Here is a 72,089-nt window from a genome sequence, read left to right on the forward strand (position 1 = left end):
AATTAAAACCCAGGAAAAGCTGTACCTAATGTACCAGCTAAGGGGTGTTATTTCATGCTTTCTCATGGGAGAGTCACAAGTATATATGAATTGTAGGACCTCAGCGCACAAGATCATAAGCAGAAGATAAACATTACAATAAGATCACCCTTTCACATGAGCCTTAAATCATGAGTCTCTGTGTGGCTTTGGGGCACTTACAGCTCATGGGTGATTGCTGAGATGGCACTGCCTGTGAACAATGGATGATCCTTCACAGATTAGCAAACTTCTTAAAAAAAAAAAAAAAAAAAAAAAAAAAAAAACTAACTGATTCAGACCACTGGCCAAGACATGGTGGCTGGCCTACAAGATGAAAGCCCTTTCCCTCAGCTGATAGTTTTGGGGAAAGGGGGGTGACTCACCCAAACAGGCCCCAAGGACAATCAACACAGGTGAAACACTTTGTTCTCTTAACCAGGTGACTTTCACTAATCATGGTCCTTGTCACACCTTTGTCACACCAACTGAATTAGGACACCTCATATATTCTAAAAGTACAAGGACTGCAAGAATAATAATAACAATTGAAATTGCCTATTTTCTTCTATGTGTTAACCTCCAATTGTCATGCTTGTAACCACAAAGTTGCATTTAGACATTTGATTGTTTAACATGCATGAGCATGAGTGATTATGGATATAGGTATGTGATTAATTATTAGTAATGTTTTAACAATGGCCAACATATTTCTTATTTGGTATGTGTATGTTCCTTACGTAACTTGCTGAAAGATGAAACTAAGGAAAATCGAGTAGAACATTGTTAGGTATAGGTACCAACAGTTGGGACTAAAAGTTTGATCCACACTCTATAAAAAGAAGAAAAGAGAAGGCATGGGTGGAGAACATAGCTACACCCTGCCCTAACTTCATGCTGATTGGAGCAAAACCTTTTGGTCTCTCTTCTACCAACACTTTCAAAAGGTACTCCTTAATCAACATCTTCAGGGAGTCCTTATCAACTAACAACAGCTGCAAGATTCCTCTTCAACCAACATCTGCAGAAGTTTTACAATCAACATCTTCAAGGAATTCTCTTTTCAACCAACGTCTGCAAGAGTACTCTGCAATCAATGTCTTTGTGAGCTGGTTCCTGCAAAGCTTCATATCTCTAGTCAGGAAAGAACCAGAAGTACTGCAGCCAAGCTCCTCAGGCGCAGACCACCTACGAGATTCCACTCCATTCACCATTCCAATTGGTCTTCCTAGACAGCTGCTCAAAAGCAACCAGGCCTCTGATGAATCCCCACCAACTGGAAACGCAAGTAAGCACCTCCAGGTTTCAGTCGAAGTTGGTGTATTTAATAGAGCCCTTCTAAAGCAAAGTAAAAATAAAATTAATTATTGATGGTTCATTCAAGTCAAGATCTAAGAACAGCATACTGTGTTAAAACTAGGGAGCCATTCATTCTCCATCAAAGCTACTTTCACCCCCTTTGTTTTGTGTGTGTGTGTGTGTGTGTGTGTGTGTGTGTGTGTGTGTGTGTGTGTGTGTGTGTGCTTACATGTTAGTTTAGTTTAGTTTAGTCTCATCCGATTTTAATAGCAAGTGTCTCTTGTCTATATTTATGATTTATAGTCTTAAGTTGTCCGATCTTGTTACTGTGCTCATAATGTGTGTTTAACATCAGGATATAATTACCAGTGGCCATTTGATTAATATCCTAGCCAGACTTAATAAGATACATTAAGTTCAGCTCATCGACGGATGAATAGTTGATCAGCTGTTGAAATATTAAGTTTGCACATTTCCCCCATTTGAGGTCAATCTATCAAAAGGAAAAGCTAATTTTCCCTACAGAGTGCACATATATTTTTAGATGTTTCCCATAATAATTAAGACATGAAGCAATATAGTTTGATTAGTATAGTGGTTGTTTAGAAGCTGATGAATGTCATATTTTATTTATCACAGCAGCGACACGTGTGCAGACTACAAAAAAAATGCTAATTCTACTGCTAGAATAATTAGATTTTTGTTTCTTTGCATTCTGAGAAAAGGCAACAAAGTAAATGTGAGCAGTGATTGCATTCTCTGGTGAGCTACTGGTTCAAGAAGTGCTTGAGTGAAAGCAGTTGCAGCTCCAATAGCTGCAGCCTGTAGGCAGGAGTTCCTTGAGGGAATATGTGTGCTGGAAAGGGAAAGTCTCATTAGTGTTTGGAGGATTAGAGCAGAGAATTCTTTGTCTTTTTCTCCAACATTTTTCCCGACATGCAGCTTTTTCGTCTGCTCTTGATTTAGATGCCAGATGGGGCTGTTTTGTACAATGATCACTCCCCATCTGCAAGGGATCACAGGAAATAATATAAATGCAGATAGTACATGCTTTAATAATAATAATAATAATAATAATAATAATAATAATAATAATAATAATAATAATAACAACAACAACAATAACAACAACAACAGCAATAATAATAATAACAATAATAATAATTATTATTATTGTTATTATTATTATTATTAGTAGTAGTAGTATATAAATAAATTATATTATTAATCATAAAAAAACAGAACATTACATCTAAAAGATTAAGTGGTTAAAAAAGTATTTATGATAAACAAAGATTGTAGTATTTATGTAAAACAAGGTTTGCTCTGTGTTATCAGTGATGCTTAGTGTTTGGTTGTTCAGTGCATTGTGCAGAAATATTTTGATCCATCTATAATAACCATACATATTTTAATAGTTAAAGTCAAGGGCAGCTCATGGCCTTACATTTTGGTTTGGGGCGGGACAACATTAATAATGATAGCCTCAAACAAATTTAAGTTGAGAGTTTATTGCACTTCAATTATGCTAGAGGATACTATTTAGTCAATTTAGATTAGAATAACCATGTAATAGGCAGTTTATTTTCAGCAACCTACAGTCATACAGCACACAATCTAGCAGCTTGGTTTCAGTAGTTTTAAATGTAGGTTTCTTGTCCATAACATGAATTATACAAATTAATGCAGTATTTTGAATAATACAATTCATATGAATACATTACAGGTAGGCCAGCAGTCTCAATTACTAATAAAGCATTAAATAGACAGATCTATTATCATCTGAAAATATCATGTAGTTATGTTCAGTTAAAGTGCAGCCATGTTGCAATCATATAGATTTAACCTCAGGGTTCTAATCAAGTGTTCTCAAGGAGAAATTTAAGGTATGCTTTTGGTCAATAGCTGGACTGTTAATCATCCAGGGCTGAGCCCAGATTCTTCTCTATAAAAAAAAACAAAAAACATTTAAAAATGTACTCCTAAATAGTCTGTTTCGATGCTTTTTTTCATAATTTTTTTTCAAGCTCACCTCATAGCTTAGTGTTTTGTATTATGGAAGCTGTGGTAACTTAGATTTTAATGTATAACATGATCAGAAAAAGCTGAATTTATCATAAAACTTGCCCCAGGTGTTATCCCTGTTTGTAGGACTACCAGACCGATAAAATAAACATTTCTATATAAGCTAGTGTGGTGTCACTAGCCAAGGGGAGGCACAACTAAGCTATCATTGGGTTTAGTTGCCACAGTGCCATGCAAAGTACATTAACTTTCCTTATGCTCTGCTCATATCATGTTCACCTATACTGGAACTCATATAGATATTTACACACCTACTTTTACTGCTCAGCATGAGAGGATGTTACTGTTCCAGATTCATCCCCTTTAATGGTTTAAAAAAAATAATCGGCGTATATCAATTTTTGTGAGCTAGTGTGTGACAGAATTGAGAGCTGTCAGCCAATCAGACACAAGTGTTTCCACGTATTTTCCTGTAAGCCTTGTCTGATTGGTCTTTCCTCCGCTCACTGAAGACATAAAATTGCAACACCACTGTCTTCTTTTACTGACGTTCAGTTTTGTAGTCACAAAACGCTCCAAGTGGAGGATTATTCGGTGCTAAAGAAAAAACCTTCGACTCTATAGCCCCAAATGCCCAGGCTAGCTTATGCCTCTGGTCAATGCATTCCAACACTGAATTTTCTGATTATTAATTTGTGACTAATGGATATAAATATGCAACATTTTAGATCCAAGATCGCCATACCAGTATTGCCTCTTGAATTAGCCATTATATGAATCTTGATGTGGTAAAGCTTCACATGTGAATTGATGCTATCAACTCATTTTAATTAATTTTATTGGCCAAGTGAGAGAGGATTTTCTAGATCATTTATTTTTTCAGCCTAAAACATCCAATTATTCACTTGATGCACCCCTCAGGAGTGCTATCATTTCAGAGCCCCTTTTATTGTGCAGGACTAGGTTGCTCTTAATTAAGTCAGATGGCTATTATGTTCACTTCCACGCAGAGAGCTGGCTTTAAAGTCATTTTCCTGTCTCTCTCTTTTCAAATGAACTGATAATAATTTAGTCGAGACATGTGAATAGTCCAACATGAAATACTTATCTTGCTACTATGGTACTCTATGTTGGACAAAAATGTAGCTTGCACATATGTATAAAATGTTAATTTTCTTCCAAATCCTTTATTATTAGATATTAGATGTTTTTATTATTATTATTGGTGAGATAAATTGACATAAAAATATAGAGATTAGAATATAATATTGTCATGGAAGGACTGAAAAAGACCAGTAAATCATTCTGTTTAGTGCAGTTGCAAAAGTCTGGGTTAATGTTTGAAGGTTTTCTAATTAAAGGGGTCATTAGCTGCATTTTTATTTTATAATGTTCTCTGAGGTCCATTTATAATGTTAGCAAGATTTTTTATATCAAACAACATCATAATTTAGAAGTAATAGTTAATTTTCTATCCTGTTTTTGACTCTCTCTTTGAAACACTCCATTTTGATAGGTGTGACACATTCAAGACATAGAAGTAAATGCCCACTGCTATGATTGGGTAATTTTCAATGCCCCACCATTACAGGTGTGGAATATGAGTCATTTTGGTTAAAAAATGTATGAATACTCAGTACATATCAACGGATCTGTAACAGACAAAGCAATAGTGACACATAGTAAAAAAAAATGTTGCTCATACTTGTGTGTTGCAACATTACTGCTGGATCCAATGTAGTCGGCACTGCATCATCTTTTATTTTCAGTGTCTCTGAAAAGCCCGCGATGAACTGTATCTTGTTTAAAAATGAATCTGCAGTAAAATGAAGAGAACAGACGAACAGTGTCTTATTGACACAATCTGGAACATCGTTAAAAATAAACTTCATCCACGCTGTCCTAATGTTAGGATCAAAAGGAAGGCAATGCAAAGACTGTTTTTTTTACAACTTATTGTAATCCCAGTCTCAAGGTGATTGCAGGGCTGTATAATCTAGTTCTAAATATCAAAAGTCTAAGTTCGTTCAAGGAACTTGGGGAAACAATAGCTTTTTAGCCAAGTATGCAGATATCCATCCAATCCATCCATTTTCTATATAGCTTATCATACAGGGTCAGGGAGAACCCGGAGCCTATCCCAGGGAGCATGGTGCACAAGGTGGGGTACACCCTGGATGGGACCAGAGTACCCAGAGGAAACCCCCGCAGCATAGGGAGAACATGCAAACTCTGGACACACAGAGTCATGGTGGGAATCGAATCCCCAACCCTGGAGGTGTGAGGTGAATATGCTATATGCAGACATTGTATTAAATAATTTAAATGGCACAGAAACAAAAAGTATATAAAATAATATAACACTACACACAGAACCTTGTGTTAACCAGGAAACATATATTGTGAGGGGCTAAAGAGGCAATGATGTAGCTATGATGTCTTGTTCTGCAGAGACGGTCTTTTGTCGCACTATTACGTCATACTGAGACGAAATATGAAACGACATTTTTGGCAGCTTGGTTTCAATAAAAGCTGTTTTTGGACTAACAAGGAAGTTTTGAGTTCTGAAACTTACAGGATGTTTTTATAATACAATGACCTCTTATATGTCAAAAAATTTGATTACTCAATTCATGACCATTTTCAGCACATAAAAGTGTTGAAAAAGCTCAATATTTATCCCTGAAATTATCAGCATTGGGTTCTGCCAGGTCAGTCTTTATGAAACCTGATGTATGTGCATTTTCCCATTGGAGTGCTACTTTTGGTTGGAATAATTTAAGGTGACAAAAATCATTAAATGGTTCCGAAGTATCAGTCCAATGGAAAAATGCACTTACATCAGCCTTTATATAGACTGATCTGACAAAACTCAAGATAACTACTTAAAAGACTAATGCACAGATCACACACACACACAAAACCCTATGCCTGACTGAAAAGCACAAAGCACAAAAAACTTTACATAAACAGTTGATATTTCAACATTTCATAATACAATAAACTTAGGCCTTAATGCCAACACAACACAAGAAATATTGAAAACAACCCATTCATAATGATTAAAATTCAATCAGTTCAAAAAAAAAAGTCCCGCTAATATATTTAATTGAATAATTTTTTTGTTTTGTTTTTGTCTGCTTAGACAAAATTTGCTTAAGTCTGCTTTAGTGTGCTTTAGTCTGCTTGTCTTCAGCAAACTGTTTGCGGGCTTTCTTGTGCATCATCTTTAGAAGAGGCTTCCTTCTGGGACGATAGCCATGCAGACCAATTTGATGCAGTGTGTGGCGTATGGTCTGAGCACTGACAGGCTGACCACCCACCCCTTCAACCTCTGCAGCAATGCTGGCAGCACTCATACATCTATTTCCCAAAGACAACCTCTGGATATGACGCTGAGCACGTGTACTCAACTTCTTTGGTCGACCATGGCGAGGCCTGTTCTGAGTGGAACCTGTCCTGTTAAACTGCTGTATGGTCTTGGCCACCGTGCTGCAGCTCACTGTCAGGGTCTTGGCAATCTTCTTATAGCCTAGACCATCTTTATGTAGAGCAACAATTCTTTTTTTCAGATCCTCAGAGAGTTCTTTGCCATGAGGTGCCATGTTGAACTTCCAGTGACCAGTATGAGGGAGTGTGAGAGTGATGACAGTGAAACAGTTTGCTGAAGACAAGCAGACTAAGGACATGGATTACTGGAACCATGTCCTGTGGTCTGATGAGACCAAGATAAACTTATTTGGTTCAGATGGTGTCAAGCGTGTGTGGCAGCAACCAGGTGAGGAGTACAAAGACAAGTGTGTCTTGCCTACAGTCAAGCATGGTGGTGGGAGTGTCATGGTCTGGGGCTGCATGAATGCTGCCGGCACTGGGTAGCTACAGTTCATTGAGGGAACCATGAATGCCAACATGTACTGTGACATACTGAAGCAGAGCATGATCCCCTCCCTTCAGAGACTGGGCTGTAGGGCGGTATTCCAGCTTGATAACGACCCGAAACACACCTCCAAGACGACCACTGCCTTGCTAAAGTATCTGAGGGTGAAGGTGATGGACTAAACCCTATTGAGCATCTGTCGGGCATCCTCAAACGGAAGGTGGAGGAGCACAAGGTCTCTAACATCCACCAGCTCCGTGATGTCGTCATGGAGGAGTGGAAGAGAACTCCAGTGGCAACCTGTGAAGCTCTGGTGAACTCCATGCCCAAAGAAGGTTAAGGCAGTGCTGGAAAATAATGGTGGCCACACAAAATATTGACACTTTGGGCCCAATTTGGACATTTTCACTTAGGGGTTTACTCACTTTTGTTGCCAGCGGTTTAGACATTAATGGCTGTGTGTTGAGTTATTTTGAGGGGACAGCAAATTTACACTGTTACACAAGCTGTACACTCACTACTTCACTACTAATCAAATATTTACAAAAATGTGAGGGGTGTACTCACTTTTGTGAGATACTGTAAATGTAAGCTAACAGCTAAAGTGTATTATCCTTGTTAACATACTAGAAATGTATTTAATGGTAAAATGGGATATCTCATGGTATTCTGGACTGCTACCGCTGGTGAATGGGGTAGCTCCATTGAGTTATATGTTTTGCAACTGTGTTTTACGTCGAGTGTTAAATTGTGTGTGTGTATTAACCGTTGTGTCCTTGACTAGCGGCCTATTGAGACACTAATATTAGTGAATGCTAACGGAGAGCTGGTTTTCATGCACTTCATTCATGCATTTAGGGCTATTAAGTGTATTTTGAATGTGTTTATTGAGGTTATTGATACTAGCCTTAGCCTTTGACAGCAGTGTCAATAGTGTTAGCTATAAGGTAATTTCGTGTTGACCTATTCCATATAGGTTAGGTTTTATTGTTGGATTCAGATGTTGAGTGATCGCGGTTACTGGTGGAGTCTGAACCAGCAGAGAAGATTCCGGAGATCCTGTTCCAGGACTGGATGGTAAGCCAACCCCACTTGATATAGAGCCTGGTTGTAGCTAGTTGGTTGCAAACTAGAGACACTGAGCCAGAGAGCCTTGATCTATTTCCCCTTGGCCCAAGGGATCAGGTAGAACTGTGTGCACACTGACATGTGCTTTCCCTGGAGGAAGACACCCACCTTGCATTAATCCAATATCGGTGCAATCGATGGATTGTGTACTTTTATTTTAACAGACCCAGGTCTAGTCTAATTTGAGTGCACTCACAACTGTACTGAGCTTTCATTATTTTGATACTTTTGCTCTTTTGTATATTTGGGATTCCACTTTTCCATGTTTCCATTTTATTACTTTGCCATTGCACTTGTTCTTATCGTGCATTGCATTTAGTATATACAGTTAAACTAAGCTCTGTGCCTTGTGTTGTTATTTCACTGTCGTAATCCAACTTTTGGCTTCAGCGAGTGAACCTATGAGCTTCTGATCTGGACAAATTCTGAACATCTAGATACCTTGACTACTTTTTACAGTCATGTGAATCTGTGGTTGCCTATAATAGTGGCCAGTCTTTGAGTAGTTGGTTGCAAGTCACTGCGAAAAAAGGTGGCAAAATCAAACTTTGGATTGACCTGCGGGGGCCGAACAAAGCTCTAATTGTGGACAAACACCCTTTACTTCACATGCACGATCTGTTGAGTGAGTTGCAGAGTGCTGCTTTCTTCTCAATGATTGATTTAACATGTGCTGACCATCAGTTGCCTTTGCATGTGTAGAGCCATGATCTCACTGCATTCATTACGCATGATGGACTTTTTCGGTTCTGCTGAGTCTCCTATGGTCTCACATCTGCTCCATCAGCATTGCAGAAAATAATGGAGACCATACTGATGTATGTGCCGGGCGTATGGAACTATTTAGACAAAATTATAGTCTATGCTGCTTCTAAAAAGGAATATGACAAAACCCTGGAAACTGACTGAGGCTGGACTGTCACTGTATATGCAAAAATGTACTTTCATCACTCAAATTCCTTGGCCATGTGATTTCCAAGGACAGAATCTTGCCTGCGAACATTGAAGCAATTGTGGACACTCCTGCCCCACATGACTTACCATCACTCCATTTGTTCCTCGGCATAAATTTCCTGGTAAAGTAAATTCATTCCAAACATTGCCACGGTCATGGAGCCAATGAGAGCTTTACTGAGAAATTCTACGGAGTCACACTTCGAATAGCCTGCTGCAGCAGACAAATGTTTTAGCGCCCTGAAACAGTGCTTGTGGATAGCACAGTTCTTTTTTTTATCCTTCTCTTCCAACTATCATGTCAACAGATGCATCAGACTACGCACTTGGTTGAGTGCTATCACAGATTCAGGAGGATGGCGCAGAACGCACCGTTACTTTTGCTTCACGCACCCTCACAGCTGCAGAATGGAAATATTTTACAGTAGAGAAAGAGGCCTTAGCCTGTGTGTTTGCTGTAGATAAATAGAGATCATACTTATGGGCAGAGTTGGGTGTAACGGGTTACAACGTAACGCATTACTGTAATCTAAGGACTTTTTCTGATAATGCAGTAATGTAACACATTACATTTTAATATATGTAATTTGATTACAGTTACTGAGGTTAATAAAATGACGTTACTTGTGTTACAGATTTATTGTTAAGAAAACAATATTAAGTAAAATGCATTTTTAAAATAAATCATGTTTTTTGCCCCGAAGATTTTCTGTTTAGCCCTCAATAATTCTCCACTTGGAATGGTTTATGACTATGTAACTGAACATCAGTGAAAGAAGACAGTGGTGTTGTAATTTTGTATCTTCAGTGAATGGAGGCGAGACAAGGTTTACAGGAACAAGGTTTACAGGAAGGTTTATCAGACAAGGTTTACAGGAAAATACTTGGAAAGACAATAATACTTGTCTTATTGGCTGACCGCTCACAATCCTGCCAAATGCTTGCTCACAGGCAGTGTGAGGAAAAATGGATATATGCTGATTTTTTTTAAACCAGGAAAACAGTTGAAACTGAAACACTAACATCCTCTAATACCGAGGAAAACAAGGTATGTAAATTCATATGAGTTCCAATTTATATATATATATATATATATATATATATATATATATATATATATATATATATATATATATATATATATATATATATATATATATAAGTTCCAGTTTACATAAACACAATATGAGCAGAGCATAAGGAAAGATAATATACATGGCACTGTAGCAAATAAAACGATACAACGATAGCTTAGCTGTTCCTCCCCTTGACTAGTGACACCAAACTGTTGTGTTTGTTTTGTTACTTATTTATTTAAAATTATCATTTTATATAAAAGTTAATTTGCTTTTGTTGTGTAGGAGTTTATGGATGCAGTAAACTAGCCTAGTTAGAAAAGTTTTATATTTTATTGGTCTGGTAGTCCTACAAAGGGTGACAACACCTGAGTGTTTAGTTTTATGATAAATGCAACTTTTTCTGATCATGTCATACATTGACGCCCTAAAATTACTGAAAGAACTATGAGTTTCACTTTGTAGTGTATTTTTGTAGGTTTGACAGGTTTTGAAAGTAACAGTAATTAGTAATCTGATTACTTTTACATGCAGTAATCAGTAATGTAATCAGATTACAATTTTAAAGTAGTAATTCGTAATCTGTAGTGGATTAATTTTTTGAGTAACTTTCCCAACACTGCTTATGGGGATACAGTTTTACATTACACACTGATCATAAAGCTTTAACTACACTGGTCACCACCAAACGAATTGGTCATTCTGGAATGAGAATGGCACGGCTACTGTGTTTCTCATATGACCTTGTGTACCGCCCTGGTGCTCAAAATTAGGCTGCGGATTGTTGATCAAGAATGCCTTTACCAGTTTTGCTGAACAGGAAGAAAAGCCTGAAATGGTTGCTGCAGTCTTCTCTGGCCTGCATTCCTTATCCATGGAGGAATTAAAATTTGCTTCGGAAGTCTGTCCCGAACTTAACTTGCTTAAGACAAAAATACAGGCCAGGTGGCCTCGTGATAACAAGGATATTAACCCAGCCTTAGCCCATTTCTTCTTAGTTAGGGATGAATTGTCCATACAGGTTGGATTGATTAGGAGAGGTGAGCATAATTTCCTTGTACCTGCTTCCCTGCACGTTCCTCTTGTCATTCTAGCACATGAAACTCATCATGGTCTAGTCAGAACTAAACAGAGACTTTGCAAATTGTACTGGTGGCCAAAAATGGACACTTTAGTGCATACTGTTATTGCTAATTGCTTGCCATGCTAGTTAAATGAAAAAAAAAAAAAAAACTGCACATGCCCCTTTGCAAGCTATGGACTTACCTGATGGCCTTGGCAGAAGCTTGGACTTGAAATTGTCAGAACTTTTCAGAATGCCGCACCTGGATATTGATTTGCTATCTGCTTAGTGGATTACAATAGCAAGTGGCCGAAAGTGGCACTTGCTTCTCAAGTCACCACGGATGTGTTGTTTCCTTCCTGCATTCTATTTTTGCTCGTGAAGTTAACCCCTTGTTTATTGTTACAGACAATGGACCTCAGTTTCATTCATTTGCCTTTGCTGAATTCCTGCCGGAAAGAGGCATCAAACATTTGCACATAAGTGTGTACCACTCCCAGTGCAATGGCACTGTCACGTAATGAAGGCTGAGACAGAAGCAAGTGCAGGTATGGCTGTTTAATCAAACAACAACATGTCCAAAGGATAAGGCAGAAGACAGTAATCATGGGCAGGCAGAGGTCAGGCGATCGGGCAAACACCAAAATCAGGGTAAGGCAAAGAGATGAAGTCGTAAACATAAGCAAAGTCAAAATCCAGAATAAACAGACATGGAATCAAGGCTCAGGAAACACCTGAGACAAACAGCAATTGAGTATATACTTTGCAAAGAGTGAATGCATTGAAAGTCCTTTTAAACTGTGGTTGTGATTGTGCTGTGAATTGGATGCAGGTGTCTGTGAATAGAATGAAGGTGTGTTCTCGGAATTGTGGTCCATGATGGCCATGTTTGTGGGCCGCAGTGCAGGATGGGAGTTGCTGTCACTGGTTTGATGTGATAGGTGCAGTTGGAATCTGGTACTGATTCCAGTAACGGAGAGCTGGAATTGAGTACTGAAAGAATGTATTATGTCAGTTGATAGTGAGAAAAAACCCTGGAAACCTGCAGTTACTGAGTTTTTGCAGAGCTACTGGGCTACCCCACATTATACAATTGGTATTTCACCTTTTGAACTCCTGCACAATCAGAAAATGAGAACAAAGGCAAACATTTTTCCTGTGAGGGGGAAGAGTGACAAATATGCTGAAGTAAAGGACACTGTTAAGAACAAACAGTTGAAAAGCAAAAACTACACTGGCACCAGAATAAGAGCTAAACAGATATTCTACAAAGAGGAAGATCTGGTGAGAGTCAGGACTGGAACATGTACTTAAGGGTAGTCCCAAATATACATGACCATCCTCTGTTCGTCAAGAAATAAAACAAAATACTTACCTGCTGAGTGTTGGAAAAAATGGAATGAAATGAGTCTTACTAAGTACTGAGTCTTACTCCTCAACAAAAAAGGAGTTTCAGTTCAGAGCCACAAGAGTTTTCAGATTTCCTCAGGAGGATGAGAGATCAGTAAAAACACCTGAGTGGATGAAAGACTTTGTAAAGTAACTGAAAAAAAAATACAAAGTATAAGTACATAGGTAAAACAGTGTGAAAAATAAAGTTAAATAAAAAAATTGTAAACAAGATGGATTGTTCTTCTAGATATTGTGTGTTGATTTCTTACTATGCTACCAATCTAAGGGTACTCAGAATTTCACACGTCTGTTATTTAAATACTCTGATTCATATAGCTCAGAGTACTTAACAGTGACTACGTTTACATGGACAGCAGTAATCTAATTATTGACCTTACTCTGATTAAGATAATAATGTGATTAAGGTGTTTACATGAGTCGCTTTTAGAATACTCCTGTCATGTACCCGTTTTACATGTTATAGAACATAATTAGATTAACAGCCCGCGTCATTACGTCACTGTGCCACGCCGTCCGACGTCCCTCCAGAATTTCACGTATCAACATACAGTTGGTCTTCGTTATGGTACCGTATACAGTTTTGGATGTTTTTATTAGATTTTTTTATGAACTCTTTAAGTGCAGTTAATTATTTGTCATACTATACGTGCTAATAGACGACTGCTTGAAGCCGTGGGCTGTGTCTCAAACCGCGTACTTACCGTCTAGATAGTAGCCAAGATACATGTATTTTCCACACTACAGGCCTATAGTAGGAAAGTATGCGATTTGGGACACAGCCGAACTGTCTTGTTTGCCGTGAAACGTAAACCTGCCGTGTGTGATCGTGTCCTGTCACAAAATGGGGTGAAAACTCTCACATGACTTTCATAATGTGATTAAGGTGTTTACATGTCTGTAATACACGTCCATAATGTGACTAAAACAGGAGTACTCCACCTGTCTTAATTTGATTAGTGCTTACTTCAAGTATGACTTTAATTAGATTAAGGTAAGTAAAAATTGCTGTTTACATGGTAGTTTATTAATCAAAGTATGGTCTTAATCGGGTTAAGAGTGGATTATTGTTGTCCATGTAAACGCAGCTAGTGTTAAATATAATAAATGTGGACTACTGTTACTGTTCTGTAATATTGTTAAAGTATTTAGTATATGGTGGTCTACATGAAACAGGCACTAAGTAACTAAGGGGCGATGTTGTGTCCTGTGTTAAACAGTAGAGTGCAGTAGAGTGCACTCCTGGGTACTAAGGAGGAGAGGGAAAAGGATAGAGAGGTAAAAAAGAGAGTAGGGGTAGTGAATGAGTGTTATGGCTGCATCAAAAATGGCGTACTGTGTTCAATGCAGCCCCTACTGCATGGCCGTTGAAACAGTACATACTAATCAGCATGTGTGTTTAATTTATTAATTTTCATATGATTCATTTACATGTGATTCATTTTCATGTGATTCATTTACATGTGATTCATTTACATGTGATTCATTTACTAATTTGCTTCTCTTTAAATCTCATTTAGACTGTTATATTACAAAGGTCTTTCCAGATTATTACTTGCTACACTGTATGAGATAACCCCAATAAAATTGCCTGAATTCTATTTGTTCACCATGTTAGGTTTAAATCCTCTAAAAACAGATTTGGAATTAAATAACATTACTCTGTTCCAATTCACATCCTTCAAAGCATTGGCATATTCCGCTTACTCTCACAATCCACCAAACACCCACACACCCAAAGTCTCCATAAACAAATGAGACAGCAGAAAACCGAACGTTGTCCACAATGTGAAAACAACTCGGACAGTAAGCTGAACTAACCAACAAAATTACCAAGACAAAAAGTTCCAGTAAAAGAAAAAGACCCTACTGACTTCAAGTCTGATAAACAGTCTGCGCACAATAACAAATATAATGTCCTTATCTTTTAAAGACTTGTAACAAATAATATAACAGTGTAGCACGTAAAGCCGAGGAGATAACATTAGTAAAATTAAATAAACAGAAACTCTAACCTGGTCAGAGCATCAAAACAGAGAAGCACATTAATACAGAAATAAATTTTAAGAGGAGTAAGTCCACAAAATCTAGGCGAAGTAATGCAACGACAATATCTTCAATCAAAATCCGAATTCTGTAGAGCTGGAAAGCCGAGTGCAAAAAATAAAAATAAAAGAAGAGCGAAAAAGACTGTGTAGGTGATGCAGTTCACCCCAATATCAAGAGTTTAACATAGTCTCCTGCTTCCTCCGCTGAAATAAAGTCCTTATGGACACCGTTGTATGTAATGCGAAGCCGAGCTGGGTGAAGTATTCCATAGCGAGCGCCCTCAATATCATGAAGTTGACCCTGAACCTCATTAAATGCGGCCCAGGCCCGGGCTGTCTTGGCTGTGTAGTCAGGGAAAACAGAGATGGTCCAATCCCATGCTTTAATCTGCTGGAGCTCTCTCGCCCGGCCTAAAATGTCAACACAGTCACTGTGGTAGTGGAATCTGCACACAATAGCTCGTGGTCGTTCACCAGGCTTGGGCTTCGGCTGAAGGGTCCGGTGGGACCGGTCCAAAACTGGCTCCTTCTCCAGACCAAACGCCTCTTTTAACAAGGCTGCTACAGCAGCAGTTGTACAGGTTTCAGCGCCCTCTGGAACTCCCACTATCCTAATGTTATTGCGCCGTGACCTCGACTCCAAATCCTCAACTTTATTCTCTAATTGAGTCACGGTCGCAGTGAGAGACTCAACAGTAGTCTTCATATGAACTATGTCATTGGTGCAACCGGAGAGCAAGTGCTCCATTTCCCCAACAGTACCTTTCAGTGTTGATATGGTAGCCTCGGTAGCAACTTTATCACTAGCCAGCTGTGTTTTCACGGCCTGCAGGTCAAGCTGGATAGTAAACAACGTTTCCCCGTGAGTCTTCTGGAGCTCCTGGAGCTCCTTTTTAAAAATATTGGCGATGTCCTTCCTCAGTAAAGCCAGCAACTCAAGCCTGAGTGCGGTGAAGTCAGGGTCACCGCTCGGCGATGCAGATTCAGGGGGAGAAGGAGGCTCGCTCGCTCACAGCGCGCACACTAGGCCTCAGTCGTGTCTGAATGCTACACGGGTTTTCATGTTCTTTTCAGACATTTTAACGTACCACAAAGTTAAAAGTGCAAACTAGGAAACGGAGTAGAATAAGTCAAAATCTATCGTATGACCGAAAAGCGCAAATTAATTACAATTTTAATCGAAATCAGCAGGAGCCTCCAACTTCGTGTCCTACTCCATCGAATTCCGAATTCTGAATCCTCCTAATCAGTATGAGTGTGTAGCATGAATACACTTTGCTTGTATTTTCTCATTTGTAAGTCGCTTTGGATAAAAGCTTCTGCTAAATGAATAAATGTAAATGTAAAATGATAAGCCAAGTGGATGTCAAGCTAGCTAGTTTTGCAAGTTGGAAAAAGGTGCTGGGACAAAATACTAGGCATACTTTCTTAGACTCGGACATCTTGCTAGCCAGAAATCAATCTGTATTGCTAACATTTGTTCCCTGGTCTAGCAAACTTCAGAACTGAATTGAATACTCACTGACAGTGCTAATTTGCGCATTGAGTGAGTGTGAATTTAAGCAAAGGGATGCTTGGAACAATTCACCTCACATAACTATTTCAATGCTGTTGCATATTTCACTCAGCAAATTCTTTGACAGCGAGGTCAATTCTTAAGTACAAAAATATCCAACTGCAAATGCATCAGCCACATCGGTCCATGCAGAGCCAGCATGAGAAAATGGTGGTCACACACTGTGAGCGCGGTGTCTGAACTTGTCTCGCACATGTGCAAATGGCGCTCCCCAAATGAAAGTAATGTGTGTTAATCAAATTGAATTAAATATCATAGATAACACTATTTATACATTTTATGTTAGACTAGTTAAATATACTCCAGGTTCCCCGTGACCCTGAAAAGGAGTAAGCGGTAGACGATGGATGGATGGGTGGATGGATAGTTAAATATTCATTCATATTACTCCTAATTAGATAGGTTTAAAGAAAGTGAACAAAATTTAAAATGTGTCATATCTATGAAGAGTGTATAATTAAGCAGCTGTCTTTAAAAAGAAAAAAAGAAAGAAAAATCTCGTACTTTTCTGTCCCTTTAAAAAAAGAAAAGAAAACTATGAGTGAGAGAGAATTCAGGAATTGTGTCACGCCTTGCTCCAATTTCATTACGGGGGACAAACAGACACACTTTCTGTGTAAAGTGTTTAAGGGTGGAGCATGCCACAGCAGCCGTCGAGGGGTCTGACTGTGCGTATTGTGAATGACTTACAATTAGGCAGTTCCGCTTGCAGTTCGATCTCTTCTCAGTGGAAAGGAGTTGTGCTGCTCTTGAGGCAGCCAGTGGACTCAGGTCCCGGGGATCTTGTATGGATCTGGAAGAGGAGCTGGAGACGAGCACTGCTCCATCTCTTGCTCTGTCTTCCGGGCCCGGCTCTCGGCAGGATTTTGGAGCACGACTCCTCCTTCCGCTATGGAAAGCCAAAACACCCTCTCTGACATTGAGGAGCCAGTAGGGGTGCCATTGAATCTAGACTGGCCCGGGGAAGACGAAGTAGCAGGCTGGACAAGCGCTTTTTCACCAGTGAAAATAAATCCCCCTCACACCACAGAAAACTCCCCCTTTTTTCCAGAAGTGCATGATGAAATATCACGCTGCTGGAGAAACCCATAGACTAGCCATATTTATAACTGAGCGACATGAGAGTATTTTGATATTGTGGGGAGTGAAAAACACGGCTATTTAGCTATGCCAAAGGCGGAGCAGGAGCTTGCGAGCCACCTCTCTCCATCGACGGCAGGTAATTTATGGGGGCTGGCATTGCCTTCCAAGCCATGTAAGGCCACGTTGGCATTAGTGGGCAAGGCCTTTGCAGCAGTAGGTCTTGCTTGTGGGTCACTGCATACAATGGCAGTGTTGCAGGCCTACCAAGTAGACCTGCTGAGTGAACTCGACACTGTGGAGGGAATTGGGCCCAAGGCAGTGGCAGAGCTTCGCAGCACCACGAATTTGTCTCTCTGGGTGACCGAGCAAATGGCCCGTCATATTGGCCATTCAATGGGTAGCTTGGTTGCAGCGGCCATGAGTGGAGCCCGGTCCAGCACTAGTGTGAGGGAGGCACAGAAGGCGAATGTAGTGGCCTGCCTCCCCCACAGAGAGCCAGGGGGACTGGGCGGCCACAGTCAAAGCCTGGAAATAGGCCTGATCTGAGAATGATTATAAAAGTCAAGCAGACAAAGAAGGAACAGTCCTGAAGGGCCATGGAGGGATAAGTTCAGTCTACTGTAAAAAGGGTTACTGGGTCCAGTTCGCACCTCGACCCCCTGGTTCAGAGGTTTTCTCACCACAGTGGTCAGCACAGAGCAGAGCCCGAGATTAGCGCAGGAAGTAAGATCCCGCTTGGACAAAGGGGCCATAGCACAAGTACCCCATTCCCTGAGGGAGGGAACTTTTCACAGTCGTTATTTCCTGGTCTGGAAAAAAGATGGGAGTATGCGGCCAATTTTAGATGTGTCATCTGAACCATACCCTTTGGATATAAGGGTTCAAGAGGCTGACACTCAAACTTATCTTTCCACGGATTCAGTTTGAGGACTGGTTTGAGGACCAGCACAACGGTGGTCTCATAAATCAACCTACAGGGAGGGTTATGTTCATGCCCCCTAGTCAGGCAGGTGCAACTTATTCTTCTCTGGGCAGAGGGAAAGTTTTAGTCAGTGAGTGCAATGTACATTCTGGGCAACTGGAATGTTGGGGCAGACATTCTGTGAGGCAGAGGCTGCGGTCCGGGGGTTGGAGGCTCCATCCTCAAAAGTCCATATGGTAGAGTTTCGGCCAAGCAGAAGTGGATGTGTTTGCCTCCGATGAGACAACACACTGCTCGATGTGGTTTACCCTCAGTCCTCATGAGGCCGAGGTCATATCTGTATGCTTTTCCCCCGATTTCTCTGCTCCCACAAGCAAGAGTTCACCATGACTGTCTATCTGCTGCTAGTAGCACCTTATTGGCCAGCTCGAATATGGTTCTCAGAGATAAAATCCCTGCTAGACGGCACTCCCTGGGAGATTCCCATCCGCAGGGATCTACTGTCTCAAGCCAGAGAGGTGATTTATCCCCATTGGCCGGAACTATGGAAACTGTTGGTCTGGCCCCTGAGGGGCACCGGCTCATAGATTCTGGTCTCACAACTGAGGTTGTAGAGACCATATTGAATGCTAGAGCACCATCCATGAGGAAATTGTATGCGCTCAAGTGGCAACTGTTTGTCTCATAGTGTGAGGAACGTCAGCTAGACCCAGTGAACTGCACAATAGCTACTGTCCTGGAGTTCTTACAAGGACGTTTTTCAGCAGGGTGGTCTCCTTCTACACTCAGGGTCTACGTAAACTTCAAGTTTTATGCGTGGTTTCAGTGGGCTGAGGCCCATCTTCAGACCTTTCTGGGATCATTCTGTGTGCCTGGAAGGTCTGTTCTGTGCCCCATTTGAGCCTTTAGAGTCAGACTCTGAGAAGCTTCTGACTCTAAAGGTAGCTCTTCTGCTGGCCCTGACATCTCTCAGGCAAGTAGGAAATCTACAAGCTCTGTTGCTCCTTCCTGACTTGACATTGCCCCTGGATTAGCCAGGGCCGTGTATATACTAGGCTGGATTATATGCCTAAAGTACCTACATCTGCTGCCCAGCTGGCTCTCCTCACACCGGAACAAGAGAAATTGCATCTACTTTGTCCAGTAAGGGCTCTCTGTGCTTATGTCCACTGGTCCGGCCAGTGGCATATGTCGGAGCAGCTGCTGGTCTGCTTTGGCAGTGATAGTAGAGTTGATGTTGTGTTGAGGCAGCACATCTCTAATTGGGTAGTGGAAGCAATCTCTATCGCTTATGAGGCGCGTGGTCTCGTTATGCCTCTTGGCATAAAGTCTCATTCCACTAGAGGGGTCACCTCCTCATAGGCTTTATCTAAAGGGGTACCCTTACAGGATGTGTGTGCTGTGGTGTGGTGGTCTACACCGCACACATTCATTCGATATTAAAGCCTGGATATACATTCCACCCCAAGCTCAAGTATTTTGCAGGGTCCCCCGGGCTTTGACCTTTTTGAACAGGCCATGCCCTCAGTATGACGGAGTGGATATTCTCATACCCACATCGTGCAGCTCACACAACATTTAGTTCACTCTGAAATGGGTAATCTGGTTTACGCATGTAACCCTGCTCCCTGAGAAGGAAACAAAACATTGTGTAGCTTTGGCATACTGAGGCATGCCTGTGAATTACGTATTCGCTTCAAATAATAAAGGCTGATGGTGTGCTACACAAGTGCCATTTTTATATCAGGCAACACACTCAATTGCCACGTCGACTGATCACGGCAGGCTTATAAATAGGCATGATGTTCCACAAGCTTCAGATGCCGGTCATGTGCGGAGGTGCTTCCCACAGCGTACAGCTCACACAACATCTTGTTTCCTTCTCAGGGAACAGAGTTACATGTGTAACTCAGACATTCTCAACTCCTTCGACATTAAAGAAATTATATTTTAACAGTGACAGCTGATTCACTAAGGATTTTGCTGATAATTTAAGGGAAAATAAGAATGAATTTAGGACACTATGAATATTGCTCAGTGGGATGACTGTACTTGCTACATGTCCAAATTGAAATAAATGAAAGATTATACATTTTGGAGGTATGCAAAACCTAGAGAAACAGAAAATATGTGTTGCTTTTCCTTATGCCTATAACATGCAAATAGCACTTGTTATAAATTAATTGGAAAATTAGATGCTTGGAGTTGCTTTATACAAGTTAAATGTGTTTACTGTTATTTAAAGAGCCGTATTGTATGTCCCATGTATGGTTATAGAATATTACATTTTCACATTCCCATTAAAATATTCCCTACTCACCAGGGACTGATAAAGGGATCCATTGATAATTTATCAGACACTTTATGAGGCTCATTTTGTTACCATATGCATATACTTAACAAATGCTAGACCTCAGTAACAGCAGTCTCAGCAGGTTTGTGATTGTTGGCACAGATGATATTCCTATTTCCACTATACTCCTCCTGTCCTCTGTGCACATCAGCACTTGCTCTGTTATCCCAATGGTATGGTCTCCAATCCCAATGGTGACAGGAATCTGCCAAACATCTACTTGTCAAATCCCCTATGCTGACAAGCCAATCAGTCTTCACACAGTGAACATCTCAGAATCATTCTCTGCCTCTGCCAAGTAGATGGGAAGAATGAAAGCTTCAATTTCATCTGCTGTAAAATTGACAAAAAATATTTTTTTTTATTCAAAGAGAGCTTAAGCATGCATTTTCTTGCCTTTAGTTGTTTCTGCTATTATATTATTATAATTATTAAAGTATTTATGTGTATGTAATGGTGCATTAGATAAATGCATGTATTTTTATTGGTTTTGTCACTGTGCCAAAGAACTGGTAAGTGGTATTGAGGCTCTGCCACTAACAGGATTAGACATCAGGAGTTTATGTCTTTTAGAGAACTTGCCAAGCACAGGGTTGGGAATAATGGGATCACTTTCCTGGCAGTTCATCGCAACACGAAACCCCCTCTACCCTCTCTGCATAGTGCACGGCTTGCTGTTGCTCTGGACTACACCCATGGGTAAGCAGCAAATGGTGACAGCACTGATAAACACACACATATGCAGGCAGCATCAGTGACTTCAGGAGAGTTTCACATGAACAAAAATAACAATAAACATGATCTAGAGTATCATAAGGGCAATGGCTCATAAATGAGTTAATCAATAATCTCTGACATGTGTGCAATAGAGAAAGACCCCTGCTAAGGTCTGCCCTCATGGTCAGTTGCTTGATAGTTACACCATCAAGGGATTTATTCAGCAGTATCTCAGCACTCTTCCACTTACCCATAAAGCATTCCCCTCATTACTGTGCAGGGAAGGAGAGCATTATGGTGTAAAAATTATGTAATTTTTATTATATATATTTTTTTAAACAGAGCAGCTTAGAAGATACTTACATACTGTCACGGATTTCCCCTCATGCTGAACACTCCGGCACTGCTCAAAGTGCGACAGTGTGTGCTTCTGGGTTTTAACTAACTCTGTTATTTGTGACACGTGTTGTTTTTTTTGTTTGTTTCTGTACTGTCTCTGCCCCTGTTATGTTATTGGATCTTTCCTAATGTCGCAGCTGTTCTGTTTTACGCCCATTGATTAGTTTGTATATTTAAACCCCCATGTGTCTTTTTTTTTCTGGGAGAAGTATTGTGTTTTGCTGCCAGAGCCATACAAAGCCTTTTCTTGTCCTCATTCCTTGGTTTTCTGATCCTGTGCCTAGTTTCTAATTTTTGCTTTGCCTTGCCTAGTTGTGTCATGCCATTTGTAGATCGCCTGACTATGTTTTTGTTTATCATTGGTATTTGTCTTCCTGTCTCTTCAGTAAAAGCTTTAGCTGCAATTACATCCATCTCAACCCTGATTACATGACACATAATATATAATACTGTATATTCAGTGTATCATCGCAATACTCATTATGTTATACTGGATACAGATAAGAAACAGGCCACATATACTTAGCAAAAAAAAAAAAGAAACATCTCTTTCAGGAAACTGTATTTTAAAGATAATTTTGTAAAATCCAAACAAACTTTATATATCTTTATTGGAAAGGGTTTAAACAATGTTTTTCATGCTTGTTCAATGAACCATAAACAATTATTGCACATGCACCTGTAGAAGAGTCCTTAAGACACTAACAGTTTACAGGTGGTAGGCAATTAAGGTCACTTAGAATAACCTAGGGCACTAAAGAGTCCTTTCTACTGACTCTGAAAAACACCAGAAGAAAGATGCCTAGGGTACCGGTCACATAATGAGGGTTAGGATGGATGCAATTGCAATTAAGAGCTTTAATGAAGATTATAATATCCAGAAGGCAAGGAAAAAGACAAACAAAGACAGGCAGTGGTCAGGCAATCAGACAAACAGGCTAGAGCAGGTATGGTAGAAATCAAGGTCAAAGGAGTAAACAAAGTCAAAAACCAGCCTGATGACAGATAAAGACAACAGACAAACAATCAACTGAGTGTATTACTTTGCAAAGACATTGTGTATGACAGTCTCTTTATGTGTGGCATGATTGTATTTGGGAACAGGCGTCTCTGATTAGTCCTCAGGAGAAGGTGACGTGTCTGTGTGTAGATTTGGGAGTTGTAGTCATTGGCCATGTTTGTAGTTTGTGGTGCATTCTGGGAAATGGAGTCGTGAATTTGCCATGACATGACATGACAGAACCCCCCCGTCCTGCCCCTCTGGGCAAAATGTTCACACAGCTTCTCAGGTTCCAAGGCAGGCATTGTCCAACGAGTAGCAGGTTCCTCAAGGTGCTGAGGAGGTGGTATGAAGCTGGGGAGGTCATTTGTTTGGCCGTCTCGTGGACCTCGGACAGGAACACGTCTTGGGAGGCCGTCTCATCAACCTAGGCCTGCTGCAGGGAGGCATGAGTACTGCAGATGTGGTCACAACAATAAACTGGAATGTCTGTAATGTAAGATGCCTAAGATAGTGCTACAGGCAGACAGGAAGGACAGCTAATCTAAAATTACATTTAAGCATGTGTCCCCTGAGATGTGATCAAGAACTTGCAAATGCCTTGGTGGAAGAGTTGGGTAACATCTCACAGCAAGTACTGCCAAATCTGGTGCAGTCCTTGAGGATGAGATGCACTGTAGTACTTACAGCAGTTGGTGGCCACACCAGATATTGACTGTTACTTTTGATATTGACCATCATTACTGCTGATATGATTACTTTTCTCAACTTGCCAGGAATAATAATAGAAAATTAATAAGCCACTACAGGGTACCACAGATGGCTTACTATTTCCAATTTTTGTTAATATATTCTCAATATTGCCACTAAAAGAATTCCTTCATCATTCAACTGATTAACTAATCATTACTGTACTGAGCATTGTGGCTACTTTGTTCCTGGTCCATATTGCCACCAGTGTTGGGATCTGAATCTTGGTCGGTCTAGCCATTGTGTTAGACAGTTGTCTACGATTGTTATGTTTTTCTGAAAGTAAACTACTGTATGTAAAAAAAATCTACTAAAGTATGGAGACTGCAGCTGTCAAAGCCTGTTTATAATTTCTCATATTTTCCTCCAGATTTGTTTTCTTCTGCCTATACTCTATTTTGAGTAGCTTGCATGGCAAGGAGTGTATGGTGATTATACTATTGCACAAACTTTATGCCACACATCATTACAGTTGGGGAAATAACTATTGAATGCACCAACAGTTTTTTTCAGTAAATATTTCCAATGAGGCTATTCACATGAAATTTTCACCAGACTTTGGTATTAAATCAGGAAATCAAAACATTAAAGTCCATAAATGAAGTTATATTTAATAAAGAGGACTGACAAAGGAAAATAAAAGTATTGAACATGCTAACTGAAACTTATGTAATACTTAGTGTAGAAGCCTTTATTTGTAATGACAGCTTCAAGATGCTTCCTGTATGAATAAATTAATTAGCCATAGTATTCAGGTGTGATTTTGGCCCATTCTTCTAAATATAATGTCTTTAAATCTTGTTCAATTGGATTCAAGTCAGGTGAATGACTGGACCATTCTAACCCCTTGATTTTTTTTTTTTCTTTTAAACCAGTTGAGAGTTTCCTTTGCTGTATGCTTTGGATCCTTGTCTTGCTGGAAGGTCCACCTACATCTCATCTTCATCATCCCAGTGGATGGCAGCAGAATCTTCTAAGACTCTCCCAGTAAAGAGCTCCATTCATCATTCCTTCAGTTATATTAAGTATGAGAGTATCATGCAATAAATAACAGCCCCACACCATGATGCTTCCACCTCCAAACTTCACTGTTGGTATAGTGTTTTTAGAGTGATGTGCAGTGCCATTTCTTCTCCATACATGGTGCGTTGTATGACAGCCAAAATGTTAAATTTTGCTCTTGTCTGACCAGACTACACTCTCCCAGTATTTTATAGGCTTGTCCAAATGAGTTGTAGCAAACATTAACTGAGATTCGACATGCCTTTTCTTTAGTAATGGAGTCTTGCAGGGTGAGTGTGCATAGAGGCCAGTGACGTGCGGTCAGTGGAGGCAGGGGAGTGCCTCCCCTGTGTCATCATGAAATGTAAAAAACAAATAATGATTAAAAATACATAAATAAATATTTGTCCACTGATCTGTGATAGAAATGTAATTATTGTATGATTCCAATCATTCCAATGATTTTTATAGTCAATATCACTGAATTTCTGTATTTTCCTGTTCAAATAGGGGGAAAGATGCAAAGGGAGGCAGCGACGAGCTGAGCCTCCTCTCGGATTGCTTTTGTTCTCAGCGGAAAATATGCTAGATTCTTTGACTTTGTTAGACTAAAGGCTGATCTCATCGGACTTAATAGCTCACAAATGGTAAGGAATGAATGTAAATCTCCCGGACAGCTTCTCAGATTTTTTCCCCAGAAGGATCTGATGAAGACTGTTCCTGAGGTGACAAAGTTACTTCAGCTGGTGCTCACTATACCGGCTAAATCAGTGTCCGTGGAAACGTCATTCTCTGCTTTGAAAAGACTGGAAACATACAGTCGGAATCGGACTGACCAAGGACGACTTTAATCCCTAGTAATAATCTCTATTGAGACAGAGAGACCTTTAAAACTAAAAGAAGATAAAGAGGACTTTTACACCAAAGTCATAGAGATGTTTGTCCATAAGGAAAGGCAAATGGACTTCATTTACAAGTAAAGGAAAGACCATGCATACACTGCTGTACAGTCCACGACAAAAATAAAAGACCAGCCCTTTTTTAATAATAAATAAAAAAAATTATTTAAAACAAGATAAGAAAAAAATTAAGTTATTTTAAAGAATAAAACTACATTTGTCTTTTTGTTGTGGACTGTATATACTTTCATTTGTATTGAATGAGTATGAATTGTGGAATTCCATCCATCCATCCATCCATCTTCTATACCGCTTATCCTTTTCAGGGTTACGGGGAACCTGGAGCCTATCCCAGGGAGCATCGGGCACAAGGCGGGGTACACCCTGGACAGGGTGCCAATCCATCACAGGGCACACAATCACATACACACTCACACACCCATTCATACTCTACGGACACTTTAGACATGCCAATCAACCTACCATGCATGTCTTTGGACTGGGGGAGGAAACCGGAGTACCTGGAGGAAACCCCCGCAGCACAGGGAGAACATGAATTGTGGAATTGTGATGGCAAATTAAGAACACACGGAGGGTGCAGAGCAAATGCGCTCTCTCTGAGCCGCTATAACGTTAACGTTCTTCTTTGGCCAAATATGTACCATACCTATGTGTGTGTAAAGTATGCTGATATGGGATATGAAACATAACCAGCAGTCAATGTGCAACCAGCCAGCTGAATGGTGAATTTATGCTACTCTGTAGAATTCATATATTTGTAAATCTGAACCTCACTGCACGTCACTGATAGTGGCCATGGCGGTGGAGTGCATTGCCTATTGTTTTCTCTGTGACGATGGTATCTGCTGCCTCCAAGTGTTTCTGGACCTCTTTCCAAGTGGTCCTTGGCTCTTGGGCTACCCTTCTGACTATTCTTCTGACTCCCTGGTCAGAAATCTTGCAAGGAACTCCTGCCTGTGGCTGGTTGAAGACGGATTGATGCTGCTTCCACTTGCAGATAATGGCCCCAATGGTGCTTACTGGAATATGCAGAAGTTTTGAAATATGTCTGTATCCGATTCCATCAATATGTTTCGCAACAATAAGGTTGTGAAGGTCTTTGGAGAGCTCTTTGCTTTTACCCATCATGAGATGTTTCTGAGTGACACCTTAGTAACGAAAAGCCTTTTTATAGACCATCAATTTACTAACCCGGCTGATATTAATTTGCACAGATAGGAGGCATAATTACTTTCTAACTACTTATGGATTTCAGCTGGTTCCTTGCCTTACCTTATTACACAACTTTATTTATAGACTTTAATGTTGTGAATTCTTTATATTTGCAGATTTCCTGAGTTAATACTGATGTCTGCTGAAAGGTTCATGTGAATAACCTCACTGGAAATATATTTACTGAAAAACATGTTAGATGTTCAATACTTATTTCCCCCACTGTATGTGCACTATGCAGAGCAATATTTTCAGAAAGAAAATTACTGGCATTAAATATCAGTGGTAGTTTATATGAGGCAAAATAATGGTCTTGGATCAGTGCTAGACAGTGGCATTGTCTTAGACAGTAAAGAAGTGATTATTCTTACTAAGCCATTTGAAGACAAGAAAATTAACAAATACTGTCTTAATAAATTGCTTCATTATTAAATATTAATATTAAATTTACCAATTATAAATTTTATTTATGTAACTACTAAGTTAATATACTATCCCTAAAAAATCAGTAGGTGCTGGATGACCTGTAAATAGTAAGAAGTGTAATGAACAGCAAGGGATGTTTAGTGGTACTGACATTAAAGTCAAGATATATGATCTAATTAAACTGAAACTCTGGTGTCTTTGTAAGACCTCAATCCTCCTCTTGTCTTTATATTCTGGAGTACTCAACATAGTTTCCCCAGTTAAATCAAGTTTCTTTCATATTAGCCAGCATTGGTGTGCAAAGCTGCATGAGGATTACTGTTAAGAATTTAAAACATAAAATAGTTTTGACTTATTTAACACTTTTCTTGGTCACTACATAATACCTTATGTGTAAATCAACACATTTTTCAAAGGAGCATTTCTGATTATTTATTTATTTATTTTATTTAAACAATAAAAAGGTACAGTATTATTCAAATACAATAGATTAAACCAAAATATAATGTTTAAAGAATGTGCTGAGCTAGCTAGCTACTACAAACAAAGAACATTATTCATGAATGCTGGACTGGATCTCTGGACCAGATCTGGCTTTGGGAGTGTGAGGGAGTGGTATTGCATTATACCACTAGCTTCAGAGAACTGCACATTGCTGCTGTATTATACATAAAAGGGCCACAATGCTCTCAAAAGCCTTCCATTCCTTTCCCTGCAAATCAGTTCTTGCCTTCACACGGTGTTGCTATGAGAGACTGTGGCTGATTCACACCGAGCTTATTTTGTGTGTGCATAAATGAACTGTGTACTGTATGTCATCAGAATGTTACAAGCACTTGGGACAACTTTGATCCAAGACCTCCACTGGTTCTGAAGAACGCCACCCTGATCGTCTGGAATGAAATGAAACAGGGTTGCAGCTAACGATTATTTTTTATAATCGATTAATCTCTTGATTATTTCTATGATTAATCTATTAGTTTGATGAAAAGGCCAATTTTTATTTTCTGTATTTTGAAAAAAAAAAAAAAACATGGTATTTCACATTCTGCCCAATGTTGTCCTTCAAACATTGTGCAAATTGAAGGCTATGAAAACTGTATTAAATGTATTTATGTGGGCTATGCTATACATTGTGCAAAGGATTTTTGAAAACATTAACATTATATTTTGAAAACACAAAACAATTGATTGTCCAAAAGCTTTAAAGCAGAAGTTAAATCACTATTTTAAAAATACTATAAACTGGCTATGCCAACTGGTAAGAGGTTGAATGTTCTGCAGTAACACACACTCATTTGAACACAGTAACATATTACTTTATTCTGTAAATGTATGAAACTTATTACATTTATATATAATACAATTACATGTTATAACCCCATTACAGTTACTGCTATCATAAAAAAACAGTTATTTTTGTTGCTAAATATAGCATCAAACAACCTATTTGATCAAAATGAATATTTCAGTCAGAGTTATTGCACTTCCTTTCTGTTGCATGCTGTTTGATTGACATATATGCGTGGACTCGTGCTCATTCAGTGAAGTTTAATGGAGACTCACTTGCTGTCAGGATGAGCCTTTATGTAAAATTGAAATACTGGCATGAATTTCTAACATTTGCAGATAAGTATATGAACATAAAAATGTCATTTCTACACTGAAGAAAACATGTCTGGAACACATTAAAAAGGACATGCATCTGTCACAGCATCTGACAAGACAAGCCACATTAATACACTTGTGAGTTCATTTGAAGTGTATAATATAAAACATTCTCATGTTTTGGAAAACCTGGATCATGCACGTTTCCCGCAGCAGCTTACTTTGTGACCTCCGCTGTTTTTCAGATGTGTTTTATTCATAGAAATGTGTTTTTCACCATTGTGAAGTAACATCACTTAACTGGGGTTATCCACAGTGACGTCACATACCCAACTAATTGATAATGAAATTTGTTGTCGATTATTTTAATTATTGATTTTATCGATTAGTTTTTGCAGCCCTAAAATGAAGTAGAAATATTGTTCTTATCATGGTCCAAAAAAATTACTTCAATGAAGTGGTTGATGACTATAATTACAAAAAAAGGGAAAAAAGAAAACTACTCTATCTTTCTTTGTAAAATGTATGATAACACTGAACATTTTTGTAGGGAAAGGCAGATGTAGTATTGTTGTAGTAGTTTAATAAGGCATGTGTGGCAAAAGGCCGGCAGCTGGTGCACAAGAAGTAAAGTGTGCTCCTCCCATGACTGCAGCTGTGATGCTGAAGAGACAGCTCCGCTTCAGCAACACCAATGTTTTGGATAGCCCTGCGGACGACTGAGCACTTCACCTCACGACATCTCTTTTCCACACACCCTCACAGACTTTAAATAAATTCTCCACGTTTGACACCTAAACAGTGTCCTGTGTGTCTGTGTTCTGCCCACTGCTGGCTAGATTCCCTACAACATGTTAGGAAAAAAATGCCTTCTCATGTGTCCTTGAAGGATGTATAAATGAGATATGTATCCATGGTTCTAAAAAGTGTGAACTGATGCATTCCATTGCAACCCTATATGTAAGTAACAGCATTACATACTCCATTACATACATATACCTTTTGAAATGGCAGATTTCAGAAATGCACATTTTAAAATTTCAGGGAAAAATGCTTTAAAACAAAACCACCAATGCCTATTCAAGAATCAAATCACTCTGCTCATAATTTCTTCATTGAATTGCACTGCTAAAATAAATAAATAAATAAATAAATAAATAAATAAATAAATAAACATCTCCTGTCTCATCAGTATGTCATCAGTTTTGCAAGCACATGTTCTTACACACAGTGCATTTCTTTGTCTAACTGGGATAGATGGAAGTTAATTTTTAATATTTCTTTCAAATCTAAACTAATAATAGTACATTGTGTTCTCTATGCAAAACTAGTTTACTTAAACAATTTTGAAATTATTTGAGAAATGAATTGACATGATTGCTTAATTAACCAGGGAAAAATCTTTTTCTCCACCCCATGGCATTAGCATCACTATTACTTCCTCATTTGCAATTTTCATGTCATGATTTTTAGGTAAAGCATAGTGTGTATAGTCTCAAACTTTGATGACAAAGGAGAAAATAATAATAATAATAATAATAATAATAATAATAATAATAATAATAATAATACCAGTTTATATTTAATACATGAGTGGCATGTTTAACCCTTAGATGCATGAGTCAGTCTAAAATGACCCGGTGAGGTCATGTATTTTGCAATATCTTTTAAATAAAATCTTAGGTATTCCTCAAAAAACAAGTTTTTGATGTCATGATATTTATTTATTTTTTTTCAACTATTACTGATTCCAAAAACAAAAACAAAAAAACAAAACAAAAAAACAACCCTTTTGTATTACTACACCACTCTTCCATCAGTGGGTCAAAAAGACCCGCATGCTTTTCAAACATTTGATTCTGATTCGATTGATTTCAACAACATGATATACAGTATTTCAACAACATACTTGCACATTCATGTGTGTGTGTGTGTGTGTCATTCACAACTATTTAGTGAGAGTATGGATTATTATCATGTGTCATGAGAGCTTCATAGCAAAGAGTTTAGATTCAGTGGCAGCCTTACCATGGTCACCTATGTCAGAAATAAAGGAATGGCTGTCGTGCTCCTAAGCACAAGGCACCACAACAAAGTGGTGAATGAATGTAGCAGAGAGAAAGAAACTGAAGTAATCACATTTACAATAAGCCCAAAGGAGGTGTAAACACCATGGACCAGATGGTTTGGAAACGCAGAGAACAAGTCTACTGAACGTATACTTCGCAATGAACATTTGGCGAATGACTCTCTAAATACTAGTGGAGAGTGTGTGTGTGTGTGTGTGTGATTAGTGACAGGTGTGGAAGATTAGAACTCCGGGGATGGTGAGCGCATGTGTGCATGGGAGGTGAGTGTTGCTTCTTGGGAAACTTGGGAAAGTCCTGGCCGGGTTGAGATATGACACCTGTGTTGACCAAAATTTTATAAAAATAAATTATATTGTTTTTATAAATGATTATGCTTAACTAAAATGTTAAATTGTAATATAAAAATGCATTGATTCTAATACAGGTCTTTTTAAACCCTCTTATGGAAGAGTGTAGGGTCCGATGACTCATGCATCTAAGGGTTAATGTATTATTTTTCAGTTTTATTAGCAGGAAAAGGTCAAGTCTTTGGAATAATAAAATGTACAGAACACACTCCTATGATAGATATGAAACTAACATTCTGATTAAGTTATCTAATTGCTAATATGGCAGAAATTAGCAACTAGGCAAAAACACTGTCTTATGAATGTGTGTGGCGTAGACCACCCTGCAGCAGCACACACATCCTGTAAGGATACCCCTCTGGACAAAGCCTTAGCGGAGGCGACCGCCCTAGTGGAATGAGCCCTTATACCCAGAGGTGTAGCAAGACTGCGCACCTCATAAGCAATCGAGATTGCTTCCACTATCCTAATAGAGATGTGCTGCTTTGAAACAGCATCACCTCTGGTGTCGCCGCCAAAGCAGACCAGCGGCTGCTCCAACTTACGCCACTGGCCGGAGCGGTGGACGTAAGTACGGAAAGTACTTACTGGACACAGCAGGTGCATTCTTTCTTGTTTCGGTGTGGGGAATGGAGGAGGGCAGAAATCCTGCAACACCACAGGGTGGGTAGCCGATATAGGCACCTTAGGCATATAATCCGGCATAGGATTCAGGAAGACGTTGGCTAGTCCAAGGGCAAAATCAAGGCAGAAAGGGGAAACAGAGAGAGCTTGTAGGTCTACTACTCACTTGAGAGATGTCAGGGCCAGCAGAAGAGTTCCTTTAGAGTCAGAAGCTTCTCAGAGGCTGACCCTTAGGGCTCAAATGCGGTCCCTGACAGACCTTCCAGGACCACAGAAAGGTCCAAGGAAGGTATGCACGGCCTGCAGATGGGCCTCGGCCACCTGACACCATGCATGAACCTCAAAGTTAGAGAATGTTGCCCCACAGAGCTCTATCAACAGGGGCGTGGCTGGCCGAAATGGCAGCCACATAAACCCTGACTGTAGAAGGAGCCCACCCCACTGAGAAACGTTCTAGTAAGAACTCCAGGACTGTAGCTATTGCATAGTTCACTGGGTCTAGCTGACGTTCCACACACCACAAGACAAAAAGCTGCCACTTGAGTGCATACAATTTCCTTGTGGATGGTGCTCTAGCATTTAACATGGTCTCTACAATCTCAGTTGTGAGACCAAAATCTTTGAGCTGGTGCCCCTCAGGGACGAGACCCACAGTTTCCATAGTTCTGGTCGACGGTCATAAATCAGCCCTCCGGCTTGAGACAGTAGATACACTCTAAGTGCTCAAATGGGGCACCTGACAGACCTTCCAGGACCACAGAAGCCTCAGCTGCCTGACACCACGCATAAACCTTGAAGTTAGAGGTGTCCAGCCCCAATTGTTCGGGAGGTGTGAGGGCGAACCACAGTGGGCCATGTGTTGTCTCCTCAGAGGCGAACACATGCAATCCAGCTTGGCCAAACCTCGTCATATGGACTCCACCACTTGTGGATGGAGCCACCCTGCTCCAGATGAGGGCCGCACCAGAGACCGTGAGCTGGACAGCTGTCTAAGACCGCACTCCATCCCATGAGGGAGGTCTCTGTCATTAACGTCTTGCGCTAAGGAGACACCCCTAGAGTGTGACCCAAGGCTAGAAACCGGGGACACTCAAATTCTCAGAGCATGTAGGCATCGCCGAGTGACACTGATTATTCTCTGAGGTTTCGTCCTTTGACGAAACCCCCAACTTCTCAACCACCACTGAACGGTCTCCTGTGCAATAGGCCCATAAGTGCCAATAGTCTCCCAAGATCCAGCTTTATCTTGCTCTGTGTTGATAGGATTGGCCCTACTCGTGTTGGGGATAGAAACGCCCTCATCGTAGTAGAATCCTTATAACTCCTAGAAAAGTTGTCCACTGCACTGGGGAAAGCCTACTTTTCTGAGATTCAACCTGAGCCCCAAGCTCTTCATGTGGGCGAGAACAACATCTCAATGTTGAACCACCAGTTCGATCGTGCTAGAATTAACCAGTCTTCCGGGTAGTTTAATACACGGATGCCCTGGAGTCACAATGGAGTCCGAGTGACATCCATGCACTTTGTGAAGGTGCGAGGGGATAAAGCTAGTGCTATTTCTATGTGGAAATATGCACCTTTTAGATCTATCGTCACAAACCAGTCCTCAAACTGAATCTATGGAAGTTTGGGCATCAGCATCTTGAACCTGTATGACCGAAGAGTACAGTTCAGATGATGCAGATCTAAAATTGTCCGCATACTCGTATTTTTTGCGGACCAGGAAATAGCGGCTGCAAAAACCTCCCTCCCTCAGGGAATGAGGTACATGTTCTATGGCCCCTTTGTCCAAGAGGGATCTTACGTCCTGCACTAACGTCAGGCTCTGGTCTGTGCTGACTACTGTGGTGAGCACACCTCTGAACTGGGGGGGGGGGTGGTCGAGCTATAAATTGGACCCGGTAACCCTTTTCTACGGTAGACAGAACCCATGGAGTCATATTTGGCAGTAGTATCCACACTGCCCGATGATCTTTTAGTGACGGTAACTATTCCACATTCTATTGGAGGGAAAGCACCAGATTTTCATTGCCCTGTGATAGCTCGCTGACCAGAGAACAATGAAAACTTGGGGACCCCCTTGGCCAAGGGAGGCCCTACAGTAGCACTGTGGGCTATCTGCCCTAACAACCTCATATCCCCTGATACGTCCCTCCACAGCCCCTCAGGACCGCTCTTCTTTGCCTGCTTAGCCTTTATGACCATTCTCAGATCAGGCCTAGTAGCAGGCTGGTTCCCAGGGCTGTCTGCGGGGGTTGGCGGGCTGCCATACTCGCCTTTTGGGTCTCCCTCACACTAGTGCTGGCCCATGCTCCACTCATGGATTCCCAGTTGAGCTTGAGACAACAGGGAAGGAACTGGCTGAATGCCGCCATATGTCGAGCTCACTCAGCAGGTCCGCTTGGTAGGTCTGCAACAATGTCATTGTCTGCAGTGACCCACAAGCAAGACTACTACTGCATAGGCCTTGCTCACCAATGCCACGGTGGCCTTACACAGTGGTTTGGATGGCAAAGCCGCCCCCCCAAATTACCTGCCGTCGATGGAGAGAGGTAGCTCGCAAGCGCCTCCTCCACCTTCAGCATAGTTAAATAGCCATGCCGTTCATTCCCCACAATGGCCAAATAATCCAAAATCGTGGGGTTATAAATACGGCTTATGCATGGTTTTCCCCCAGAAGCCTGATATTTTGTCATGCACTTCTGGAGGAAAGGGGAGTTTCTGCAGTGTGAGGGATTTACTTTCACTGGGGAGAAAAAGGCTCATCCAGCCTTAGTAATCACTTCAAGCAGCTCTTTATATGCTGCTCTCAGTTTTTAGCACATCCTTCTGGCTCCTCGGAGTCAGAGAGGAATTTTACAATCATTTTTTTTTGTGTGTGTTTTTTTTCCCTTTTTTTCCCTTTTGGCTTTCCATTGTGGAAGAAGGAGTCGCGACGCGAGCTCCAAAATCCAGCAGGAAGCCAAACCCGGAAGACAGAGCAAGAGATTGAGCAGCGCTTGTTTCCGGCTCCTCTTCCAGACCCATAAGAGATCCCCCAAACTTGAGACGGTTAGCTGCCTCGGCAGTGACTGGCCCAAATCTGCGAGGCTCCGAAACCCAACTCGCTTTGGCTTCCGAGAAGAGCGCGAGGCGCGAGCTGAGCTGCTTAATGTAGGCATTACCATGCGCAGCCTCTCGAGGCTGCCATCGCATGCTACACTCCTAAACACTTCACACAGAAAGTGTGCACTATTCCCCATGATGAAACGGGAGCAAGCCGTAACACACTTCTTGAATTCTCTCACTCATATTTTTTCTCTCTCGCTTATTCCTGTTTTTCTTCTCTTTTTTTAAAGGGATAGAAAAGTTCTGAGATTTTGAGAAAAGATAGCGAGGAAATGAAGTGTCTTTTTGTTTCTTTACACAAACAACTGACATTCAGTCTTTCACTGAAGATAATAAAGGCTGATGGCGCAGTTCATAGGTGCCATATTTATATCACGCGACGCGCTTAATTGCCACGTCACCTGAACATGGCAGGCCTATAAATAGGCATGATTTTACACAAGTTTCAGATACCGGTCATGTGCGAGAGGCGCTTCCCATAGTGTTATGCTAAATGCAACGTCGAAGTTCCCTTTGAAAGGGAACATTGTGTTATGCCCCCAGCATAACACCTTCTCCACCAGGCCGTACTGTTGACACAATTCAGGTTGAGTCCATGGATTCATGCTTTTGGCACCAAATTATTACCCTACCACTTTTGTGTCTCAGCAGAAATCAAGATTCATCAGACCGTACTACATTTTTCCAGTCTTCAACTGTCCAGTTTTTGTGAGCCTGTGCCCACTTTAGCCTCAGCTTTCTGTTCTTGGCTGACAAAAGTGAAACCCAACGTGGTCTTCTGGTGTTATAGCCCATCCATCTCAAGGTTCAGTGTGTTGTGGTTTTCTGCTCATCACAATTGTACAGTGAGTGGTTATCTGTGTTACTGTAGCCTTTCTGTCAGCTCGAACCAGTCTGGCCATTCTCTGTTGACCTCACTCACTTTTTTCTTAATTGCACCATTCTGAGAAAACTTTAGAGAGTCTTGTCTGTGAAATTCTCAGGAGATCTGAATAACTCAGGAGTTATAGAATTACACAAACCAGCCTATCTAGCCCAACAATCACTGAGATCACATTTTTCCCCCATTCTGATGGTTGACGTGAACATTACCAAAGCTGCTGGCACATACCTTGCATTTCCCACCTGCCACATGATTGGCTGATTAGATAATTGCAGGAATTATTAGGTGTACAGGTGTAAATAAAATGAATGCTGAAACTTGTATGTGTTTATACTCTTTACACACCAGCCAACAACAGAGTACAGTCAGGAAACATTATAGTCTCTCAAATATAATACACTTATTTGTCCTATTATTCTCCAATAAAGTACTATCCTTGTTTCTTCCCTTAATGCTCTTAACATTTGTCCCTTGCTCGATGTGATACTGTGCTTGCAACAGAAAGGATATCAAGAGCAAATGACTGCATGCTGTATGCACACACTAGTATTGGTGAAGTTAATTGGTTAAAATCATACAAATGAAGAAGCATGGTGGCTAAAACCATATCAATAACCCTTACTGTTCACACTCTTTTTGTACAACTTTCATTCATTCATTAATTCGTCTTCAGTAAGTGATTTAACCTGGTCAGTGTTGCAGTTGATCCAGGAACACTAAGCACAAGATGAGAATAGACCCTGGCTGGGACACCATTCCATCACAGGCCAGTCATTCATACCTTGAGTAGCCAATCCAAGCACAGGCATGTTCTGGGAGGTGGAATAAAACTGGAGTACCCAGGGGAAACCCATTTAGATACAGACAAAACCAGAGAATATCTGCTCAGCAGAGTATACAGCTCCCTATGCTATACCTGTGCAATTATTCTTTTAGCCGCCTTTCTAACTTTTGTTATGTTTTTAAATGTATGTTTGTTTTGTACATTTGTAGTAAATTAGAGATTTGTGTCCTAACTTGTGTATTAATGTTATGACCAGCATTTGTGTCAGTCATATAATTCATGTGGGTTACAGAAATTGCTAGTGTATTTCCTTAGGCTCAAGATAATTCCCACAAGCACAGCATGTAACAACTGACATGATTATTAATTTGCTAGTTACTTTGTTGTCTGTGTATTATGATACAAATTGTAAAGATTCAGACCTGGTTCAACGGAGATCAGTTACAGAAAAGTGGGATTGTGAAACACAAAAGTGGGATTGTGAAACACTAACAGTTCCAGGCTCCCAGGTTTGATCCTGAGCTCAGGTTATTGTCTAAATGGAGTTTCATATGTTCTTGCCTGGTTCTCCAAGTTCCTCCCAAACACCTCCCAAAAACGTGCTGGTAGTTGGATTGGTTCAAAATCCCAAATTGTCCCTAGAAGTGAATGAGTGCGTGCTTGGTGCCCTGTGATGGACTGATGTACCATTTATGGTGTATTTCTGTTGCTGACCCAGTGTTCCTGGGATTGGCTCTGGATCTCCTGCAACCCTAACCAGGATAAAGCGTACATTGAAGATGGATGAATGAAATTTCAATACAGTGTGTACAATCCCCAGTAAACATGTTCTCATCCTCTACGTAGTTTTACTTTTGTCAGTACAGGTACTAAGCAATATTTAGTCATACAGACAGTAAGAAAAACTTGGTTAGGATGGAAAACAAATGCTTAAAATCAGTGAATATTTATTGTGACAGTGGAACTAACGCTTTTATTTTGCAGATTCTTAATTAGTAAGTCATTATGAAACAATGAGACTTTAATTAATATTACATACAATATGTGAATAACAGAATACCCAGAGTAGTTACAGTGATCAAATCTTCGCATATAATTTCAAGAGCTGTAATATGTCAGATTCACTGTGTGCTGTCATTCTCAACTATATCCAATAAGGCAGTCAGATTTTCAGCTCATGTATTGATTGCATAATTCTTGATTGAAAAAACAAGAACAAATGTACAGCAATATATTGGGGCCAAGCACCAAAAGCACAGCAAGCACAATACAGAACCTGAAGAACACAAAGAGGAGAAATAGAATGTATATGAATGACTAAAGGGTAGGTTCATAATCACAGCTGACAATAAGATTGAACAGGAAATTAACAAAACAGAGACACTGATTTGCATGCCAAGAAGTTGAAAGTTTACTGCAATGCTGACAAGACAAAAGAAAGGAACCAAATAACAAAAAATGAAAGACACTTTTAAGAACTTGCACCCCCTGGGACTCAAACCCAGGGTCTTTTGAACTGAAGCTTATTGCTCATCACAGTGTGCCAGACAGAGTGTGCAGCTTTGTTGTTATGCCGAGTAGAATATCCAAGGTGAGAATGAGCACAGAAAAGCATTAGTTAGAATGTTAACAGATACAGGATCATAATGTTGGAACAAATATGAACATCAAAATTCTGTCCGTCTCTGTCCACTGATCTGCACCAATTTTGGTAAGAATTGGACAAATTTTTAATGAGGAGTAGCAAAACAACTGAGTACTCTACATTTCAAAATGGTGACTACTGTAATGGGTAGATTCTTTATGTAAGATATGGGTTGTGATCAAGATGAGGAGAGTAATATGAGAAACTAAATGTCTTTTCTCTAGGGAAAAGTGTTTAACAATTATAACCATTTGAATAGTGAATTTGTGAACTAGTTGTGGCACTATAGAGTGGTGGCGCTATGGAGTTGGTCATAGAGGGCCCATAATTGGTACAGATACTCTTCATGGTCATATCTGTGAGCGTGCCAAATTTGATCATTTTCCTACTTACAGTTCATAGGGCTGTCATACCCTTGGGACTGATGGAAACAATAATAATTAATAAAGCATGTATATTAATCACAAAAAAGATTACAGTGAAGCTTTTGTAAGGGGAATTGCTTGCTAATCAACATATTTCAATCACATTATTAGAGGAACCCTGATTAGGGAATGCAGTGTCTTACCAAATGTTGAAAGTCTCCCTTTTTCAGTGCTGATGTAGTCATCATGCAGTGGTTGGTTAATTTTGGGCATCTGGTGTATGGATCTCTCTATTTCCCTTGCAGCCACAGGCATATTAGTGTCTTTTATGAAAACAGATTAGCAATGATCTTATTTTATTTCTCGAACACAACTATTTGCTCTCATATAGCAACAGAGAGAAGATGTTTTAACAACATTCAACTAAATTTAGTTCATACAAATGTACAGAAATAATGCAGCAGTCTGGTCATGGAAAGATTTTACCTTCCACAAAGTAGATATCATAGTGTAGCAGCTCAAGGCCGGGACAGGCAGAATAAAAACACTCAGGAGGCAGAGGTAGGACAAAAAGGTGAGATTCTTATTTATATGCTAGTGCTGGTGAGGAAGTGAAGAGGTGCTGGATGTGTGGATGAAGGTCACTGTCTTCCCAGTGTGGGGCATGGCGGAAAGGCTGGAGTGGCCGGGAGGTGGGACCAAGGAGGCTTGGGGGAGGCCGAGGGTGCCAGCGAGGGGTGCAGCACAGCCGAAGAGTTTCTCCTCTGCAGTCTTCTTCCTCTTCTCTGTCATCGTCTGCATCTAAAAGCACAGTGAGAGAGAGACAGTGAGAGAGAGACAGTGAGAGAGAGACAGTGAGAGAGAGACAGTGAGAGAGAGACAGTGAGAGAGAGACAGTGAGAGAGAGACAGTGAGAGAGAGACAGTGAGAGAGAGAGATGAGCCACTAAGTGTGTGCTGGGAGAATGAACTCACCCCACTGTGTCTGCTGTGCCCTTTTATAGCCACTGCTCTTCTCTCAGATGGTGATGAGAAGCCGCTCCAATCATGCACTGCCATCCGTGTGTTTCTGCCACCCGCCTTACAGCCATGTGCGTTTTTGCTGTCCAACTGGGGTGCTGAAATGGCGGTCTGTTCAGCATCCGGCCGGCAGTTGTGCAAGGATGTGCATTGTGGGCATGGGCTGCAGGTCCACTGTCACACATAGACAATTTGAATATTAGTGAAGTGTAGTGAAGAGTACATTAAACACATTCGGTGATGCATGTTTTCACATTAGTAAGTGGAAATGGATACGTGGTTTACAGAGCTCCAGTTGAGTAACATGAGATTTTCATGGAATCTAAGCCATGAGAACAGCTTCAACTCAGGGATGTTGGTGGGTTTCCTCAGATGAACTGCTTGCTTAAGGTCCTTCCACAAAATTTTTATTGGATTAAGGTCAGAAATTTGACTTGGCCATTCCAAAACATTAACTCTATTCTTCTTTAACCATTCTTTGGTAGAAAGACTTGTGCGCTTAGGGTCATTGTCTTGCTGCATGTCCCATTTTCTGTCTCATTTTCTCAATTCAAGGATAGATGCCCTGACATTTTCCTTCAGAATTCGCTGGTATAATTCAGAATTCATTGTTCCATCGCAGGCACAGATGCAATACATTTTGTGTACAGCGCTTTGAGAAGCTGCTTTTAAAGGCACTCTATAAAATAAACTTTATTATTATTATTATTATTATTGTTAGATGCAGCAAAACAGGACAAACCAATGATACTACCACCGCCATATTTCACAGATGAGATAAGGTTCTTATGGTTGAATGTAGGGGTTTCCTTTCTCCAAATACAACACCTCATTTAAACCAAAAAGTTCTGTTTTGGTCTCATCCAACCACAAAACATTTTCCAATAGCCTTCTGGCTTGTCCACATAATATTTAGTAAACTGCAGAAAGTTAGCAATGTTCTTTTTGGCAAGCAGTGGGTTTCTCCTTGCAACCGTGCCATACTCATTCAGTGTTCTCTTGATGGTGGACCCGAATATTAACCAATGTGTTCCTTTGTGACCTCACAGGCTACTACACGTCTTGCTCAGTGATCTCTGTTGGTTTACCACTCCTGGGAAATGTAACAATGATCTTGAATTTCCATCATTTGCACAGAAGCTGCGTGACTGGATTGGTGGAATCCAAACTCTTTAGAGATGGTTTTATAACCTTTTCCAGCCTTATGAGCATCAACAACTCTTTTCTGAGGTCCTCAGAAATCTCCTTTGTTCATGCCATGATACACTGCCACAAACATGTGTTGTGAAGATCAGACTTTGACAGATCCCTGGTCTTTAAATTAATTAGCTGGTAAGCACTCTTCTAAGGACAGCATTTCTTTATTATAAATACTTTATTCTAATATTTTGAGGTACTGAATTTTTGATTTCCATGAACTATAAGTCAATCATCAAGAATAAAACAAAAACAGGTTTGAAATATTTCACTTTATGGGTAATGAATGTAGAATATATGAAAGTTCCACTTTTTGAATTAAGTTGTGGAAAAAAAAAACTTTTCCATGATATTCACATTTTTTGAGATGTACCTGTATAATATTTTAGTCTAATTTGTTTAATTGGTTCTCTTTGTTTAATTTTAGGAAATGAAAGTTTGATGTTTTAGGCTACATATATACTGAAATATAGAAAAAAATCTAAAGGGTTCACAAACTTTGAAGCACCACTGTAGCTAATAATCAGTCAGAATCTTAAAAAAAAAAAAAAAAAAAAAAAAAAAAAAAAAAAAAAAAATCAATCACTTTAATTGATACTTGACATATTATATCCAAGTAGCTCATTTGCTAGACAAACCGAATCATTTTCAGCCCACATCAGAAATCTTTGTTTACAAGCACTAAAGCAGGCTATACATTACCAAAAAAATTATGGATATTAATGAGGATGCAGCCAGTATTTCAAACCATAGGACTAAAAAAATGGATTTGAAAGCAAGGTTACTGGGTTTTCCACTAAAGAAAATGCTAAAGAAAACTACGATTCTGCCTGTATTTAGTTAAATAAATAAAATGTAAAGAACCCAAACCCAGCATAAAGAATCTCCATGCTGTAACGACACGAGACTATAAACAGGAAGTAAGTGCAGGAGCAATGTCTATTAATAAACAAGCAAACGAAACACAAGGAGCGCGGTCTATACTGAACAAGATTAACTAGATTAAACATGAGTCTAAAGTCTAGGCATTGCACGAGAACAGAACATGGAAATGAGACCTCTTCGCGAACGTAACATATTCACCAGGCAAACACTCAATTACCGTCAATACTGCGCATCGTGCGCAGCAACACGAGGGGTTTAAATGACTAACACAATCGATACAATCATAGACATCTGGAGTAAATCAAGACACACCTTCGAACATGAACCAATGGTAAAACAACGGGAAAACCGAAACAAACCAGGGCGCATGTCCATATACAAAAGTCCCGTGCACCCGCGCTCTCTAAAGCCACGCACGCATGTCGACACCGCAGTGCCATCTGTCGGCAGGAGCGTAACACTCGCACAGAAAAAAAGGAGCTGAACTGAGGCAGTCAGTCTCCACTAGCAAATGCTTGTAACTACAGTACTAGTAATATACTGTAGCTAGTAAATTGGTTAACACAAAGGTAGATAATCATCTACAATTGATAGCTAACATTGTGTTGTTGCTACCTTCAGTTATTTGACTCAGTGCAAATTTCCATCCATCCATCCATCTTCTACCACTTACTCCTTCTTCAGGGTCGCGGGGGAACCTGGAGCCAATCCCAGGGAGCACCGGGCACAAGGCAGGGTACACCCTGGACAGGGTGCCAGTCCATCGCAGGGCACAATCACATACACATTCACACACCCATTCATACACTACGGACACTCCATAGACACGCCAATCAGCCTACCATGCATGTCTTTGGACGGGGGGAGGAATCTGGAGTACCCGGAGGAAACCCCCGCAGCATGGGGAGAACATGCAAACTCCGCACACACATGGCCCCAGCGGGAATCGAACGCCGGACCCTGGAGGTGTGAGGCGAACATGCTAACCACTAAGCATTAAATTTGCACTGTGTGCCCCAGTGCAAATTTAAAAAATAAATAAATAAATAAAAATATATAAAACTACTGTTCCTCTCTGCTAGCATCCTGTTGTGTTTCTCACTGGCACAGATTATCTTGGCCTGAGTGTTTATTTAAATCTAGGTCCAGAACCGAATTATTTAGTTATTTTGTTAAATAGCTTTTCTCTTAAGTAAAAGTGCATAACTGGGGCTTTCGTGGGCAGAGAGAGTTCTAGTAAGCTGGAATAATTTCATGCAGTCTCACCCGATAGCTGGCCCTGCAGGATATCTTTTTAAACTACTGTAAGATTTGGTCTCGCTCTATCCTGCTCCCTGATGTGATGCTGGTACCAGATCCTGAAGCACTTCACCTCACTTGTGACTCACCTTCTGCTGTTCAGGATAGATACCCTAAAGGATAATGGATACCCTAAAGGTTTGCACTTCCCAAAACAAAAACAGTTCATGCCCAAGTCTCACCCATCGGTGGATAATCTCATCTGGACACTGTAGATTTATACTTTCTAAGGACTGTCCCAGTAATCATAAAGACTGTCTGTACTAATTCCAGGACTCATTCACAGTATGCTCATACTTACTGTAGGTGTGAATTTTATGAATAGACTAAGTCCTGAGAGAGAGAGAGAGAGAGAGAGAGAGAGAGAGAGAGAGAGAGAGAGAGAGAGAGAGAGAGAGAGAGAGAGAGAGGCATGAAGCAACACTTGGGGCTAGGTGCAATGAGCCCATTGTTGTAGATTCATGTAGTCACATCAGTTATAATCACATCAGGTGATAAAACAGAGTGAAATACCCCCTAGAGTTAATGTCCATTTGAGAGCTAGTTTCAATTAGCTGCAATGACTCATCCATTTTATGCAATCAGCATTCATATTACAGACTCAGTCACAGTTGCACTGAACATGAGCTATTATATAGGTGGATTATTTATTCTATTATCTTTTTTTCTGTAGGAGGAGAAAGTAAAAGTAAAAAACTAGGATAAACTAGTAGATAGTCCTGAAAGAGTTACAACTTTTCTGACTACGCTTGACATTCAGAGGATCATCAGTGAGACCTCAGGACAAAATATGTTGCTCAACCCTAATAGCTTAATAGTCAAGCTGTTGATAGATATTAGATTTTAGCCCTCCTATCTAATATCACCACCAGCCAACACTTCTCATTCTGAAATTCATTGGGGGTATGAATCTACATTTTGAATTCTGTAAATCTATTTTTAAAAGTGCTATACAAATAAATTTTCATTGAAATCTAAAATACATATTTGAAATATAATTGAACAAATCAAATTGTGTATACGCTTTTTAAAAGTCCTTTAAAAACAAATTTAGGACTATTGCATGTACCCAAGAAAGCTCTTGTTACAGAGAACCATGGTGGTGTAAAATATCAGCTTTCTCAAATATGTTGACATTTGATTGTGGAAGGTGATTTTAATGTAACACTTGACACTTTGATGGATCGCTCATCCATGACCTAGAATTCAGGAATAGGGATCTACTTTCTATACTTATTATAATTTTTGACAGGTCCTCTCTTATCACAGTTTCCTCTGCATTAAAGGATTAATCTAAGACCACTCTCATATTTTATCCAACACCACAATTACATGCCCTGAGACTCAATAATGGTATTTTAACGATTCTCTGTTGGACAAATCTAAATCTTTGATTCACTTAAGATCACGTTTGAGGAAATAATTCCCTTAATTAATAAACAGCATTGTTCAAACCCACAAATGTTATGAGAGACCACCCAATAAGGGGCATTTGCATAGGCTTCCCATCTAAACCAAAATTTCACTGCAAAAGAAAACTAGTTAGAATTAGGTTGCAACTAACAACAACAAAAAAAAACTAACATGTTATTTCACATTTTGCCCAATGTTGTCCTTCAACATTTTCCTTTTTCGAAAACAAACAAACAAACAAACAAAAAAACATGTTATTTCACATTTTGCTCAATGTTGTCCTTCAAACATTGTGCAAAATGAAAGGTATGAAAAGGTATTAATTATATCTATGTAGGCTATGCTATACAATGTGTAAAGGATTTTTAAAACAGATTATTATATTTTGAAAACAAAAGACAACGATTGTCCACAAGCTTTAAAGCAGAAGATAAATCACTATATTAAAAATGCTATAAAAAAAAAACAACAAAAAAAACAAAAGCACAAACTACAGTAAGTGTTAACTGGTAAGAGGTTGAATGTTTTGCAGTAACACAGTAATATGTTACTTTATTATGTAAATGTTTGACACGTTTTACATTTATATACAATTACATGTTGCAACCCAATGACAGTTACTGCTCTCGTAAAAAAAAAAAAAAAACATCATAATTACTTTTGTTTCTAAAAAATAGCTAAATAAAGCATCAAACAACACATTTGATCAAAATAAATATTTTAGTTATTTTAGAGTTATTGCGCTTCCTTTCTATTGTTTGACTGACGCACATGTGTGGACTCACGCTCATTCAGTGAGGTTTAATGGAGACTCACTTGCTGTCAGGACGAGTCTTTATATAAAATGGAAATACTGGTGTGAATTTCTAACATTTACAGAAAAGGATATAAACATAAAAATAAAATTTCTGCACTGAAAAAAACATGTCTGGAACACATTAAACAGCACACGCATCTGTCGCAGCATTTGACACGACAAGCGACATTGATACACGAGTTTGTTTGAAGCGCTGAATATAAAACATTCTCCTGTTTTGGACAGTCTTGATCATGCACCTTTCCCGCAGCAGCTCACTCTGTGATCTCTGCTGTTTTTCAGATGTGTTTTATTCGTATAAATATTTTTCTAGAAACGTTTTTCACCATTGTGAAGTGATGTCAATGACGGGGTTATCCATAGTGACTTCACAGACCCAACTAATCGATAATGAAATTTGTTGTCGACTATTTTAATTATTGAGTATTATCGATGTTATCAATTAGTTGTTGCAGCCCTAGTTAGAATATCAATATGTTAGAGGAACAACAATCACTATACTTCTCATAAGACATCAATTATCATTCACAAGACTAGACAAAAGCACTATTGTCATGGGGACATGCCAAACTGTTTACTTCCCCTCAGGCTATTTACCCATCTCTTTAATCTATTAAGATATTAAAGGAGTTATGTCACTTTTTTAAACAGAAAAGTCACATACTGTACATTATGGCTGTACCTCTATTACCAGGCTGCCTGAAATGCTCAGACTTCTCCAAAGCCCCTCCTTCCAAAAAGCCCAGAGTGCTCTGAATGGCCAGCTGACCCATTGCTTTGTGATTGGCCAAAAACCTTAAGCATGTGTCGGAAATGTAACGCCCCTTGGGTTAGCTCCAGCTTCCAAAGCTTCTAAAGCAATTCTAAGCTCCTAAGCAACATGTCAGTTTTACCGAATCAGTTTGGGCTTCAGTCAGATTCAGAAAAAGCGGATGATCAAACAGAACCAACTTTGCAAACACGACTTGAGCAGAATGTTTCACAGTGGTAAGTTTTTTATTTTGTCTCTCACTTACTTTTCAGATACAATCTAAATTCCAACACCCCGCCAGCGGTCCATCAAGTTGTTAAGTGCAAAACTATGCCATGTACACAGCTTCTCTGTGTACACAGCTCTCTGTGTACATAGGTACTCATGCGATATATCTTTGGCAACTTGGCAAAATATAGCTAGCATTTAGTAGAGGTTTACAACTGAGGCAAAACACAAAACACTGCATTTAAAGCAGATACTTCATAAAATAAATCAAACACACTTACAGGTTCTGATTCAGACGTACAAAAGCGGGAATTGCCCCACTTTTCAGTAGTAGCCTTTGTGTGTAGCGTGCCTTGTACTCACCCAGGTTCAGGAATCTGTCCTCCATAAAATGTGCTGTGCACAAGCAAATGTTTGGGTTGTACTTATAAATAAGCAGTAACCACTGATCCCTAATTTCATCCATTTTCAGAAGGTCAAACTAAGGGTTTTTGCTTTCGCACAGAAACACACAGCATCTCCGTGACATGGCGTCAGAATTCATTGAAGGCTTGCCTTATTTCTTCATACCTGCCTTTAGGCGGGATTATGCTGATAGTGCAGACTGTGACGTGAACGTGTTACAGAAGTAAATCTGGACTTTGAACGAGGCATTTTGGGCAGGTCTGGTGCAGTGTTCTCTGTTAGATAAATTAATTCCCTTTGGGGGAGAATATGAGCTTTGTGACTTTGCAAATCTTATGCATGCACAGACATACATTACACACCCAAACAAAAGGAAAACATTAAAAATCATGATATGACTCCTTTAATGGAGATGCAGTTCTATGTCATGATCTCTATGGATAACTCTCAGATTTCTGTTGCTGCACACAAACTTGTGGAAGTCCTTGAAACCAACTATCATTCTTGCCTTACCTTGCTAACCTGATACTGTCATGCAGGTTTCTGCTTTCTTCCATTATGTATAGTACTTGCCTACAAAGCCAAAAATGAAGCCATGCCCACCTATGTTAAAGCATTTGCTTTTTTTGCCCACTCTGCACCAAACTCCCTCCAAGCTTCTAGCATGGCTACACTGGACCCACCATCTGTCAAGGTACAAGGATGCCATGCATCAGGAGCCTTCTCTCTCCTGTCAACCAGGTGGTGGAATTAGATCCTCCTGGCTGTCCAAAGAGTTGAGTCACTGGCTGTCTTTAAACAAAAACTAAAGACCTTCAGAAAGCATTCGAATTAGTACTTTTTTAAATCCTTGTCTTGTGTTTTCTTTTCCTACTGTTCTAACCCCTCAAACGGGTTTTAAGACTAATGGTACTCTTAGTCCCTGAACTAGTTGTCAGGAATTTCCCCTCATGCTGAGCATAACAGCCTGCAGTGCTACAGCACACTCTTTGGGGTTGTTTTATGTTCTGCTGCCATGTGTGTTTTTGTTTTGATTCATGTCTTGTCTCCACCCATGTCCTGTCATTGGTTGTCTCTTGCATGTATCTCTATTACTTGCACCTCTTTTAAGTTTAACCTTTAATATTTTTTATATATATATTATATATATATATATATTTAAACCTTTGTGTGCCCTGTGTGAAGTAACGTCTAGTGTGTACCCACCTGAAACCGCCAAGCCATGTTTGTTTGTTAGTTGTATTCCAGTTATTGACCTAGTACTGTTTCCTCGTTTGTGTACTTTGAATATCCCAGTTATCATAGCTCATAGCTCGCCTGACCTTTGCATGTTCTGTGTTCTTTTTATTTTGGATTCATGCTTTGGATTTGTCTGCCTGCTCTTTAAATAAAACATATTTTACTGCACCCGCATCTGTGTCAACTCTCCACCGCGACACTAGAATAATATGTTTTTTTGTTAGAGAGTACAAAGCTACTGTTACTGTATCTACTGTAAATGTATTTTGCAATCTATATTTCTTTTCTTCCCTCAAACTTCAATATTATAGGCTACTATGTAGAGATTCATGACACATAATCCCAAATAAATGTATTTCAATTTCAGGTTGTAGCTCTTATGAATACTTATGCAAACCACTGTATGCACAGTGGTACCTTGTATCAATGATAATGTGCATTTTCTGTTTTTCTGTTTTACTGTTTAATCTGTTATTCCATTATTCCATGAGTCCATAACAGTCTTGTTCTGCCTCAACCCACTTCAAGGAAACTCTCTTTTCCAATCAGAATTGGTGTCATTCACAAGTGTTGCAGTTCTGGCAGATAACTATGGGCTGACCTGTTAATGTTTCCTCTCCTTCAACTTTTTGTCTTATCTTTCATCCTGTGAAATTGCTGCTAAGTACAGATTGGCATCTCTTAAACAAGTCTGCAACTGATTGTCAAGCTACTGAATTGAAAGGAGTGCCTTCATCATTGTGTGCTTTAATGATTGGTAGTAAACTGCAGTATTGACTGCTTTGGGATTCATATTGTGACCAGTTTTCTCTTGATATAGCAAAAATTCAGTACAAAAACAGGATCTTTTAACCCTTAAATGCATACCTCGTCATTCAGTACCCTTCCTTCGTAATTTTTTCACATTAGACCTCCACCTTCTTAAATTCTTCAATCTATTTCTCATTAACAATATAACAAGAGAAAATAGATAAAATTGTCGAATAATATCTGTTTTATAATTAATTTATTTTAAAAAGTCTATATTGTCGCTACTGGTCCGAGGTATGTAATACTGCAAGTTTATTTTTCTGCGCAACAATATTTAATCTCTTATGGCTCAATAAGTGCAATTCCCTTTTATTCATCAAGATGGAAGTGTTTTGGTAAACAATGATGATGCAATGTGTCAATCATAATTCCCCCAGACATAAAAGAAATGTTACAAAACTTGACATGTTTCAGCGACTTACTGCAGAACAAGTTTCTAATCAAATATTAGCATCTTTTGATGAAGCTGTCAGTGAACAAACTATTGATTTTGATTATTGTGAACATGACAATGACCTCGAATGATCCAGATCCTGAATATGAGCCAGAAGCTGAATTTAGTGGGGGAAACACAGAAAGTGCCACATTTGCCTATCATAACATTATTTGATAATGTTTTTAAGTAGGTGCGTAACACAGACTGGAACATGTTTGCTGCCCAGACCACCACAAACACACAGATTAACATTGATACTTATACCAACTCTGTCCTGGAACACATCGACGACTGTGTGGGCAGTGTTACAACACACACACACACACACACAAAAATCTACCCCAATCAGAAGCCCTGGACGAATAGAGAGGTTCGCCTCCTGCTCAAAGCCAGAAATGTAGCCTTCAGGTCTGGAGATCAGGAGGCTTACAGCTCTGCCAGGACCAATCTGAGGAGGGGAATCTGCCAGGCCAAACATACATATGAACTGAGGATTGAAGAGCACTTCAACTCCTCAGATCCCCGGCACATGTGGCAAGGCATACAGACCCTGATGGACTTCAAAACACCCAGCATGGTGCCTACCTCCAACTGTGCCTCCCTCCCTGACGAGCTCAACCACTTCTACGCTTGCTTCGACAGAGACAACAAGGAGACCCCCCTCAAAGTGGTTCTCCCACCAGGTGATCAACCTCTCACACTCTCCATCACAGATGTTTGCACTACTCTGAGCAAGGTGAATGCATGGAAGGCAGCCTGCCCAGATGGAATACCTGGGCGAGTGCTCAGAGCCTGTGTGATGCAGCTGGCTGGGGTCTTTACGGGCATTTTCAATCTGTCCCTGGCTCAGGCAGTGGTCCCCACCAGTTTGAAGACTGCCACCATTATGCCAGTACCAAAGCACTTCACTGCCTCGGCCCTCAATGATTTCCATCCAGTTGCACTCACCCCATCACTGCAAAGTGCTTCGAGAAACTGGTCCAATCACACTTAAAATTCTGTCTCCCTGCCACATTGGATCCACATCAGTTTGCCTATCGCCGCAATAAGTCAATAGAAGACGCCGATCCGCTTCAGTTTCCAGCCAACGTGGAGGAGGTGGCACCGACATGCATGTCTGAGGGCTGCAGGAGGGAGACCAAGTCACAATGCCCTACCTGCAAAAAACTGGGTCTCCAAGAAGCATTCTACTGCTCTCATGAATGCTTCAAGAGCAGCTGGCGGGAGCATAAGAAACTCCACCGGAGAGTCCGTGCAGAGATCCAGCCCGGGGTCAACAGGGTGACCTCGGAGCGCCCGTCGGAGGTCTCAGCAGCCGAGCCCCAGCCGGAGGTGAACCTGGCGACCTCAGAGCTCAAACCTGAGACCCACGAGGTGGGCTCACCTGCTGAGCTCCAGCTAGAGGTCAACAAGGAGGCTCCAGCACCAGAGCTCAACCTTTATGTCCAAGTCCAAGTCAAGTCTCAAGTCTCTGAAGTCCAAGTCAAGTCTCAGAAATCCAAGTCAAGTCTCAGAAATCCAAGTCAAGTCTCAAGTCCCTGAGGTCCAAGTCCAAGTCAAGTCTCCAGTCTCTGAAGTCCAAGTCAAGTCTCAAGTTCCTGATGTCATGTCCAAGCCTGCTGATCCAGTTGACCAATTTCCACTAATGTCTAAGCCTAACATCCAAGTTCTGCTCACGCCCAAGTTTACTGATATGGCCGACCAAGTTCTGCTCATGCCTGAGTCTACTGATACGGCCGACCAAGTTCTGATCACGCCCAAGTCTAACGACACGGCCAACCATGTTCTGCTCAAGCCCGAGTCTACCGACCTAGTCGCCCAGGTTCAGTCCATGCCCAAGTCTACCGACCCAGTCGCCCAGGTTCAGTCCACGCCCAAGTCTATCGACCCGGTCGCCCAAGTTCATCCCACGCCCAAGAATACTGACATGACCCCCCAAGTTCTGCTGATACGCACAGCCAAGTTCTGCTCACGCCTGAGTCTGGTGACACGGACAACCAAGCTCTGCTCACATCCATGTCTGCTGACATGCACAACCAAGTGTCTGTTGAAACAAACAACCAAGCTCTGCTCATGTTCCCGTCTGATGACCCAACCAACCAAGTTCTGCTCACGCCCGAGTCGGCTGACACGCACAGCCAAGTTCTGCTCACGCCCAAGTCAGTTGACGGGGACAACCAAGCTCTGCTCACATCCATGTCTGCTGACATGCACAACCAAGTGTCTGTTGACACAGACAACCAAGCTCTGCTCACATCCCAGTCGGCTGACATGACCAGCCAAGTTCAGCTTGCAGGCTACACTGAGTACGTCGCTCTGCCTTCCTGTTCAGCCGAGGACGTCGCTCTGCCTTCCAGTTCAGCCGGGGACATCGCTCCGCTTTCATGCTCCAATGAGGATGTCGCCCTGCTTCCCTGCTCTGCTGAGTACAGCGCTCTGTCTCCGTGTTCAGCCGAGGACGTTGCTCTGCTTTCCTGCTCCACCGAGGATGTCGCTCTGCCTTCATGCTCCGCCGAGGACTTCGCTCAGCCCACCTGCCCTGCTGTGAATGTTGCTCCGCTTTCATGCTCAGCTGAGGTTGTCGCTCAGCCTCCCTGTTCAGCTGAGGTCGTCGCTCAGCCTTCCTGCTCCATGGCGAACATCGTTCCCCCCTCCTGCTTCGAGGGGACCCATGCTCCTCTCCCTGGCCTTACAGGGGACTTTGCTCCGCTTTCCTGCTCCGCCGAGGAAGTCACTCAGCCTGTCTGCCTGGCTGTGGTCATCGCTCTGTTTCCCTGTTCATCCGAGGACGTCGCTCTGCTTAACTGCTCCACCGAGGACGTTGCTCTGCCTTCATGCTCCGCTGAGCACTTCGCTCAGCCTGTCTGCCCGGCTGTGGTTGTCGCTCTACCTGCCTGCCCAGCTGTGGTCGTTGCTCCGCTTTCATGCTCCGCCGAGGACTTCGCTCAGCCTGTCTGTCCGTCTGTGGTCATTACTCTGCCTCCCTGTTCAGCCAGGGACGTCGCTCCGCAGTCCTGCTCCGCCGAGGACGTCGCTCCGCTTTCATGCTCCGCTGAGGACATCGCTCAACCTGTCTGCCCGGCTGTGGTCGTTAATCTGCCTCCCTGTTCAGCCAGGGATGTCGCTCCGCTTCCCTCCGCCGCCAAGAACACCGTGCGGTTTCCTGGCTCTGCTTGGGACATTCAGCCCAGGAGGCCGGGGCCACCAATGAAATGGGATGACTCATGGGGGGACTCTTTGGGGGGAGTTCTGTCATGATTCCCCCTTGAAGCAGCGTGCTCTAAGCGCGAATGCGCGACCACCTACTTTTCCATTGTTGACAGTAGTGACATCTGGACACGTGTGTTTTGTTTATGTTTCTGTCATGTCTCCTCCCTGTTCTGTCATTGGCTGGGATTTCACGTATCTGTATTGCCCTCAGCTGCTAGCAGTTTAGACGCTGATCATGTCCACATATATACCGCGTGCCTCCCAGCACACAACGCGGAAGATTATCGTAGAGTTAGATTAGTTCATTTAGTAGTCATAGTCACGTTCCATGTTTAGAGTTAGTTCACGCTGGATTATCCGCTCCCAGTTCCTCGTCATAGTTCATGTTTCTCGTCTTGTTTATCGACCCTAATTTCCGTGACCACAGCCTAGATTCATGTTTAACCCTGTGTATGCCTGTTTGCCGATCGCCTGACCTCCGCCTGTTTTGGATTACGTTTTTGGATCACGTTTTGGATTTGTCTGCCTGTCTCTCTTTTAAAATAAACACTGTTCATACTGCACTTGCATCCGTCCTATCACCGCTCCGTCACGATACGTGACAATAGGGAGAGTTCCCTTTCAAAGGGAACTCAACGTTGCATGAGGTTCACGCTGTAGGAAGCACCCTCGCGCATGATTTATATCTATTTATAGGCCCGCCGTGGTCAGATGATGTGGCATTTTGCATATCGCATGACTAAAATGGTGCCTGTAAACCACATCATCAGCCTTATTAATTTTAGTGAAAGACCATATGTCAGCCGTTTGTGTGAATGCTTGCAAAATAAACCTCTTCACTTCCTCTCTATTTTTTCAGTATGACTCAGAGAGAGTTCAGGAAGTGTGCTATGACTTGATCCCATTTTATTACAGAGGGGGACTGACACACTTTCTGTGTGAAGTGTCTTGGGGTGGAGCATGCCGCAGCTGCTCTTGAGGGGGCTGATTGTGTACAATCAGGCAGTTTCGCTGGTGGCTCGCTCTCTTCTTAGCTGAAGGGAGTTGGGTTTCAGAGCATCACGGATCTGGGGCAGCTGCTGCGAAGGGAGTTGGTTTCAGAGCATCACGGATCTGGGGCAGCTGCTGCTGAGGCAGCCAGCCGGTTCAGGTCCCGGAGACCCCATTTATATCTGAAGGAAGAGCACTGCTCTATTTCTTGCTCTGTCTTCTGGGCCTGACTCTCTGCCAGTTTTGAAGATCACGTTGCGACTCCTCCTTCCAGTATGGAGATTCAATCCACCCTCTCTGACTCCGAGGAGCCAGAGTGGCGAGTCATCACACTAAAAATGTTTGCAATCTCAAGCATATAAAGAACTGCTTGAAGTGATTACTAGGGCTGTAGAGAAACTGAATTCAGGCCTGGGGAAGAGGAAATGGCTCGTAGCAGGCTGGACGAGCGCTATCTCCCCAGTGAAAATAAATCTCCCTCACACCGCAGAAATCTATCCTTATTTCCAGAATTGCATGATGAAATATCGCGCTTCTGGGGAAAACCATACACTAGCTATGTTTATAACCATGACGTCAGATCATTCGGCCATCATGGGGAATGAACAGTACAGGTATTTGGCTATGTCAACGGTGGAGGAGGCACTTCAAACCACTTCTCTCCATCGATGGAAGGAAATTTAGGGGGGCCAGCTTTGCCATCCAAGCCATGTAAGTACACCTCGGCGTTGGTTGGCAAAGCCTATGCGGAAGCGGGTCTCGCTTGTGGGTCACTGCATACAATGGCAGTGTTGCAGGCCTACCAAACAGTTGAGTGAGCTTGACAGCGGGGAGGTAATTGGACCCAAGACAGTGGAGGAGCTTCGCCACGCCATGAATTGGTCTCTTCAGGTGACCAAGCAAAAGGCCTGTCATATCAGCTGTTCAATGGGCTGCTTGGTTGTGGCAGAGAGGCACCTATGGTTCAACCTCTCAGGGATGGGGGATAAGGATAAGGTGTCCCTGCTTGACATCCCTGTTGAATCTTTCAGCGACTCTGTTCGGTGACACAGTTAATGCCAGCACCAACTAGTTTTTACTTTTCACATCATATATCCATGTGTGTGACCACAAAGACAATGGACTGAGTAAAGTCATAGGAGGAGAATGTAGCTATACCCCATCCCAACTTCATGCTGACTGGAGCAAAACCTTTTGGGCTCCACCCAGCTAGGAAGAGTTAAAACCATTGAACACCATGGAAACAATGAATTCACTTCTACCAACACTTTTCAAAAGATACTCCATAATCTTCAGGGAGTCCACATTGACTAAGAACAGCTGCAAGAGTCTTCTTCAAACCCACATCTTAAGAAGTTCTCTTCAACCAGCATCTTCCAGGAGTTCTCCACTCAACCTCTTCAGGAGTTCTCTCTTCAACTAACACCTGCAATAAACATCTGCATAAACTGTTTAGGGCAAAACTTCCCCACTCCAATCATGAAAGAACCACGAGAACTGCCACCAAGCCTACGAGTTTCCACTCCATTCACCAATCCGAGTGGTCCTCTTAGATGCCGCTCAAAAGCAAGCAGACCTCTGACAAATCCCCACCAGCCAGAAACGCAAGTAAGCACCTCCAAGTCTCAGTCAAAGCTGGTGTATGGTGTATTTAATAGAGCCCTTCAAAAATGAAGCAAAAATTTTATTAATTGTTGATGGTTCGTTCAGGTTAAGGTCTAAGAACACCGTATGGTGTTAAAACTAGGGAGCCATTCATTCTCTGTCAAAGCCATTTTCACCCCCTTTGTGTGTGTGTGTGTCTGCTTATGCGTTAGTTTATTTTCTGTGTATTAGAGTAGTTTAATAAAGTCTCATCTGATTTTAATAGCAAGTATCTCTTATCTATATTTATGACTTATTGTCTTATGTTGTCCGATCTTGTTCCTGTGCTCATAATTCGTGTTTAACATAAGGATATTATTACTGGTGGCCACGGAATTAATAACCTAGCCAGACTTAACAAGATACATAAAGTTCAACTCATCGCTGGATGAATAGTTGATCAGCTGTTGAAATAATAAATTTGCACATTTCCCCCATTACAGTTCAATCTAACAAAAGGAAAAGCTCCTTTTCTCTACACTGTGTCGAAGCAGCACATCTCTAATTGGATAATGGAAGCAATCTCTATTGCTTATGAGGAGCACGGTCTCTCTATGCCTTTGGCCATGAGGGCTCATTCAACTGGAGGGGAGGACACCTCCGCAAATGGCTTTATCCAAAGGGGTACCCTTACAGGATGTGTGTGCTGCGGTGTGGTGGTCTATGCCGCACACATTCATTCAATATTACAGTTTGGACATGCATTCCACCCCGGGCTCAAGTATCTTGCAGGGTCCCTCGGGCTTTGATCTATTGGACCAGGCCATATCCTCAGTATGACAGAGTGGTTATTCTCTTTCCCACAGTGTGAAGCTCATGCAGTGTTCAGGGAACGTCTGGGTTACACATGGGTCAGTCTCAATGTGCTTTGAAAAAAAAACAAACAAACACTGTTATCTCACTGTAGCTGTGTTAAAGTAAGCTATATGTTTCTGTTTAATGAGATTCTGAAGAATATCAGAATTGTTTCAAAATGAAGTGGAGCAAAGTGTTTCATCATTAAAACATCTGCATAGTCAATTAAGAATAGGAAAAAAATCTTTATCATTTTTTAAAAAATAAAAAAAAACTATAATTAACTAAATTTTTATAATTTGAGTCATGGAGAGAACATGCACAGCACACAGACACTGGTTACTACACTGTAAAAATGATAGCTAGAGAAATTAGATTCAATAAAGGTGTCACGTAATATAATGTAACGGAGGTAGGACGGATGCAAATGCAGATAAGAGCTTTATTATATGAGAGACAAGCAGACAAATCCAAATCATGAAACATAGGCGATCGGCAAACGGGCCTAAATGAGGCAAAACAAGAATCGAGAATGAGGGCGAGAACAAGATCAAAACAATAACACATGAATCCAGAAACAAACTCTTGGTATATGGAAAGTCACATAATACTTTGCGACATACAAGATACACAAGGGGTTTAAATAACAAACGTGATCAGGGGTGAACACAAAACAGCTGAAACTAGTGGAAGACACATATGGGAAACAACCAATGACAATACAGGGGCGGAGACAGGATATAAACCATAACAAATGCATGTGTCGAAAGTAAACAAAAAGTCAGTGTCACTGAAAGCCCAAAAGCGTGCACTTGCGCATTGAGCTCGCGCTTCGGGTTTCCGAGCATGCTGCATGCTACAGCCCTAGCTCGAGGGGAAATCGTGACAAAGGGCAATGTGCCTATGATTTATCATTACACAATTATGTAACAAATATGGTCATGTATGATATGTCTAGATAGTTTTACTAATTTCAAGCTTGCAATAGTATTGCTCTAATAATTTTGCTTCTTTCTACAAATAAATGGTCAAAATAAATAAAGTGATAGAAGAACAGAATACCAAACTGTTACATAAGAATTGTGTAATGATAAACAAGACAATGCCAAATATATAAATAAGAACATATCTATAAATAGACTTCTTAATAGTCTTGTATTTTATATTCTGTATAATGTTTTGTAATAACAAATAAATTAGAGAATATACCTATATTCATAGTATTTTACTTAGATTAGATTTAGTTTTACTTAGATTAGATCAGTACATTAACTGGCAGACTTTTCATAGATATATAGACAGATATTCAAAGTTGAATAATTACATTTGTGCCATTAGGTTCAACAAAATATGTCAATGGACATGCTGGAAAAAAATTATCCATACTCAGACCTGTGATGAGTAGGTGCTTAACTTGATTTGCTGTGTGACTCAGGTAGATCACTGACAATTCCTTTGTGTAGTTCACACCTTGTTTTCATCTTAACTACCTCCTTTAAAACAAGCTTTTTTGTCTTGTGGACAGCAGACTAATAAAGCAGATTTCACTGTATTGATGAAATATGGTGTCAAGTTTCACATTGTTTAAAATAGTGACTATACAGTAAAATCCAGTGTTGAATAAACATTGTAGGTGTTAATTCATGTCCAGTTGGACACAAATGAACTCTGAAAGAGTTAATTCAACACTGGAGATTTTGCTGTGTATGACTATATTCATGCTATCTCTGAAAATCTGTCTTAATTTGGGAATTTAGCTTCCATCCACATTAACTTCCTGCTAGCCTACAAAATATCATATGGCAGTGCAGTAGTGTACAGCAGTTCCTAATTATGGAGACACAGGCCAATTAATATTAATATAGCTTGCCTTGAGAGTGGATATCAAGCAGAAAAAAAGCACTTAAGTTCAGAAAATTAATAGAGGATGACTGAGATGTGTCTCTGTTTGGAGCAACCTCTGCTCTGCACATAAAAGTGTCTGATTATTGCTGAATTACACAGTTAATTCGGTGGTCTGAATATCAGCGCAGTTTCAGTATTAGCTCATCACTGCATATGCTTATCACACATCTGGATAGGCTCATCATTTCTGTTAATATTTTATAATCATGATATTTTACATGATTAATTTTTTTACTTGATGAATTTTTTTTCCCCCACTTGAATTTAGTTTTGCATAGTAACCTGATAGCTGAAATGAAAGATTATTTCAGCTATCAGGTTACTACGCAAAACTAAATTCATCAAGTGGGGGGAAAAAAATTCATCAAGTGGGGAAACACTGTTACTGCCTGGCTCAGCACCATTGAAATGTATGCCTGAGGATTAATGGTCTACTGGCTTATAAACATTTAGTGATACATTATTATAGCTAAGATCAACCAACTTTTATTTTGTTGTTTTTCAAATGCTTCATCCCTAGACTACATCTTTTCTATGTTTAATTAGATACAGCAAACAGCTGCATAAGCAAACCATAATTCCATTGCATAAAGAGGGGAAGTGGCCTTACTGGCTTTGACTAAATTCCCTATAGTAGGAGTCTGTGGGGACCAGAGCAATATTTAAATTACTCCTGCAATTGCATCTGTACATGGAAATTAGAGCTTTAACTGCAAACATAAACAGTTATTTATTTACTGTATAATTAAAATATTTTACTATTGTGATTTTTTTAAAAACTTTCTTTTCATTAGACTTAAAGAAAAAGCTGAACACTGAAATTGATATTAGCAACCTTGCTAACTTCCACCACACCCCAGTAAGAGATCACCTACTCCTAATCTCATACATTCTATCCATACCTCTCTCCAAAGCCTCATCATTGGATCAATGAGCATCGCAAGAGAATTATGTCCAGATTTATGTTCATGCAAACAGCTACAGACCTAAACACCTTGTTTTAATGTGACAGTTTGACAGGGCAACACCTTATTGGGAGGATAGGAAATTACACAATAACATACCAATCAAAATAACTTTTTAAGCTTGGTGTATGTTTTCAAGCTTTCAAATCAAAACTGTTGGTCAACAGTTTTTATGGTGACTGGCAGATGGAGGGGTGTACATTTCTTCCATGGGCAAAGTACAGCCAAAACTCCCTTGTCCATTCTGGACTGATGCTCGTTCAGCGACCTCCACTATTTCCATGGCTCGCAAACTCAAAGGACATGTCGGTAGTTGAAAAGTAGTTCAGTCATTGTGAGGAAAACATGCACATCTATCAATTGTTTACAGCTTCAAGAACTCTCTTTCCACCTCTGGCATTCATGATAGACCATGCTCCCACTCTCACTATGAGGACCTTCCTGGACTTGGGCAAGAGGGTGGGCCAGCTCGAGTACCTGGTGGAGCGTGAGCCAGCTCAAATACCTGGAGGAAGGACTTACCCCGGGGTGTTTTGGGTAAACTTATAAAGTCACAGTTCCATAGTTGTCATTTAGATTTTCCAGCTCCCCCTGACAGCAGGGACAGGATGCCAGTCAGGCTTAGCTCTTCCTGCCACATGACCAAGATGATGGCCTGTAAGTTGAGAGCAGTGGCCTTGTAACCATCACTTCATCACATTAGCCAAGTTCAGCAGACACACAGCCAACCAGTTAGTCAGTCAGAGCAACCAGAGCCTTGTCCCAGAGGCCGTCCGCCTCATCAGGTATAACAACTAGAGGCAACCTCTGCCATGTCTACATTCATGTCCTCCTTGTTAACCTCCTCATCCCATTGAAGTAGAGTGAAGAGGATACTGTACACACAATCCTTTGACTGGCTTGTGATTATCACTATTATTGTTACATTTAGAGTAGTTCAAAATTAATCATTATTCTGATAAACTCAAATAAATACATTGTAGCACAAAATATATAGATAAACACAGTGGTAAACTGGGGATTGAAGGGAGTTAGGCAGGCTGTGCTAGCTGAGTTATGGAAGATATTTATACATGGCAGTCAGTAGATAAGAGAACAGAAATATGCCACAGGGATTTCCACTGAGATAGATAAATAGATAACGAGAGAGAGAGAGAGAGAGAGAGAGAGAGAGAGAGAGAGAATATAAAATAGTATTGTGGTGGTGTGGGTTGGGGTTTGAGAAAGTGAATCAGGCAGGAGACAGGAGTAAAATCAATGCCCCCCTTTAAGCCACAATCAATAGTTGCCCCACAAGAGAAAATGAAAAGGAAAGGACACCAGTGTTTCAACACTACTCACATAGTCCTACTATTACTTACACCCCCCCACGACACAGACACACACACACACAGAGCCGTAACCCTATTGTTCAGTGGTGTATGCATCTACACAGCCTGCCTCCAGCAGAGACTATATGCAGAAAGCAGAGGAAGAAGTGGACCAAGGGCTTTGAAGATCAAATGCTTTTGAAAGAACTATTGGATGCTTCTCAGCTTTGTATAATTAAAAGCTGGGTAAGCCTGAGACTCAGTAAAGAGATAATGACGAGGGTCTGCCTCAGCTCTAATATTCTAAATATGTATGGCTGCAAATTTGAGTTATCACAAACAATAACCAGTAAATGCCTATACCTACAGAATTTTGCCTGAAACACTACATAGAGCCAGAAGTTGAAGGTCTAGCACCTGAGGGGGACACGACATAGTCCTGCAGGGTCAGTGGAGAGATTGAAGAGCTGGGAGACTCTGTGCTTTTGCTTCATTTCATTCAGACCTGCCTCCAATCACAATCAAATCCCCTCACTGAACCAGAGCTGTCCCCATGGACCCATAGAAAAGCTCTCAAAGTCATTCTGAAGGCACCAAAAGGGCACCTCTCTGGGACAAAAGTGAATGTCTTATCCAACCCTATCAGGATATAGCAATATCACTGCTCTATATCTTGAACTTTCTCCATAATCTTGGTTTGCACTTTTGATTTCTGCATGTTTTCAGTAGGTGGAATTATGTCACTGTGCTGCATTGTCTCCTTGACCTTCACTAGGCTGCAGTAGCCAGCCTGCACTAGCTGCACTGCACTTTTTCTCCAGAATGACAATCTCAGCAGCTGCTAGCACATTTGGGCTGGATCAATAGCCTGAATGCCAGTTTGAGAATTCAGCTCTGCTCTGCTTTCCTCCATGTGTTCCATTATGAATGCTCCTTTGTCTCCATGATACATCCGTTAGCATACATTTTCACACTTTCTTCATCAAGTGACAGACTGGCAGCTTCATAGAATGCCACTAAGTCATTAGCTGTCAAATAGTAAATGAAATAAAACAGTTTATCTTCACCAGATATATTTGGCAATTAAGTACAGTTTATGGGGAAAGCAATAAAACTTTTTTTTTTTCAAAAGAGAGCAAAGCAAACAAGAAGCCAACATTTTTAAAGAGCAGCTTGCAAGTGCAAGAAAGCAGTAATTAAGGTGTTGACTTAAGCTATTCCAAAATTTGTTCACCATAAGCACCCTTGATCTTAAGGGGCATGCAAAGGAACTCATCTCAAGTATATATGGTATTCACATGAAAAATATGTGCTTTCAGTAGCAAAATATGTTGTTTAGGCTTTGTGGATTATTAAAAATGATTTAGAGAATGCCTATTAAATAGCTCAAATCCTAATGATTCAAAAGGTTGTAGAACTCATCCGGAAAGCAATTTTTATACACACAAACACACACACACACACACGTATGTATGTATGTGTGTGTGTGTGTGTATGTATGTATATGTATGTATGTATATGTATATATATATATATATATATATATATATATATATATATATATATATATATATATATATATATATATATATATATTTGTGTTTGTGTTTGTGTGTGTGTGCAAAAATAGGATCTTGGTTAAGAGCTTTCCTAAGATGGATCTGAGCAAACATTCTGGATTTTTATATGGACTTTAATTGTAAATGTATTTGTAATCAAAATTCAGTGACAAGTAAAATTAGAAGATGGGTAATGTGATTGCAAAAATAATTTTAGTCACAGTCACATTTTTACAGTCACACTTTTATCTTCTCAATGGTTTGTGGAAATAAATATATTTAATTCAGATAATTTTTTTTTTTCAGTAAGTGAGGAGAATATGGCATCTAAAAAAAACTCTGTTGGGGCAGTAATATAATAAGAAAAGCACACAAAACACTTTTATAAAGTGCCAATTTAAGTACGTCAGAAAGAGGTAGGTCTTTAGACATCATTTAAGCCAGTGAATCAGCTGTTTGTTTCAGACATCTAGGGGAATTCATCCCACCTAGGTGCCAAAACAGAGATGAGTCTTGACCATCCTTCCCTGAGAGATGGTGGGACCAGTCAAGCAGCCCAAGACGATAGAAGGGAGTGTGGAGAAGTGCAGGGTGGGAAAAGTGCTTTAAGGTAGATGGGTGCTAGTCCATTTTTGGCTTTGTAGGCAAGCATCAGTGTTTTAAATCTACAGCTACATGAAGCTAGTGGTGGCAATAGGGTGGTGTGTGAGATCTTAGGAAGGTTGAAAACAAATCACGCATCTGCATTCTGGATCAGTTGTAGAGGCTGAATGGCACTCATGTGCAGACCTGCCAGAATTGAGTTGCAGTAGTATAGTCTTGAAATGACAAAGGACTGAACAAACACCAGAGTGGCATGTATGGATAGAAATGGATGAATCCTTCTGATGTTGTAAAGGAAAAATCAGCATGAGCATGTCAGTTTAACAACATGAGAAGAAAAGGACAGGTGATTGTCCATAGTTAACCCCAAGGTTGCATGCAATGACTAAAGGTAAGATCTGAGAGTGGTCGAAGAAGATCTCAAGATCCTGCCTTGGGGATGAATTACCTAAGATGAACAGCAGTTCAGTTTTGCTGGGACTAAGTTTCAGCTGATGAGCTGCCATTTATGATGAGATGTATGCCAGACATTAGATTTGAAGATCTGATTTGAACTTGATTGTCTGATTGAGAGAAGGAGAGGATGAGTTGAGCATCATCCCCATTGGTATGAAAACCCATGTGAGGATATGACCACAAAAAGATCAAGAATAGAGGGAGAACAGAAGAGGACCAAGTATTGAGCCTTGTGGAACACCAGTGGAGAGTCTGTGTGGAGCAGATGTGGTTCCCCTCCATGTCACCTGATATGACTGACCCTCCAGGTAGGAGGCAAACCATTGGCACTCTATACCACAAATTCCAAAACTCATGAGGATGGACAACAGAGGCTTGTGGTTGACTGTGTCACAAGCTGCTGAAAGGTTGAGGAGGATGAAGACTGATGACATTTATGCTGATCTAGCAGCATGCAACTTCTCCAGTGGGCTATATATTGGGTAGTTTAGTTGGGTTATTTGTTTCATTATTGGGTTAATTTGGTAACAATACAACATGTTAATTTAGATACTCATTGTGACAGCCTTTAAAAAAAATGGCCCAGCTTGTGACTTGCCGATTTAATGTATATATTGATAACTTCATTTTAAAAGAAAGCCTGCTGCTAAATATTTGAATCAGTCATATATAACTTCTGTATATACTGTACACTCTTGTGTTCTGTAAATGTATATACTGTACACACCTATCATTCAATCATGTGGCAGCAGCACAATGCATTAAATCATGCAGATATGGGGCAAGAGCTTCACTCCTGTCAGCCAAGAACAGGAATCTGGCTATCATGGGCACAGACTCACCCAAACTGGACAGTTGAAATTATAAGAAAAAAAAAAATAATAATAATAATTTAAAAAATCACCTGGTCTTTTTCCAGTCTTCAACTGCCCAGTTTCACCTAGTCTGTACCTGTGATAGCCTGAGATTCTTTTTCCCCTATTCTGATGTGAACATTAACTCAAAGTTCCTGTAAAATTATCCTAAAACGCATATCCAAAGCATACCCAAAGTAAAATTAAAGCTGTTCTTGAACCATTGGAGTACATGCATGGGTTTGTTCTCTTTGAAAGGTGACACTCTAAAGTTTTTTCCCCCAGAATCACTGTAAGTACTACTGGTATTGAGTAATAGAAGTTTAAACATACTGTAATAGAAGGGTTTTTTTTTCACCTGATTTTCACCTGAAAACACAATTGGACCACAGCATGAAGCCTTTCATAGTTCAAGTTCAAATTTGAAGATAATATCAAAGAAATGTATATTTATATGTATATTCTTAAATGAAACCTTTGTGCACCCTCATGCACTGTTTCACTACTGGTTGCGCAGCTATATGCAGGGACTTTTAAACTGAAGTGTTGAAACTCACCCGTGGAGCAAGTTAGTCATATTTTTCAGAATTTTATTGGCTATACAATGGTCCATTCATCGACACTATCGGTTGCAATAGACTTGAGTTTTTCATGAAAGAAAAGGGGAAGGCACTTCCCTTCAGCACAGACTCTCATTGGATATTGAAGGCTATGGAAAGGACATAGAAACTCCAACTGGTACAAATGAGGTGTCAGTCGAAAGGGCAGAGTCCAGTGGCCATTTTTAAATCTAGCAATAAGATATTTTCACATGTAACTGAAGTTATAACCAAAAAAATATAATATTTAGGCATATCTTCCGGTAATTTGAAACCATGCAACAACATCTGTGGGTATTTACTGATGTAAAATGTGTTTTAGACTAAATATTTTTATTGTTATATAAATATTTAATATTTTTATGTGCGCAGCTGGTGCTGGCTGAACGTACACTTGCACTGGTAGCGGAATGTGCGCAGGCGGCGGTGGCGGAATGTGCGCAGGCGGGGACGTGGCCGTGAGTGTGGATTGACACGCGCGTCAATTGCTCTGTTAAGTGTGATATCTGTGCTTGTTGTGTATTTATCGCTCGGTTCTCTTCAAGAATATACTGTTGCCATTCAGGGGTGCCTGCTGCCTCCATCGTTAGGCGAAGTAATCTGTTATGGTACCTGAGGTGGAAGCAAGCGCAGGCGATGCCGTAGCAGGAAGGCGAGGAACAGGCTGAACTTGTAGTCATGATACAGGCAATGGTTAGACGATCAGGCAAACAGACAACACTGGGCTAAGGCAGGTAATCGTAGTCAAGACACGCGATAAATCCTGTGATGATTTGTGATGATTTGGATCCAAATTAGTATTCCATCAAATACTTTTTTGCACTGAGTGGAGTGGTGGCTTTAGATTTCAGACCTTTTAAAGAATTAGCTTTAAATTTTTTACTGAGGTACTGAGGGATGAATGATGTGATCAAGAGTGTTGAAAGTAATGGTAAGTCTTAGTTTAGTCTTTAAACAGGTTAAAGGTAAAGCAACTCTAAACATGTAAAATGGTGTTCTGGGGAGCCATACTACTGAACAATAAGGTCAGAGGCTGGTCTTCTGGAGCGCCAGTAGTTTTTCTAATAAAAGTGACTACATTACATGGAAAACCTGTCATTTCTTCAGACAGCTCTTACTTTTAAATGCTAACCATGTAGTTCATTGTACTTAAATACAAAACAGGGGCGAGACAAAACATTACCATAACAAAAGCATGTGTCCAAAATAAACAAAGTCAATGCCATTGAAGACCGAAAAGTGTCCGTTAGCTAAGTTTTCCAAGCACGCTGCAACACTACAGAGCTAGCTCGAGGGGAAATCGTGACAGAAACCCCCCACACACACTCTGCTCCCCTGGTGGTCCTGACCATTTGGGAAAAATGTCTTCAGCTGATCTGGGAGGCTGAGCGGCATCCTCAGTGGAGCAGGAAGGTGAAGCAATGTCCTCAGCAGAGCAGGAAGGCAGAGCGACGTCCTCATAAAACCTTGGCTTAATGGCATCCACGGCAGAGTGGGGAATCAAAACAGAGCTCTTGGTTGCAACAGGCAGCAGAGAAACTTCCTCAGTAGAACCGGGTGGCTGAGTGGCATCCTCAGTCACACAGAGAGTCTGAGCATCATTCTCCATTGACTTTGCAGGCTGAAATTGGTTGGCTGTGTCAGCAGACTCAGGTGTATGCAGAGCTTGGATGGCTGTGTCATCACTCTCAGGCATGAGGAGAATTTGGTTAGTCCTGACATCTGCTTCAGGCATGAGCAGAACTTGATTGTCCATGTCAGCAGACTCGGGCATGATCAGAACTTGGTTGTTCGTGATGTCGGCTTCAGGCGTGAGCAGAACCTGGTTGGTCATGACGTCAGTTTCAGGCATGAGCAGAGCCAGGTTGGTGGTGACATCAGTTTCAGACTGGAGCTTGGCGTGGAGGGTCACATTGTCAATTTCAGACTAGAACTTGGCATGGAAGGTCACAACATTGATCTCAGACTGGAACTTGGTGTGGAAGGTCACCTCATCCATCTCAGACTGGAACTTGGCGTATATGGTCACCTCTTCGACCTTTAGCAGGAGCTTGGCCTAAGAGGCCGTCTCTTCAAACTCGGACAGGAACTTGGCCTGCGAGGACGTCTCTTTAACCTCGGACAGAAACTTGGCGTGGGAGGTCGCCTCGTCGACCTCGGACAGGAACTTGGCATGCAAGGTCACCTTGTTGACCTCGGACAGGAACTTGGCTTGAGAGGTTGCCTCTTCGACGGCTTGGAAGGTCACCACATTGACCTCTATTTGGAGCTCTGCAGCTGAGATCCCCTCGTGGATCTCAGGCTGTAGCTCAGGAGTAGAGGTCACCACGTGGACCTCTGGCTGGAGCTCGGCAGGTGAGACCACCTCATGGGTCTCAGGTTCGAGCTTAGGAGCCAATTTCGCCACGTTGACCTCCGGCTGGAGAAATGTGGGACTGAATGTAATTGTTAAATAGTAATTTAACAGGTGATAAAACAATGCAATATCACTGCTTAGAACCCTTTCAACCTGTACATTCCGCCGGCGGAATGGAAAACAACTTAACAAAACAAGCAAAAATTACATTTTTTGGCTACTGGTAGAAAGAGTTAAAAATGGAAAATTCAACTTTGTTATCAAAGTTATCATTGTACATTGTTATCAAGCTCTTGCAGAGCCGGTCAACTGACACACTGCTGAGTGGGAAAGGGAGCAGTTGAGAAAGGTCCAATCACATGAGGTAAAAAATTATTAAAAAAACAATATTGATTCGCTAACAACAAATGTAGGCATGTCGGGGCGCAATGAGCTGCGCACTGTGGACAATCTGAAACAAGCCAATTAGAGAGCATACTTGAGTCACCTGCTTTTTAAAGTTTAAGGACCTGCATACACACTCATTTGGCCAGAGCCCTGCACACAGATATAAATGAAATACATAATTTAATAATAAATTTAATAATAATTTTTGAATAAATACGAACATAACCAGGCAAATAGTACGACTAAGTAATTTTATTCCATAATTATTTTTAATAATTAAAATTATTTTTTATATATTTAACTTATGTTTAACATGTTTAAGTAGCCTTCTTCTCTGGATAACTTGAAGAGGGCAGTGCCCCAGCACCCCCTATTGACCAGCTGCCACTGCTTGTGAAAGCACACACAGCCACCCTGATTTAAATTAGCTTAAAGCCATATTATTTACTGTTAACAACTTGTTATTTTAGCTATGAATGTGGATCTCAGATATTAACTCCCCTAAGGTGATGTAGGCTATATTGAGTATTTGGTCTCATATCAAGCATAATGCTAGCTAGGTATAGTTGGTATTTATCGACTTGTAAGTTAATTTTTCTTCCCTAATACAATACAACAAATGTGTAGCATCTATATTTAAATAATGACACAATGCCCTAAATAAACAGCCTATATCATTGATTGATGTCCTGACAATCCTCATTAGTTCTAACTCTCACTGAACTCTGACCACCATAGATTCTAGGGGTGTAGCTTTGTGTACAAGAAGTAAATTTGTTTCAGTAAAAAAAAGAAGGGATTTATTTGTCTTTAGCAGCAGGCACAGTATATTTCTCCTGAAATTACACTTGATATTTTGAGTTTGTGTTATTGCTTGCAGTTACTTGATAGTTACCTTAACAGTTGTTTGAACAACTCTGCTTGTAATTACAGCTTGTTATAACAAGCATAAAAGCATATGAAAATAATCCCAAATAGTACATATTCACAGTTTATGCCTCAACGTCTCTTGCTTTTCTTATTTTGCTAATTGTGAAAACGCAACACGATGTTTTTGTTTGTTTTTTGTTTGAATCATCTGCTACTTTTAGCATTGATGGGTAATGTGTGATTTAAACCGATCAGTGTTATAAGGCAATACCCCTGTTGGTGATTTTTCATTTAATCTCCACTCTTTCATTCTGTGATAAACATATTCAGCTCACGCTCCCTTCACAGAACTTTACTCAAGTGACTAATCAACATAACTTCTTTTTTTGGAGGGTGTGGAAAAAGTGGAATATTTAGAAAATGTATTAACACTGATTAAAAGCAATGCTGGGCTGACATCTTCCTAACTAGCAATGCATCACTGAGACATTATTTGCAGACATTGTGCTGACATTGGCTTGATGTGTGTCTGGGATGCACCACCAGCTATTACTTTATATAGTGGACTCCACTTTCTACTTAGAACAATAGTATGCTGTTTAAAACCTCTACACATGTTTGTGACATCCAGTATGTGTGTGTGTGGGTGTGTGTGTGTTTGTGCAGGTGCCTCTGTGTGTGTGCGCGTGTGTGTGTGTGCGCGTGTGTGTGTGTGTGCGCGTGTGTGTGTGTGTGTGCGCGTGTGTGTGTGTGTGCGCGTGCGTGTGTGTGTGTTTCTGTGTGTGCGTCTGTGTGTAAACATATTTAGCCGTTTGTCAGGGAGGACAAAAAGGACCATATGCCCTTACAATGCCTCCCAGTCCTCACAGAAATTCATGTTTCACCGGTTTTATTTGAAAAATCAAAAGAGCCAAAGTATTTCCTGTTTGTTATTGAGTTTAAGGATACAGTTAGGTTTAGGTATACACATAGCATTAATTAGCTACAGTAATCATTATGTCAATGCAGGGCCCTCACAAAGATGGAAAAACAAGTATGTGTGTGGACTGTGTCAAGCAAAACTATTGTCCCTAGGGCCCAGCACAATATGCTCTCCAGTAAAGGTGATTAAATACACCCATGGTAATGTGTAAAATGATTGACAGTGTAGAGGCAATGGTGTGAATGTCTTGTACATTCTCCTTTCCCTCCTGGAGTCCCTCATATAGGTATGAATCCATTTCAAGGACTTGTTCTCCTACAAAGACCTTGAGTCCAAGTTTCTCCTTTCTCATTTTCTGGTTTCTTACTCAGCTGAATAATTTCAAGACCAGTCCGGGAGGCTCACAGCATCCATGAATCCCACTAACTTGGTCAAATTTTGCCCTCTTCTTTGTCAGTCAACTGATTGCTATCACACGGTTCATCAACACCTGGAGACATCATGAGGTTTATCAGGACAGGAAAACAGTCCCACTGTATACTGATAATCAGAACCACAGGAAACATTCTCATTACCAAACCAGATTGGGAAGATGGTTGCTCTCTTGAACATTTCTACATTAATACCACAGCAAGTGTGACTTATGGATACACTGGCACATTTTCCTTAGCTATTACTGTCTGATTAAATCTGGAAAACACTAGCAAACACCTGCCCCTACTTTTCTCTCAAAATTTCTTTTTCTCTGTGTAACCACTTTTCCATATTTTAACAAATGTCAGCTATGAAATCACTGCTGGGACTCTCATGCTGTTTTCTGTGTATTAAACACACCGTATATAGTCTAGTCTAGTTAATGCAGACTTGAATGTGGGGTCTTGCTGGTTCACATTTAACATTCCACTATACACTAAACACTTCCCACAACCTAGAAGCACATACTGCAGGATACTCCCTGGTTGCTTTTACCACCAGTTTATCAAACCATTCCATCCACTTCTAAACAGAACCTCTCTTTAATTGTATCTCTCTGTCTACTATTTTGTTAAGAAATTTTTAAGCTAACAAAGCTAATATTAATGAAGACAAAAACATGATTATGGTGTTTTTTTTTTTTTAGATTTGAGATTTTATGTGCCAAATTCCCACAGAGCAAATAAAATTTTTATATTTTTTAATAAAAATTTAAAAAATAATTATTTTGACTGCCTCCCTCAATTCTCTTGTTTTCTCTCTTTATCTTCTTTACAAGAAAACATTAAGAATGCTAAATTGCCCCTATACTGAAAAAATATTGGGGTGAGATTTACTCAAGAAAAGCATGGTAACAATTTTCACACATAAAGTCTTAGTAAATTTAACTATTGAGGCTAATTTAATGAGGCTACACAGCTACAAGTCCAGGCTGTTGTAATATCAAAACTGAATTACTGCAATGCACTACTCTCGGGTCTCCCAGCCAGCTGCATCAAACCCCTTCAGATGATTCTTCAACCAGCCCAAAAGGATCCATGTCGCACCCGTCTTCATCTCCCTCCATTGGCTTCCTGTAGCCACCCGTGTCAAATTCAAGGCCTTGATGCTCACTTAAAAGACCTTGTCTGGAACAGCACCACCCTACCTCAACACTCTCCTGAAGGCTTATGTTCCCTCATGCAATCTACGATCAATTAATGACCGACGCTTAGTAGTGCCTACTCAGCGTGGCTCAAGGTCCCTTTCCAGAACCTTCACACTAACTGTCCCTCAGTGGTGGAATGAACTTCCAACCTCAATCTGGAATTCAGAATCTATCATTATCTTCAAAACACAGCTAAAGGCCCACCTCTTCCGTGAACACCTAACTAACCTCTAAAATGCCAACACCACATTATACTAAAAAAAAACAAAAAAACAACAACTTTGGAATAAAAACAACTTACACCTCTACTCTGCACACTTTGCTTTTCTGGAACTAAATTAAAATATCTTGGGTGGTACACAGCAAAATCACCAGTGTTGATTTAACACCTACAGAGTTGAATTCACACCCTGCAGTGTTTATATGTCTATTGGACTCATATAAATACTCTGGGTGTTAATTCAACACTGGGGATTTTACTGTGTAGCACTACTTGTATTGTTCTCTGCTTGATATATCGCTTTGTATTTCCTCATTTGTAAGTCGCTTTGGATAAAAGTGTCTGCTAAATGAATAAATGTAAACTAAGCATATTTTAAGTAAGCTTTACATGGCACCAAGGATTACTGCACAAATAAAACAAGTAAACCAAACATTTTTCCTTTGTTCGAGAAATGTTTACTTACTTATTTTGTGAAAGAGAGCTCAAATGAACTACGTAAATCTCAACATTATTAAATATACATGTAATCTAAAAGTTATCACTAGTATTTAAGAGCCAGTACACCTTATATGGTTGCAAATGGCAGCAACACTCCAATACATACAGTGAGGGAAAAAAGTATTTGATCCCCTGCTGCTTTTGTAACTTGCCTTCAACAATGTTAATGGGAATAGCCCTGTTTCAATAATATTCTCTTATGAGATAATGGAAAATATAAGAGAAAGATATAAGGGTTTATTAAGATATTCTAAGCCAGTCCTATTAATCACGTCATACACTTAGAGACAACAGCTGTGCTTACACAATGGCTAAACATGACAAAATTTTAAAACTCACCAAGAGCAAACACTGAAGCACACACTTGTTGTATTCCATTACTCTGTTAAACATCATTAAATTAATTTTTTAACAAATCATTTTGAGTCATTGTAGATCAAGCAGTTTTCATTGTAGACCTAGAGTGTGCTTTGCCTGACAGCAAATAAAACAACAAGCAGTGTGCTTCTTTTTGCTGGAGATAGACTACATGAACTGCAAGGGAGGTTTACAGTGAGGGAAAAAAGTATTTGATCCCCTGCTGCTTTTGTACGTTTGCCCACTGACAAAGAAATGATCAGTCTATAATTTTAATGGTAGATTTATTTTAACAGTGAGAGACAATAACAACAAGAAAATCCAGAAAAACGCATGTCAAAAATGTTATAAATTGATTTGCATTTTAATGGGGGAAATAAGTATTTGACCCCTCTCAATCAGAAAGATTTCTGGCTCCCAGGTATCTTTTATACAGATAATGAGCTGAAATTAGGAGCACACTCTTAAAGGGAGTGCTCCTAATCTCAGCTTGTTACCTGTATAAAAGACACTTGTCCACAGAAGCAATCAATCAATCAGATTCCAAACTCTCCACCATGGCCAAGACCTGTCTGAGAGCTCTCCAAGGATGTCAGGGACAAGATTGTAGACCTACAAAAGTCTGGAATGGGCTACAAAACCATTGCCAAGCAGCTTTTAGAGAAGGTGACAACAGTTGGTGTGATTATTCGCAAATGGAAGAAACACAAAAGAACTGTCAATCTCCCTCGGCCTGGGGCTCCATGCAAGATCT

This window comes from Ictalurus punctatus, chromosome 14, assembly GCF_001660625.3.
Source record: "Ictalurus punctatus breed USDA103 chromosome 14, Coco_2.0, whole genome shotgun sequence".
Classification (NCBI taxonomy): domain Eukaryota; kingdom Metazoa; phylum Chordata; class Actinopteri; order Siluriformes; family Ictaluridae; genus Ictalurus; species Ictalurus punctatus.